Here is a 72,089-nt window from a genome sequence, read left to right as displayed (position 1 = left end):
TATCCCCCGATAAAAGAGTGACACTGTATCTAAGGAGTGGGCAGCCAGACACCAAAGCCAGATTTCCCAGCCACCCTCTAATTTATAGGCCATAAATGATGGGGCCTGTGATCTATTGCCCCTGAGTTGGAGATTTATTCCAACCAAGAGCACACACAGGGCCCACTGATATAACGAACGGCCCTGGGTGGGGAAAGGTCGGGCTTTCACTGAGCACTAAGTAAGGATGTTTGGAACAGGCAGTCATGCTCAGGGGCAATTCCAAACATCATAGAAGCCAGCACATGATCCACAACTCCACCAAGGACGGCTGAGGGGAGGAGATGCTGGGATGCTGGAACCAAGAGAGACAACCTCCATCTCTCCAAACTTGCCACTTTACAGTTCTGTATCCACTTCCCATTCTGCTTTTACCTCATCCAAACGTGCTTTCCAATGGAAGGCACATCCATCCCTTCCCAAGATGCTGCCAGATGACAGTGGCACAAGGATTATCTATCCTAAGATCACTGTGAATAGAGGCTGCACAAATCTATGTTCAGTGAATGGAAAGGAATAGTCTGTGCTTATGAATTCATTCGTCTATGCATCCTAACAATGGCTTTTGAAGGGAACTTGTCATAGAGGGAACATATCTTGTACCCAGTGGCTGGCAAGCAGAGAATTTAATGGTGTTTTATTTCACTGTATATGTATTTTGTTGTCACCTGTATGTGATAAATAATACTGACTTTTCTATCAGGGTCAGAGAAATTTTTACTTTTGTTTAAACTTCCACAAAAAAACTAAGAAGTCAGATTGAATAAAATAGTAATTAGAGCACAGGTGCTGTTATTATAATTACAATTGCAGTTAGTTACACTAATTAGTAGGTTCAGTGTGCCCTTTCCATACAGACCATAGGTCTTAGAAGAATGTGACAAAAAATATTTGTTTGGGGATGGAGATAACTTGCTGCTTTTCCAGAGGACCAGTCATCCATGTGGATGGCAGCATCTGTGACTCCAGGGGATCTAATGCCCTCTGATGGCCTCCACAGTTCTTGGGCATGCAGGTAGTCCACAGACATCCATGTAGGCAAAACACCCATAGGCATAAAAATCTCTAAATTTTTAATTATTTAATATTTAAGCTGTCTTGGAAATAATTAATCCTTGAAAATCATCACATTACACAAAGGCTTATTGATTGGCAATAACTCTAACGTGTATAAGGTTCAAGGCAAAGGCTTGCACAAGTTATATTTTTCCAAAAGTCCAAAAGAATTCTTTCTCTTCTTCTCTTCATTTTTATTGGTCGTTGATACAATCTAATGGTTTTTTTAATTTTTTAATTAGACTTGATTGTGGATTAAGTGTGTCTATCCTGCTCGCCCATGCCCAACCTTAACAGTTCATAACTGGAACCCTAATCCCTGTTACTTTAGAAGTATGACTATAGTAGAAGATAAATAAAACCTTTAAAATGGTAAGTAAACAAAAATGAAGCCAGAAGGTAGCCTCTAATCCCATAGAATTGGTGCCTTCCTAGGAAGAAATCTACTGGGCATGGTCCAGCATTCAGAGACAGAGGTAAGAGAATCAAGAGTTCAAAGCCAAGATAGGCTACATAGAAAGACCCTATCTCAGAAAGAAAAGAAAGGGCTGGCAAGATGGCCCAATGAGTAAAGAGGTTTGCCTCCAAGCCTGAAAACTTGTAACTCATCTTAGAGGTGAGGACCAGTTACTACAAGTTCTCTGACCTCCAAATGAGCATGTGGCATGTGCACCCCATCCCAAATACATTATTCATGAAATAGGTGTGAAAAAGAAAAATGAAATTTGGATACACAAAGACAACAGAGCTGAGCACACACTGAGGAGAGACTACAAGGTCACAGAGAGGACTGAGGGAGAAGGTGACATCTGTCAATGCCTTATCTCCAACTTTGGGCTCTTGCCACAGCAGCCCTGACAGGCTGACACCATCACTATACTGGAGCATGTGCCCATGTTTCACTTGAAGACTGGCTAGTACTTGAAACAGGAGACATGTGATAAGCATGTGAACAAGACATGCTTAACTTTAATTAGCTAACCTTGCCTGGGACTCCCTGGCCTAAAAACCAGTTCTTTTGACACATTTATAGCCAATGGTATTTTCATATAGTCATTTTTTTAATTTTATAATCAATATAGACACCTGACTATATCTGCTTCAATAAATTCTGTGAGTGGAACCTTAAAACTTCTCCCCCAAAAATGACTTAAAATTCAAGCACTCTTGTACTATTTCAACTACACACACACTGTCTGAGCATTCATGTTTGGCAATCATTTATTCTTCACCCTCTGCTTAGAAAATAAATTTATCACAGCATGTCAAGGTTTTTACTAACTTGTATTTTAAATAATTGCATAGTTTTCACAAGGAATTAATGCCAGTTTCACAAAGTAGGTTGAGTCTTGCAGAAATGATAAACAGGCTGAGAAAGAAATCAGAGAAACATCACCTTTTACAATAGCCACAAATAATATAAAATACCTTGGGGTAACTCTAACTAAGCAAGTGAAAGACCTGTATGATTAAAACTTTAAGTCTCTGAAGAAAGAAATCAAAGAAGATATCAGAAGATAGAAAGATCTCCCATACTCATGGATAGATAGGATTAACATAGTAAAAATTATAATATTACCAAAAGCAATCTATAGATTCAATGCAATCCTCATCAAAATCCCAACACAATTCTTCACAGACCTGAGAAGAACAATACTCAACTTCATTTGGAAAAACAGAAAACCCAGGATAGCTAAAAGAATGCTGTACAACAAAGCCACCTCTGGAGGTATCACCATCTCTGATATCAAGCTATATTATAGAGCTATAGTAATAAAAAAAAAACAGCTTGGTATTGGCATAAAAGTCGAAATGTGGACCAATGGAATCAAACTGAAGACCCTGATATTAACCCACACACCTATGAACACTGATTTTTGACAAAGAAACTGTACAATGGAAAAAAAGAGTCTTCAACAAATGGTGCTGGCATAACTGGGTATCAACATGTAGAAGATTGCAAATAGATCCATATCTATCACCATGCACAAAACTCAAGTCCAAGTGGATCAAAGACCTCAATATAAAACCAGTTACAATGAACCTGACAGAAGAGAAAGAAGGAAATACTCTTGAATACATTGGCACAGGAGACCACTTCCTTAATATAACACCAGTAGCACAAACACTGAGAACAACAATTAATAAATGGGACCTCTTGAAACTGAGAAGCTTCTATAAGGCAAATGACACAGAAAATAAGACAAAACGACAGCCTACAGACTGGAAAAAGATTTTCACCAACCCCACATCTGACAGAGGGCTAATCTCCAAAATATATAAAGAACTAGACATCAAAATAATGAACAATCCAATTAAAAAATGGGCTTTAGAGCTAAACAGATAATTCTCAAAGGAAGAATTCCAAATGATGAAAAGACATTTAAGTAATTGCTCAGCATCCTTAGTCATCAGGGACATGCAAATCAAAATGACTCTGAAATACCATCTTACACTTGTCAGAATGGCTAAGATCAAAACCACTGCAGACAGCTTATGTTGGAGAGGATATGGAGCAAGGTGAACACTCCTCCACTGTTGGTGGGAGTGCAAACTAGTACAGCCATTTTGGAAATCAGTATGGCAGTTTCTCAGAAAATTGGGAATCAATCTACCTTGAGACCCAGCTATACCACTCTTGGTCATATACCCAAGGAATGCTCAATCATACCACAAGGACACATGCTCAACTATGTTCATAGCAGTATTATTCATAATAGCCAGAACCTGGAAACAACCTAGATGCCCCTCAACTGAAGAATGGATTGAGAAAATGTGATACATATACACAATGGAGTATGACTCAGCACAGAAAAACAATGACATCATGAAATTTGCAGGCAAATGGATAGAACTAGAAAATATCATTCTGAGTGAGGTAATCCAGACTCAGAAAAACAAACATGGTATGTACCCACTCATAAGTGGATACTAGATATAAAGCAAAGGGTAAGCAGGCAACAACCCACAACTCCAGAGAAGCTAACTAACAAAGAAGATCCAAAGAGGGACACATGGATGGCCCTGGAAAGAGGAAATAGATGAGATCTCCATGAGTAAACTGGGGATGAGAATATAAGGGAATGGGATGGTCAAGCTGGAACAGGGATGGAGGGAGAAAGCAATGAAAGAGATACCATGATTGAGGGAAATATCATGGGGATAAAAAGAAACCCAGTGCTAGAGAAGTTGCCAGGAATCTCCAAGGATGACCACAGCTTGGACTACTTACCAGCAATAGTGGACAGGGTGCCTGACCTGAACTGGCATGCCCCAGTGGAGTGATCAGACCGGTGAATACCCTAACTGTCATCACATAGATTTTCTCTAATGGCTGATGGAAGCAGATGCAAAGATCCACAGCCAAACACCAGGTAGAGTTCCAGGAGTCCATTCAGAGAGAGAGAAGAGGCATTCTATGAGCAAGTGCATCAGGTTCATGATGGGGAAACCTGCAGACACAACCAAACCAAACTAGTGGGAACTCATGAAAGTTGAATAAATGGCTATGGAGCCTGCATGAGACTGGACTAGGCCCTCTGCATGGCAAGACAGTTGTGCAGCTTTATCTGCTTGGGGGGCCCCCTGGCAGTAGGATCAGAATTCATCTCTGGTGCATGAAAGGGCTTTTTGGAGCCCACTACCTATGATGGGACACCCTGTGCAGCCTTGAGGCAGGGGGAAGGGATTGGACTTGCCTCTACTGGATGTGCTTCCCTATGGGAGGCCCTGACTTCTTGTGGGGGGAAGTAAGGGGGGGTTGGGAGGGGGCTGGGGGGATGGGAGGAGGGAAGAGGGGAATCTTTAGTAGGTAAAATGAATGAAAAATTTTTCTTAATAAAAAAAATTTTTAAAGAAATTGATTCATTCCTATGAGGTGGTTGTTATAGAAAAGCAAATATATATTATACATATATGTGTATATATGTATTTGTATGTGTACATGTATATATACATATATATCCAAAAATATAGCAGTGCATTGACTGGCAGTCTCCCAGTGTTTACATTAATCATAGTACAGAGAGGGTGAAGTCATCTGGATTGTAGGATGGGGTCCATGTTTTATCTGAACTGGTAAAATATTAGCTCCAAATAGAATTTAAACATCAGTTATATATATTTTAAAACCTGGTTGGAAACACTAAAAAAATACAAAGAGTAATAGCCAATTATATATATATATATACATATACATATACATCATATACATATATTTGTCTTCTCACATGTAAAGTAACAGAATTAATTTGTTTAATTCCATTAAACTTAATCTGAGATTCTAGGAAAACCACAGTCATTTTAGTTTGAAGGAAAAACCTACCAGAAAGGAGAAAATTAAAAATAGGGAATCTATTTTTAAAGGTTTTCAAAAGCTCTTCCTCAATCATACAACTCATTAGCAGTTTCTAAGGAATCTACCCAAAGTTCAGGCAGGAGCAGCTACAAAAAAAAAAAAGTTTATAGACGAGATGGGTCAGGTGGTGGTAGCACACGTCTTTAATCCCAGCACTCGGGAGGCAGAGCCTGGTGGATCTCTATGAGTTCAAGGTCAGCCTGGGCTGCCAAGTGAGTTCCAGGAAAGGCACAAAGCTACACAGAGAAACCCTGTCTTGGAAAAAAAAGAAAAAGAAAAAGAAGAAGAGATGACTCAATCTTCACTCAGGGTTGGATTTTCTAGACTATTAGCAGAGGATCTACAGGGTCTTTCTGGACCCCAGTCATTCGAACAGTGAGTCATGAACTGAACACTGTTACAGCCCATCCTAACAAGTATCAAAGGCAACACTCAAAGAACCTGCTTCCAAGAAACTGCACTCAGCCCAAAGCTCCAGATGGAACTCAGATCATCAGGCATGGTGGCAATTTCCCTTACCAACTGGGTCACCTTGCTAGCCTCGAGATGCTTAAATGTGATAAGCTTTTTTTAGCCCAGGTACAAAAACCCCAAGTTTTTGTGCTAAGTGTAAATACCAACAGAAAATTACCAGCCAAAGAGTCTACAACCAGCTAAAATTTTCAAAATAAAGACTTTACAAACACATAAGAGCTAAATAAATCCATCATGAACAGAACCATACCATAAAATGTTTAAATTTGACCAAGAAGAAAGACAGAAATAGCATTCTGTAGATTTTATATAGTTACATAAAATTACTGAGTTTTGTATAAAATGACAGTAGAAGTAAACAAAGGTGAGTAAAGGGAGGCAGATGGGGTGAAAAGGAGGAGGTATGAGGCATAGGAGGTGAGATACACCCAAAGTACATTGTATACTTATGTAAAAATTTTCTTCATGAAATTAAGTACCATGTGTGATATACCCCAATGGGGAAATATCATTAATAATTTTAAAATTAATCCCAAAAGAAGTCAAGGAAAGTGGAATAAACAATATAATGTGGCAATTAAAAAGCAATCAGCAAGATGACAGACTTAAGTATACCCTTCCATCACCCCCATTAAATATAAATGGTCTAAACCTCCCAATTAAAAGGCAGAGGTTTTCAGAATGTAGAAAAGAACAAGATCTAATTGTATGCTGCCCAGGGGAGATGCATTTTAGACACAGAGACAAATACAAAGTTAAGATAAAATATGTGTAAAGCTGCAGCATGTTAGTGCTACTCCTCCAATAACTGGAGTAGATTACTAAATCCAAACAAAATACCCTTCAGAACAAAGACTATAAAGGTCATTTCATAGAAATGCTTCAGAATGAAGCAATCCCAAATGTTCACATAACAAATAATGTATAGAGTCTTAAAATATGTGAAGCAAAGGTTAATTTAAACTGGGAGAAAGATTTAAAAATCAGTAGTTATAGCTTGCAATTTCAATAACCATGACTCAATAATTGATTGAACAATTTGACAGAAAAAACAGGATGGCTGTAGGAGACTTGAAGAATACTATCAATCAAGTTGACCTAATTGACTCTTTCCAAGAAGACATAGACACCATGTTCTGAGCTGTAATATAATGTAATATACTTTAAAGGATTCAAGTCATATTTTTAAAGATTATAGTAAGTGGATGAGAGTCAGAACAGAAACTCAAGGGTGCCCAATACCAAAACTCTGGCCTCTTGTGATACTCAAACCACCTATTTCACAAGGCTGTGATGAGAACAAAGTCACTTGTAAGTAATAGTCATGATTACCAACACCCAAGACTGTAAGAAGTATTTACAGTGTTCTGATACTAGTACATATCACCTAAATTTCATTTATTATTCTATATTCTTATTTAGATTATATCTCGAATGCTATTACCTTATTTCCTAACAACTAAATATAAGCATCATCCCTGTAAATATATCATGTATAAATGTATTTGTAAGAATAATTATGCACACAATGTGAAAGCTGTTTTATATACCCATGTGTGCCTTTATTGTCTATAATGCACATATTCACAAATACTATATGCACATGCAAAACATCACCTTAAGCACACATGATCAATAACAGACTTAGGACAGTAATGTCAGTTTATACCCATGTTGATGTATACCTTTCAAAGCAATTGCATACATATCTGCTCAGTTTCCCCATCTGGAGGCAAGCTAGTGAATGTATAGTGGGAACCATGTGTCTTCTACAGTCAGGAAGATTTTATTTCAAATCCTAGCCCAGTCCATTGTAAAAGCTGAGTCATAGACATAAAGAAAACAGAATCAAGGAAGCCCAGTAGGGACTGACATAGAGCCCCAGATTCCAGGGGCTCAGGACCACACATTTACACATACATACTAAAGTAGCATTATAGGAAACCTCTTCCATTAATTTCATTACTTCCTCTAGAATCCCAAAGTTGGGTCCATTCAGTCAGCCTGGGCACCAGTTTTCTTACCCACACATTATGTTCTCCCTTAGTGATGTCATTCACTCCACTGTGATTTTTTCTTTTATTCTTTTCTTCTTCTCTCATATATTACATCCTGATCACAGTTTCCCCTACCTCCACTGCTGTGGATATCACTCTATATAAAGAAAACACTGATGGCCAATGACCAGGTAGGAAGTATAGGCAGGACAAAGAGAAAGGAGAATTGGGGAAACAGGAAGAAGGAGAGAGAGACACTGCAGCCACCGCGAGGATAAGCAGCATGTAAAGACGCCGGTAAGCCACCAGCCACGTGGCAAGGTATAGATTTATAGAAATGGGTTAATTTAAGATATAAGAACAGTTAGCAAGAAGCCTGCCATGGCCATACAGTTTATAAGTAATATGAGTGTCTGAGTGATTATTTTATATGTGGATTGTGGGACTGCGGGGTTTGGTGGAACCTGGAGAGTAGCCCTCCAGCAACACTCCACTCTTCCCTGTCCTTCCCCTCCTCACTCAGTGCCTCACTTCCCATCTTCCCCTGATCTACTCCTCCACCAGTTACCTTCAAAAAAAAAAAAAAAAAAAAAAAAAAAAAAAAAAGAGCAGGCTTCCCAGGGATATCAACTGAACATGGCATAACAAGTTACAATAAGACTAGACACAAACCTCTCATATCACGGATGAGGCAACCCAGTAGGAGAGAAAGGGTACCAAGAGTAGGCAAAAGAGTCCTAGACACTCCCCACTCCCACTGTTAGGAGTCCCACAAGAATATCCAATTATACAACTATAATGTATATTCAGAAGATGTAGCTCAGACCCATATAGTGTCTGTGATTGTCTCTTCAGTCTCTGTGATTCCCTGAGTCCTGCTTAGTTGATTCTATGAGCCATGTTCTCAACCCCTCTGGCTCCTGTAATCCTCTCCCCTCCACGTTCTGCAGGGTTCTCCTAGCTCTGTTGACTCCACTATGTTTTAATTATTACTTTAATTATTACTTTAAAATGGCAGTTCTCCTGTATGTTTCAATCCCAAATCTCCAAGCACAGGTTGGATGCCAGTACTGACAATCAACATCTCTACAACCACATTCTTTTTCTCCCTGTGGCCTTATTCCACACCTTTTCCTTGACTTCATTGCTTCTCATCCTCATATTCATTTAGCCCATGGTGGCAAATACTGCTGCTCTGTCCCAGATGTCTTCACCCACCACATTCTGTTGTAGTTCTAATCAAGACGATGCTAATTTCAATTACTTCTCCATTCTATGTTAAAGCCATTCTACTGCTCACTTGTATTAAATATCTCACTGTATTAACCAGGGCACATCTTGGTGAAAAGACCAAAATTCTGATTCAAATTATCTTAAATTGAGAAGATTAATTACCTGAAATAGGTTTTAGGTAAGATTAGATTCAAGGTTTTCATCATTACCAAATAATTCCCTGAGTTGACCTTATTCTCAATCATGATTTCTTTGTGCAATGGCCAATACAATTTGGGGGGTTATATTTTAACAATTGGCAACATCAGTGATAAAAAAAGGTGCCTTATCTGTGGTTCCATGATTCCAGTAAACATTCCATGAATGACGACCATGGTTTCAGAACATTGTATAATATGTTTTCCTATTAGCCACATCTAGTTCATTGATCCTACCCTTGTTTGGGATAAGATGAGCCACCATCCAAATCACAATGGCTAAAAGTGAAGTGTTGCCATCCCAAGCTGAGAAGAATACCTGGACAAAAAAGAAACAAATAAAACTGTGTATCTGGAGACGGGCCCAGCAACAGCCCGCTGAGGTAGACGTGCCCAGCGGTGGCAGCCGACAGGGATATTCAGACCCGGCGGCAGCCGGCAGAGACATTCAGGCCCAGCGGCGGTCCACAGAGGTAGACAGGCCCGGCGGCAGAGACAAGCAGACGCAGGTAGGCCTGTGGCGGCGGCCTGTGGAGGTAGACGGACCCAGCGGCAGCCCGCTGAGGTAGACGTGCCCGGCGGCAGCGGCCGACAGAGACATTCAGGCCCGGTGGCGGCCCCCAGAGGCAGACAGAACCAGCGGCAGCTGACAGGGACCACAGGCCCGGCAGAGGACTGCAGAGGTAAACAGGCCCAGGGACGGAGACAAGCAGACGCAGCTTGGAACAGGGACGCCCCTAACCCCAACAACTGGGGAAGAAGCTATCTCCGTGGGTCAGAACCAGAACGAATCTGAACACTCCATCTGAGGACAACCCAGGGCCCAGCTGCTGATCCTGTGAAACCCAACAACTTGGAGGTGTTGGTGAGACTACCCTGCTCAGCTGAAACCCATCTGGGAGAGGATTCAGATGCCTACAGTTTAAAGTCTAAAGAAACAAGATCAGCTGAGGAGTTGACAAATGAACAAAAAGTGACCTGAGAACACAGAAGAAGGCGCTACCCAGACACCAAACCAGATCACCAGAATCATAAGTATATAATTCACCGATCGAAATCAGCTGCCCCTGAAGAAATAGCCCAATAGCACCAATTTAACCAAGAACCACTACTAAACCAAGACTAAAAATTAGAACAAGAGAGGCACTCTCAGACACAGACACCACCTGCACCTCACAGAGGAAGAGATGAGTAGACGCCAGTGCAAAAATACAGGCAACAACATAAAGACCTATATGGCAACATCAGAACCTAGTGATTCTACACCTGCAAGACCTAAACATACCATGACAGAAGAAGCAGAAGAAATCAACCCTAAAAATGACATTAAGAAGATGATAGAGGCCCTTAAAGAAGAAATAAAACATTCCCTCAATGAGGAAATAAAAACTTTCCTTAAAGAGGAATTGAAAAACTACCTTAAAGAGGAAATAAAAACTTTCCTTAAAGAGGAAATAAAAAACTCCCTTAAAGAGGAAATAAAAACTTCCCTTAAAGAGGAAATGAAAAACTCCATTAAAGAGGAAATAAAAAACTCCCTTAAAGAAATGGAAGAAAAAACGAACAAAAAATGGGAAGAAATCAAAGAAAGCCAAGAAAAAGCAATTAAACAGATGAAAGAAACATTCCAAGATCTGAAAAATGAATTTGAGACAATAAAGAAAACACATGCTGAGGGAATGCTGGAAATAGAAATCCTGACAAAACGAACAGGAACTACAGAAACAAGCATAACCAACCGATTGCAAGAGATGGAACAGAGAATCTCTGACACTGAAGACACGATAGAGAAAATAGATTCGTCAGTCAAAGAAAACAATAAAGACAAAAAAGTCCTAACACAAAACGTCCAGGAAATTTGGGACACCATGAAAAGACCAAACCTAAGAATAATAGGGATAGAAGAAGGAGAAGAATACCAACTCAAAGGCACAGAAAATATATTCAACAAAATCATAGAAGAAAACTTTCCTAACCTAAAGAAAGAAATACCTATGAAGATACAAGAAGCTTACAGAACACCGAATAGGCTGGATCCAAAAAAAAAGTCCCCTCGCCACATAATAATCAAAACACTAAACACACAGAATAAAGAAAAAATATTAAGAGCTGCAAAGGAAAAGGACCAAGTAACATATAAAGGCAAACCCATCAGAATAACACCAGACTACTCAATAGAGACTATGAAAGATAGAAGATCATGGACAAACCTCATGCAGACACTAAGAGACCACGGATGCCAACCCAGACTATTATACCCAGCAAAACTCTTAATCACCATAGGCGGAGTAAACAAAATATTCCAGGATAAAACCAGATTTAATCAATACCTGTCCACAAACCCAGCCCTACAGAAAGCACTAGAAGGGAAAATTCAACCCAAAGAAGCTAAACACATCCATGAAAAATCAAGCAATAGATAATCCTACACCAACATACACCACAGAAGGACAACACAACACAACCAAAAAAATAACAGGAATTAACAATCACTGGTCATTAATATCCATCAATATCAATGGTCTCAACTCACCTATAAAAAGACACAGGCTAACAGAATGGATTAGAAAACAGGACCCATCCATATGCTGCATACAAGAAACACACCTTAACTCCAAAGACAGACACTACCTCCGAGTAAAGGGCTGGGAAAAGGTTTTCCAAGCAAATGGACCTAAGAAACAAGCTGGTGTAGCTATCCTAATATCTAATAAAATAGACTTCAAACTAAAATCAATCAAAAGAGACCAGGATGGACATTACATATTCATCACAGGAAAAATCCACCAAGATGAAGTATCGATTCTAAACATTTATGCTCCAAATACAAAAGCACCCACATTCATAAAAGAAACACTACTAAAGTTTAAAACGCACATCAAACCCCACACATTAGTAGTGGGAGACTTTAACACACCACTCTCACCAAAAGATAGATCTACCAGACTAAAACTTAACAAAGAAATAAAGGACCTAACAGATGTTATGACTCAAATGGACCTAACAGATATCTACAGAATATTCCATCCTAACACAAAAGAATATACCTTCTTCTCAGCACCCCATGGAACCTTCTCAAAAATTGACCACATGCTTGGACACAAAACAAATCTCAACAGATACAAAAAAATTGGAATAACCTCCTGTATCTTATCAGACCACCATGCCTTAAAGTTAGAACTCAATAACAACAAAAATTATAGAAAACTCACAAACTCATGGAAACTGAATAATACCCACCTGAAACATCAATGGGTCAAGGAAGAAATAAAGACAGAAATTAAAGAGTTCCTAGAATTCAATGAAAATGAAAGTACAACATACCCAAACTTATGGGACACTATGAAAGCAGTGCTAAGAGGAAAATTCATAGCTCTAAATGCATACATAAAGAAGATGGAGCAATCCCATACCAATGAATTAACAGCACAACTGAAAGCTCTAGAACAAAAAGAAACAAACTCACCCAGGAGAAATAGACGCCAGGAAATAATCAAATTGAGGGCTGAAATCAACGAAATAGAAAACAAGAGAACAATACAAAAAATCAATGAAACAAAGAGTTGGTTCTTTGAAAAAATCAACAAGATAGACAAACCACTAGCCAAATTAATCAAAAAGCAAAGAGAGAACACCCAAATTCACAAAATCAGAAATGAAAAGGGAGACATAACAACAGACAATGAGGAAATCCAGAGAATCATCAGATCATACTTCAAAAACCTGTACTCCACAAAAATGGAAAACCAGGAAGAAATGGACAATTTTCTGGATAAATACCAAATACCAAAATTAAATCAAGACCAGATAAACCATTTAAATAGACCAATAACCCCTAAAGAAATAGAAACAGTCATCAAAAGTCTCCCAACTAAAAAAAGCCCAGGACCAGATGGTTTTAGTGCAGAATTCTATCAGACTTTCAAAGAAGAACTAATACCAATCCTCTTCAAAGTGTTCCACACAATAGAAACAGAAGGAACACTACCAAACTCTTTTTATGAGGCTACAATTACCCTGATACCCAAACCACACAAAGATGCAACAAAGAAAGAGAACTACAGACCAATCTCCCTCATGAACATTGATGCAAAAATACTCAACAAAATATTGGCAAACCGAATCCAAGAATACATCAAAACAATCATCCATCATGACCAAGTAGGATTCATCCCAGGGATGCAAGGATGGTTCAACATACGGAAATCAGTCAATGTAATACACCATATAAACAAACTGAAAGAAAAAAACCACATGATCATCTCCCTAGATGCTGAAAAAGCCTTTGACAAAATCCAACACCCCTTCATGATAAAGGTCTTAGAAAGAATAGGAATACAAGGAACATTTCTAAACATAATAAAAGCAATTTATAGCAAGCCAACAGCAAACATCAAATTAAATGGAGAGAAATTCAAAGCGATACCACTAAATTCAGGAACAAGACAAGGCTGTCCACTCTCCCCATATTTATTCAATATAGTACTAGAAGTTCTAGCTAGAGCAATAAGACAACAAAAGGAGATCAAAGGGATACAAATTGGCAAGGAAGAAGTCAAACTTTCACTATTTGCAGATGATATGATAGTATACATAAGTGACCCCAAAAACTCTACCAGGGAACTTCTACAGCTGATAAACTCCTTCAGTAAAGTGGCAGGATACAAGATCAACTCAAAAAAATCAGTAGCCCTCCTATACACAAATGATAAAAGGGCTGAGAAAGAAGTCAGAGAAACATCACCCTTTACAATAGCCACAAATAATATAAAATACCTTGGGATAACACTAACTAAACAAGTGAAAGACCTTTTTGATAAGAACTTTAAATCTCTAAAGAAAGAAATTGAAGAAGATATCAGAAAATGGAAGGATCTCCCATGCTCATGGATAGGCAGGATTAACATAGTAAAAATGGCAATCTTACGAAAAGCAATCTACAGATTCAATGCAATCCCCATCAAAATCCCAACACAATTCTTCACAGACTTGGAAAGAAAAATACTCAACTTTATATGGAAAAACAAAAGACCCAGGATAGCTAAAAGAATCCTATACGATAAAGCAACCCTTGGAGGCATCACCATCCCGGACCTCAAACTCTACTATAGAGCTATAGTAATAAAAACAGCTTGGTACTGGTATAAAAACCGACATACGGACCAATGGAATCGAATTGAAGACCCTGACATTAATCCATGCACATATGAACACCTGGTTTTTGACAAAGGAGCCAAAACTATACAATGGAACAAAGAAAGTATCTTCAACAAATGGTGCTGGCATAACTGGATGTCAATATGTAAAAGATTACAAATAGATCCATATCTGTCACCATGCACAAAACTCAAGTCCAAGTGGATCAAAGACCTAAACATAAATCCAGTTACACTAAACTTAATAGAAAAGAAGATAGGAAGCACTCTTGAACGCATTGGCACTGGAGACCATTTCCTAAATAAAACACCGACAGCACAAACCCTGAGCACAACCATTAATAAATGGGACCTCTCAAAACTGAGAAGCTTTTGCAGGGCAAAAGACACAGTCAATAAGCCAAAAAGACACCCAACAGATTGGGAAAAGATCTTCACCAACCCCACATCTGACAGAGGATTGATCTCCACAATATATAAAGAACTCAAGAAACTAGACATCAAAGCACTGAACAGTCCAATTAAAAAATGGGCTAAAGAGCTAAACAGAGAATTCACAAAACAAGAACTACAAATGGCTGAAAGACATTTAAAGAAATGCTCAACATCCTTAATCATCAGAGAAATGCAAATCAAAACGACTCTGAGATACCACCTTACACCTGTTAGAATGGCTAAGATCAAAAACACCAATGACAACCAATGTTGGAGAGGATGTGGAGCAAAGGGAACACTCCTCCACTGTTGGTGGGAATGTAAACTTGTACAACCACTGTGGAAATCAGTATGGCGGTTTCTCAGAAAATTAGGAATCAAACTACCTCAAGACCCAGCCATCCCACTCTTGGGCATATACCCAAAGAATGCTGATACATACCATAAAGATACATGCTCAGCTATGTTCATAGCAGCACTATTTGTAATAGCCAGAACCTGGAAACAACCTAGATGCCCATCAACGGAAGAATGGATGAAAAAAATGTGGTACATATACACAATGGAGTACTACTCAGCAGAGAAAAACAATGAAAGCATGAAATTTGCAGGCAAATGGATGGAACTAGAAAAAATCATCCTGAGTGAGGTAACCCAAACCCAGAAAGACAGTTATGGTATGTACTCACTCATTGGTGGATTCTAGATATAAAATGAACAATCAGACCACAACCCATAGAACCATAGAGGCTATATATATAGCATGGAGGTCCCTAGGATGACTGTGGCATATAATCAATTATTGAAAAAAAATAGCCAAATGAATGGAAACACATGAACTATGAACCAAAGGCTGAGGGGCTCCCAGCTGGATCAGGCCCTCTGAATAGGTGAGACAGTTGATTGGCTTGATCAGTTTGGGAGGCATCTAGGCAGTGGGACCAAGTCCTGTGCTCATTCCATGAGTTGGCTGTTTGAAACCAGGAACTTATGCAGGGACACTTGGCTTAGTCTGGGAGGAAGGGACTGGACCTCCCTGGACTGAGTCTACCAAGTTGATCACAGTCCTCGGGGGAGGACTTGTCCTGGAGGAGGTGGGAATGGAGGGTGGGCTGGGGGTAAGGGGAGGGCGTGGGAGGGGGGAGAATAGGGGAACCCATGGCTGATATGTAGAACTGAATGGTATTGTAAAATAAAAAATATATATCACAAAAAAAAATAAAATAAAATAAATACATCTAAGGAAAAAAAAAAACTGTGTATCTGTCCTGCATACTTCTGTCATAGCTATTGACTCTGATTTCACTCCACTGTATATCCTGTATATACACTGTATATCCTGTATGTACACTGTATATCCTGTATGTACACTGTATATCCTGTATGTACACTGAATATCCTTTATATATACTGTATATCCTGTATGTACACTGTATATCCTGTATATACACTGTATATCCTGTATGTACACTGTATATCCTGTATGTACACTGTATATCCTGTATATACACTGTATATCCTGTATGTACACTGAATATCCTTTATATACACTGTATATCCTGTATGTACACTGCATATACTGTATATACACTGTAGATCCTGTATATACACTGTATATCAGCCATTTTACTCCCTTCTGTTAGAGCTCAGGTGAATACAGTGTTCCCTGCCACAAGAGCTAGAAGGATGCAGAAAGAAACTGAGCTTTCATAAAATAATTAGTGTGGGTAAAGAAAGAGTTATTTTATTTTCTCTCTAGTAGTCATTGGATGTCCTGGGCTGGTATGACGTAAGCAAGTCTGTTATATACACGAACGACCCAGTATGGAGAGATCCAACTAAGTTTCCAGAAAAATGTCTTTAGAGAATTCTGAGGTTCCCAGGTAGCTGTCAAGACCATCATTTCACCTATCAGAGTCTGTCCCCTAATTCCTCAGGACATCTACATGAATTTGTCCCCCTTCTTGACAGCAGCTTTCCCAGGCTGTTATAGTGGACACCTGAATGCCATCTATTTTCTTTATGTCTGTGTTCCTGGTACCTAGCCTGACAAATTGTTCTTTTCATGTTTGTATTTATTGACTGTATTAGTGACTGGGCAAGTGGCAGGTGTCAAACATTTTTCAACTCAATAGGGTTTAGTCCAGAGCCTTGCATACTGCACATGCTTGAGACTTTCATCAGATATCATTTATCTGAAAAATAAATTTTAAAAAGGATCTTAATCATATTTTATTTTTCTGAGTCCATGGATGTTTTAGAGATCACTGTGAACAGAGGACTGTCTGTGTCCATGTCCTAAAGTGCATAGCTTCTAATCTGAACCTGTGGCGTGTTCTCAAACATTATCTTTCTGTTCTACTCTCATTTCAGCACAAGGCTTGCTGAAGCCAGCACCAACGACATTTTAAATAGCTTCTCTCCTTTCTCGGATGTGGAGCATGTCATTCTTTGCTCTCGAGGGGAGAAATGCTTGCTTGTGTGCACATCCGTTCCCACAGTCTAAGCGGATTGGGTTTCTCCTACAGCCTTTCCCACCTTGATATCCACCCTCAGCACTACTAGGTGGGCTCAGCACCCAGCAGTTTGTCTGCTGCTCGGGAAACCCCAGGAATGTTAATGCTATTGAGCTACTCTGCTCCAACTCTCCCAGTGTGAAGGGAGCACAGCTCTGGTAGCTAGGCAACCATTACCACCACAGAAGGATCTCCAAAATAAAGAGAGACTCAAAACACACTTGAAACAAGTACAATTGCACTGTTAATTTGCAACTGGTTGGATTGCAGCCTTACCTTGGTTGGATGGTCTGTTTCTCACTTGAGAAAACATCACTACCCAGGGCCGATGATTTCTACATAAACTTCAAGTCCCTATTATTTGTGATTCCTAGAGTCCCAGTTAAAAAAAAAGAAACAGACATTTTTTTCCCAATGTTGGGCCTCTTAGCAAATATTAGATGCTCAGTAAATATTTATTGAATGAATGAATGAGTATGTGGGCACACAGTTTCTGTAGATGCATGAAAACATGGGCATAGATCTAGGTGGCAATTTTGAAGTAAGTTCACAAATCCTTTGGTACTTCCATCTCTTTAAGAGATGAAGCTTTTGTGAGAGCTGGTTCCATGACCTGCTCCTCACTCATCAGCAGTGTGGCTGAATCATAAAAGATCAATATCCCCCACCCTGAGAAATCATCTGTAGAACAGACTCTCTGCCTCGATGAAGCCTTCAGTTGACCTTAGACTTTGTCAGCATCTGTCTACACCTCCGTGGAAAATCCCAAGCCAGAACCACCCAGCAGCACCACTCCCAAATTCCTGATCCACAGAAAAAAAGGAAATATAAGACAAATCAAATGCTTGTAATCTTAAGCCACTGCGTTTGGGGTGCCTCATCACACAGCAATTAAGACAGAAAAGGTGTCCATCTTCCTTCTGTAGACAAGTTAGTTCACATGCTAACCCCCTGAGGACAAAGGCTCTGTCTTGTTTGCCTGCCCTGGTGGGTTTATCTCCATCACCTGGAATCCTATGTCAATTCACACTGGGAACAACTCGCTTAATGTCAGGCTTGCTCCTATCGGTGTGGACACCTATACAGACTTATTTCTCACACAAAGAAAGCACATCTCATAAGACAGCACAGCCATCATAAACAGAACTATTAGACATGAGGTGGAATTCCTATAGGAACACCCACAACCATCCCCCTTACTGAAGTAGCTAGGAATTAGACAGCTTCCCTGGTAAGCAGACAGACAGGGAGGGAGTAAAGAAGAAGGTGGCCATCTTAGAAGTCTGCCACCTTTGTTACCTAGCCACGCCACCTCTCCCTATCTGCTTGCCTACCAGGCAACCTGCCTAACTCCTGGTCTCTCTGGGCTACAGCTAAAGGACCTCAAGACCTTGACTTATGCAAGGTCAGGACAAGGGCACAGCTAGAGCAGAGCCTGCATCTCAGAGGACTAGGAATGACGGAGCAGCACAGAATGCAAATCCTACTGGGGTCCCTTGGAAGTTGTCCCTGTGGCAGGGACATCCACCCAACTCAGTTTCACATCTGAAACCTAAAGACTTCCATCCTGTCTCATGTCTTTGCATCTGAGAGATGAGCACCATGCCCGGCATTTTCCACACTCAACATCCACACAGCCTCTCTCCACGCTTTATCTGACCAGATTACTTGCTTCAGGACAGGTTGCATAGACATCCCCAGGTAAGAGACAGTGAAGTGGGCAGCCAGCCACTGTGGCCGCCTTTCTCAGTGACTAGCTCACAAGACACATTTATTTGCTTTAGGTGCAGGGGGGTGAGAGAAGGCTGCAACACCCACACACCTTCCACACAGTGGGTGTTTGTGCTGCATGCTGTGAGGCTTGCAGGGAAAGAGAGATCTAGCTGGGAAGGTCAGTCAGTCACTTATCACACCTTCTGAGAGAAGGAACTTGTTAAATTGTGTTCAATTGCCCAAGGATACCTAAAAATTAACTTAAAAAGCAAAAAGTCTAATGTGCCAAAATCAAGCAACTTCTATCCATGGCTTCGTCTCCCTGCTAACCCTCATGTCAGATTCACAACAAGCCTCTGGTTCATACACACTTAATGAGCCTCAGCAGCACTGGGTGCTGTGCTGGGTTCTCTCCGCTTTTTATTTATGTTATTTAATTTAACCCAATAGAAAGATGGGCTAGGATGTAGTTCTGTGGGAGAACATAGGCCTAGCATGTACAGACCCTGAGTTCAGAGAGAGAGGGAGTGAGGGAGAGAGAGACAGACAGACAGGCAGACAGGCAGGAAGAGAGAGAGAGAGAGAGAGAGAGAGAGAGAGAGAGAGAGAGAGAGAGAGAGAGAGAGAGAGAGAGAGACTATGAAACTCAGAGAATTTGACTTAAAACCTTCTCAAAGCTAGCTATTATCCATCCCCAAAGCCAGGTCCTTCCAGCTTCCTCGTGAGGGGCAGCTTTTCAATATCTAAATGGTCATTGTGTTCCCATCAAGATACTGAATCCTGGTGTTTTTACCGCCCTTGCTTGCTTGCATATCAACCAAGGTTCTAAGATTTGGGATGGGTCTTTATAAAGGCTGGCTGAACCCACTGAAAAATATTTCCCAACTTACTGCAAGGCAGTTAAAACTTCTAACTGAAGTCTTTGCTCAGCGGTGAGGCAGTCTTATTTATCACATAACCCATGACAGTTCCAGCATGAGCAGCTGACATCTTACCAAGTCATATTTTCTAAAATATTGAAAATAGTTCCAGGTTCCCCATAACTCAGGTTTTCCCTTCAGGGATGTTGGAAGGCACTATCAGACACAAGCAATGCAGTGTTCAAGAGGGAGAGCCTGCTTCAGGGTGGAAAAAGAGACCAGTGTTAACCCCTCTGTCTTGCCCGGTTTCTCCTTCACCCAACCTGGAGGGAAATGAAAGGGATGTGAAGGGAGATTGGAGGTGGGGAGGATGCCAACCAGCTGCCTGCTGCTGTACAATGCTGCCATCTGCTGGCAGAAACTGGAATGTCACTACACAATCGTGCTAGTCTTTCCGTTGATCAACCACAATGATAAAATCTTAAATACCCATAAAGTTTCTTTAAATTGCCTCCAAGATAGTCCTAGTGTCTTCAGACGTGAGGGTTACAACCTTTACCCCATGTCAGGTCTGGGAACCCTCTTCAATAAGCCAATTAAAAGAGCTATCAGCAGAAATCAGAGAAAGGAGATGACTCAATATGACTACATTGGGAAGAAGGAAAGAGAGATCCAGCAGAGGCCCTAAGATTGTCTTTGGGGTCCAGAAGTGAGAGTTTATTTGGCTTACATGTCACCGTCCATCATCAGAAAAGGCAAGGCAAGAGCCTGAAGGAATAAACTGAAGCAGAGACCATGGAGGAGCGCAGCTTACTGTCTCACGAACCCTGGCTTGCTCGTTTTTTTCTTTTCCTTCTTTTTTTTTTCCTTTTTGGTCTTCCGAGACAGTTTTTTCTGTGTATTTTTGCACCTTTCCTGGAACTCATTCTGTAGCCCAGGCTAGCCTCGAACTCTCAGAGATCTGCTGCTGCTCTGCCTTCTGAGTGCTGAGGTTCATTTAGCTTTCTTACACAACACAGGACCACCTGCTCAGAAGTGACCCTGTCCACAGTGGGCTAGTGTAGTTTTAATGTTAAATGTTCTTTTAATCAATTAAAAAAAAAACCCTGAGCCAGATGTCAGGGTGAAAGCTGAAAGATCAGAGAAGCAGAACAGCCAGCCACTAGTTCTTACCTCTACAAAATCCTCAGTCTAAAGAGAGTGAGTTCCTAATTCCTCATGACTTATATACCTCTCTCTGCTCTGCCATCACTTCCTAGGATTAAAGGTGTGTGTGCTTCCCGGTACTGGGATTAAAGGTGTGTGCCACTACTGCCTGGCTCTGTTTCCAGTGTGGCCTTGAACTCACAGAAAACCAGACAGATTTCTGTCTCCCAAGTGATAGAATTAAGGTTCTGTACCACCACTGTCTGGCCTCTGTCTAATCTAGCGGCTGGCTCTGTCTTCTGATCTTTACGCAAGCTTTATTGGAGTGCACAATATATCACCTCAATTAGCAATCAAGAAAATGTTCCACGTACATGCCTACAGGCCAATCTGATGGAGGCAGCTGTCAGCTGAGATTTCCTCTTCCCAGGTGTGTCAAATTGGACAGCATGATTGGCCAGCACATTGCTTTCCAGTGCTTACTTTTTGAATACACTCTTTAGGGCATGGACCATGAGAGTAGCCCCAGTGACTTACTGTCTGCTCCCTTCCAATCCATTTGTACCCAGCAGCCATCTCCCACGGTTTCTAATGTTCCCTGGATGAAATATGAACAGGTTTCTCTGGGCCATAAGGACTCCAAAACTGGCCAACCAATTTTCATCAGCTCTAACCTTACCTACATGTGTCCAGAGCTGCTTTCTAACTGGCTGTAGGAGAAATACTCCCCATGTACTGTCTGCTGGGGAGCCTGTGGTAGTTTGAATTAGGAATAGCCCCCATAAGCTCATATATTTGAATGTGTGATCATTAGGAAGTGCCACTACTTGAAAGGGATTAGAAGGTGTGGCCTTGTAGTAACTGGAGCTTGTTGGAGAAAGTGTGTCACTAGGGGTGGGCTTTAAGGTTTCAAAAGCTCAAGCCAGGCCCAGTATTTCTCTCTTCCTGCTGCCTCCAGATGTGAGTGTAGAACTCTCAAGCTATCATGTCTGCCTGCACACTGCCATGCTCCCTACCTTGGGGATAAAAGACTAAGCCTCTGAAACTATAAACAATCCCCAATTAAATGCCTTATAAGAGTTGCCATGGCCTCTTCACAGCGATAGAACAGTGACTGAGTCAGAGACCCCACCCACACCATGTGCAGATACTGGTTTCCTTCAGATGCTGGTTTCCTCCCATGGCCCTTAAAGTCAGCGAGAAGCTCATGTGGTAAGCCACATCATCTGGAGCCTCAGAACTCATTTGGAAATGCAATTTCTGTAGACCTATTTCAATAGATGGTCATCCTGGATTGGAGAGAGACCTAAATTCCCAAGACCAGTGTTCTTAGGGAAGAGAGGACAGACACAGAAATAAAGACACTCAAGGAAGAAGGACACGTAAAGATAGAGGCAAGCATTAGAATGATGCTGTCACAAGCCAAGGAGTGTCCAGGACAGCCAGAAGTCTCCAGAAGTTAGAAAGAGGCAGCAGCCATTCTCAACAGCAACCCTGAGATGCATAGGGTGATGCCTTGACTTCCGCTGTCCAGAGCTACAAAGAAATATTTTTTTCTTTGAAGCCACTTCATTTGCAGGAATTTGGTAGGACAGCAGAGTGTTGTCACCAGCCTGGAAGTGGGTGTGGAGTGCTATCATCCAGTCAGCATCAAATTCATGAGCGAGCATCCATGGAGCAGGATGTGGAGTCCTTGGCTCAGCCATGTTCATTGCTGCTCTATTCATAATAAGAAAAAGAAAGGATCTAAATGTCCTTCAGGAGAGGAATGGATCATGAGAATGTGGTATGTGCACACTGTGGAATGCTGTTTGACTGTAAAGAAAAATGAACTCATGAAATTTGAAGGTAAATGAGTGGAACTAGAAAAAAAATCATACTGAGTGAGATAACCTGGACCCAGAAAGACAAATGAATGTTCTCTCTCATTTGAGCCTCCTAGCTCCACATGGTCAGATGGGAATATATATCTTGGAGCAAATGCAGAATCAGGAAAGTAAGGGGGGACATTGTAGGGGTAGGGCAGTAGGAGGCCATAGAGAGGGGAATTTCGGGGTAAAGTGATCTGATAAAGAAAATGAGAAAATGGTGGGATCTAATTAGAAAGGAGATGGGAAAATAAATACAGAAAGAGGGAGGAGAATAAAATGAGTAAGGATGCCTGGAAAAAATAATAAGTAATCATACTACTAACTCTCTATCTAAAAATAACCCCAATTTATTTCTGACCTATTTCAAAGTTACTAACACCGGCAACTTTTACACAAATCAATTGAAAATGCACAAAATTAAGTCAAACTAACATTTATTTCATTTTATATATAGAAAAATGTTTAAATGTTCAGCCTACTATTTGAGGAGTTTTTTTGTTTTTTGTTTTTGTTTGTTTTTTTTTCAGAGCTGAGGACAGAACCCAGAGCCTTGCACTTGCTAGGCAAGTGCTCTACCACTGAGCTAAATCCCCAACCCCTATTTGAGGAGTTTTGACAGATGCCAGTATTCTTATTCATGGACATGACAAGGATTTGCCATGGCTATTATACCCATAAACTCATAGTAGCAATGGCTACCTGCACAAGACCAAGAGAAGCCAGGCCCACCAACATTCCACCATGGATAGAGGAGGGTCTTATAAAGCCCTACCTCTTCCTAAGACAAACATGCCTTAAGAAAATAATCAAAAAAAAACAAATATTTAGGTACAGATACTCATTAGGACATCATACATAATACTGAAGAACTTGCTGGGTATTGTGGCACTTACCTTTAATCCCATCAATTGGAGGCAAAGGTAGAGGCATGAAGAATTCTGTGAGTTTAAGGCCAATGTGGTCTACAGGGTGAATTCCAGACCAGCCAGGGTTACATAGTGACAGCCTGTCTCAAATACACACACACCCTCAAATAAACCCACACACATTAAAGAACTGGGACCTGAACTGTGAACTCTATGAAGTTGTTTGCATAAATACAATATGCGTATAATTCACTTTCTAAAACAACCTAAATCAAAAAAAGAAAACAGACATCCAGTAGTAGATGCAATATTGTGGGATTAACAGGACTCAGTGAAATTCACACCTGCTTCTGTTTAAATGTTTCTGAAATCCACCTCACTCTCAGAAGAAGGGAGAGGGCTTTACTTCACACTTTCATAGAACTCACTGTCGTGTTGATGAATCCAGTACAAATAGGTAAAGACCAAAGGAAAGGGAAACAGAACAGAAGACAACATTCCAAATATGGAGGGTGAATAAATGGCATAGATGAAGGACCACTGGAGGGTCAGGGACTGGGGTAGGGCTGGGCTGCTTCCTCACCATGGAGTAGCAAGACCAGAAGTAACAGTAGTGGTTGGAAATGTGTGAACAGATCTCTCAGTTATCAGAACCCTCTCCAACTCTGTCACCAAGCAGCTATCCTTGCCCAACTGGGAAAAGGGTTCCCTGTAAATTTAGTGAGAATTGTTACAATCCAGATAGGTGGAGATGGAGACTCAGTTGTTTTATTCACAACTGTTTTTTTGATGGGTTAGAGAAGCATCCTAATCATGAGATCTTAGAACAGCTTCTGATATCAGAAATTTTGGAAAAGAAAACTGACAGCATGTCCTTTGGGTGATGTCCTCATTTAAAGAATTTAGTATCTGGGATAGACGACAGGTTAGACAGTGTAAAAGGGTGGAGAGTCATGCCTTTGAAGTTACTGCCTAAGAAAGCAAGTATATTCATTAATAGAAGCAAGCAAGCAACCATTTGGCAGAAGGAAAATGTGTAAGAAATCCCACAGTGTCAGAGAAAGTAAGCAAAATCCACGAGGAAGGGGTCCTTCCTCAATGGCCTCCAAGCCTGCTAATAATATCTAGTTACCTAACATTTTCATCTCAAAAACTGAGACTCTAAAACCACCTGGAAGGTGGACATCCAGGCAATCTGGCTGCTTCCAACTGAAATTGGGGCTTAGTTTCTCCCTTGCTTGCCCTTTCAGAATTTGAAAATAAGATGCTGCTGACCTGGAAGCTATATCCTTGAGGACTTTCTCTCATGGTATGTGAAGGTGTTACACAAGCCACCAAAGCAGGAAACACCATTATTCCTGCCCTGCTGAAAAGCCTACAAACTCCAACTATGACCATCATGGCAAGATATGCCCAAGGGTACAGTAGTGACATTTCTATCTTCAGGACAACTAACAACCTTCCACTGGACTTAAGGCCTGCTCAGTTGTAGAGAATTCAGGCCTGGCACTATAAATCTAGATAACTACCCATGGCTCATGAGATTATGGACCCAAAAGAAAACCTACTGCTGCCACTTTCCTAAACCAGTTTGATTTGTAACAACATTCTACATACGTATCCTTTCCCTCACAATTGACTGTAGCTCTCGTTCCTCCTCAAAGAAGCTTTTTCCTTCAGCACAGACTGTGGTGTTTTGAATGAGCACATCCCCCATGGGCTCACAGATTCACAATCTCAGTCCCCAGCAGATTAACTGGGAAAGATTAAGAATGTGGCCATGTTGAATAGGTGTATCATTTTGGAAGAAGTGTGTAGCTGGGGGTGGGCTTTGAAGTTTCAAAAGCCTACACCAAGCACAGTGTCTGGTTCTTTCTTTGCCTGCTGCCCCTGGATTCTGATGTAAAACTCTCTCAGCTATTTCTCTAGCACCATGCCTGCTGCATGCCACTATGCTTCCTGGCATGATGATAATGGACTAACCATCTGAAACTGTAAGCAAGCCCCAATTAAATGCTCTCTTTTATACGAATTCCCTTGATCACGTTGTCTCTTCACAGAAATAGAATAGTGACTAAGACAGAGACAATTACAGAAATCTGCAACTGGTCAAAATGCAGAGAATAATTGACCATGGGATACCCACCCACAGTTGATGCATCTTTAAAATTATCCCCAAACCAAAGTCTCAGGGACCATTGTAGAAGATGGAATGGAAAGACTGTAAAAGCCAGAGGATCAGGAAGTCTGCTGCGAGGTTCTGCCTTCAAGATATGAGAAGGAAACTGTACTCATGAAATCTCAAAATTAGAGTCACCTAAACAAGACCTGCATACTGACAACATAAGTTGGCATTGCAATGTGGATGGGAAAAGTCTCAAAAGGCCCTAACCCTACATGGAAAACTATAGGCAATTAATGACTGCTGAGAGGACAATCATTCTTCTATAGAGACAAACCCCTGATAGGTCATCCAATCCCAAGTGGTCATCCCTAAGCATATGCACACACAAGTAACACAAAACGGACTAGGCAGGCTGTATTCATGTATAAATATGTGTGCATGTGTGCAACAATAATTTTTAAGAGTTCATGAATTTTACAGAGCGTGCTGAACATGGAGCAAAGCAGGGAGAGAGGTGAAAATGATGCAAATAAATTACTCTTACATGAAATTATCAAAAAAATTAAATGTAAGTTTAAAAAAGAAGAGTTAAGGGTCTCTACTGTTGCTGACTTTCAGGTACTAGAGGTAATCAAAGTGTGCTAGTTTGCTTTCTCTTACTGTAATAAACACCATAACCAAAAGCAATCTAGAGAGGAAGCTAGACACTCCAAGGTCACAGCATATTTTGAGGGAAGTCAGGAAGGCATTCAAGGCAAGAACTTGGATGCAAAAACAATAGAGAAATGCTGCTTACTGGCTTGCTCACTCCCCCATGCTCAACTACATTTCCTGTGCAGTCCAAGTCCATCTGCTTAAGGATGGTGCCTCTCACAAGGGCTTGGGTCCTTCCATATCCATCCTCAGACAAGAGAATTTCTCACTGAAATGGTCACAGGCCAATCTGATCTGGCAATGCTCATTGAGATGGCCTCAGATAACTCCAGACTCTAGGGTAGTAGAAGGCAATAGAGAAGGAAACAGCAGGATACAAGAAATCCCATAGAGGAAATGGAGAAAATGGAGAGGAGACAAATTAGAAAAGGGATGAGAGAAAAATACAGAAGCTGGGAAGAATATAAAATGAGTAAGGATGCTTGCAAAAAATAAAATAAGTAATCACACTATTAAATACCTATCTAAAAATACCCCCAATTTATTTCTGACTCATTCCAAAATGACTGGCACCAGCACCTTTTACCCAAAACAATTGAAAAAGCACACAATTAAGTAAAAGTAACATTTATTTTGTTTTATATAGAGAAAAATGTTTAAATCTTTAGCCAACTGTTTGAGGAGTTTTGACAGATATCAGCATCCTTATTTGTGGACATGGCTATTACACCCCTAAACTCACAACAGCAATGGCTACCTAAACAAGACCAAGAGAACACAGGCTCACCAACATTCCATCACAGATAGAGGAGCATCCTATAAGGTAACCCCTCCCTAAGACACTATTGGCAGTTAATACTGCTGAGGGGAGAGGAGTTACATTCCTCAGCAGTGTAGCCTCTGGAAAGTCACCTTTACTCAAGTTAATAATCCCACACTCATGCAAACAATCTTAATTCAATGCAACAGAGCATCAAAAAAAAGTTGAATGAGAAGTTGTGGAGAAGCAGCATGGTGACATGGATTAGAAAAAAAGGGAAATGGGGGGAGGTGAATATGATCAAGACATATTATTTATAAAATTGTGAATGAATAGTAAAATCAAAAGAAAAACCCTCAGCATCCTTATTCCCACCACCCTAGAACATGCACAGAAAACACCACTCTTGTGTGTGCCATGGTTCACATCTCTAATGTCTCCAGGACTCAGCATGGACTGAGCTGGGGCCAGGCCTTGAGGAAGATTTAGGCGTCTACAAGTTGCTGCAATAATGACAGGCTCCCATAAAGGGCAGACAGAGGCATCTTGGCCTCCAGATCCCAAGTTGACCTGGGATTATTTAGCTCCATCTTCAGACCACACTCCTTCAGCAATTCATAAGTAATGACCAAGCCCTCACCCTGGAGTTGGGCAAGAAGTTGAGGCTGGAGAGTGAAGGGGATGTTCCAGGGATACTTGAAGTTCGGCTGCAGGATGCTCTTTACCTAAAAGAAAAACTCTCAGATTGGGCAAACAAGGCTCTGACACCAGGGTGAAAAACTTTCTGTCCTGAGAGCAATGAATCACTCAAGATAATGAACTAAGCAAGACCTGAATCACTGTGCATTGGTTCCTCAGCTACAACATGGTAATTATAAGGCCTGTGCTACACAAGAATGCCATCTGCGTGTGCGTGCGTGTGCGTGTGTGTGTGTGTGTGTGTGTGTGTGTGCGCGCGCGCGCGCGCGCGCACGCACGCACGCGCGCGCACGCACGCGCGCGCACGCGCGCGCGCGCACGCGGCGTGCACGTGTGCACAAGGATGCATATGGCTGGACACACTTTTGTATTTACAGATAAATATAAGGGGAAAGAAAAGGCAATTTGAAAATGATAACTGTAAACAAAAAAGGGTGTAACTGACATTCACCCCCTTAGTTTCTACAGAGGTGACTAATTTAGACCTAGTAGGCCTGGCCTCTGGGGCTGCCATAAATACAGAGACTCTCTTGACAGGATCAAACCCAACCTGCCTGATCCCCAGAGGGAGAAGGAAACCAAGGGGATTCCCAACTCCTCTCCTTCTGGAAACTATATTTCCTTCTAGAATGTTCTTCCTCTTCCTGCTTTCCTCTCTCCCCCAACCCTGCATTGCTAGGTTTTGGGGTTTCTTACCAGCTCTTGTTGCTGGAGGAGGAGCCTCTTCTCCATAGACTGGGCCAGCAGACTGAGTTGGTTATCACTCAGCACTGAAGGAAAGGACGTGTGAGGAAACAGAAAGACAGCCTCAATATTTTCCTCTCAATATGAACTAGGACACCCAATGAGAGGGAAACTCTGGGACAGAGGAATATGTCCCATTGGATTTAAAGGTCAAGCTCACAACCCTAGAAAGCTCTTCTGCCCTTCGGGCAGCTCCAGAATCATAAGGGACATGATCCAGAGCCTGATATCTAAGGGCTGAGACAGGAATCATCTTCTACAAAGGATGTGTGAAGAGAATGGTGACTGCTCACTTTCTACACCTCAGACTCCATCCGCAGTGCATGGTTTATTATCATTCTGAACCTTCCTGATGTCATAGAGAAGGGTGACATGAGAATGATCATGATAATTCAAGAGCCTTGGGGAGATAGATCTAAAAGAACCCTCTGAGAACCAACACCAGGACTCTCCCACACGTCCCTCAAATCATTCTTACCCATTAGGGCTTGAAGTAGATAAAGAATGAGTTTCTTTAGGTCAATCCATGGGTTCTGTTGCAGCACATCTAGGATCATACCACCTGGGCCATCCATATGCCCCAACTGATCCAATTCCAGCTAGAGGAGACAGATGTTCTCTTAACAACAGCATTCCCAGTGCTGTCAATGAATGACTTTATACATGCTGAACGAATCCTCTACCATGAAGCTGAAGCCTGGCTTCCTATTCCTTTCATTTTTCTCTTCTGTGTGACAGGGTCTCAGGTTGTTGCCCATGCTAGCTTTGAACTCACTATGTAGCCCAGAAAGGCCTTGAACTTGCAACGCTCTTGCAAGTAGCTTCAGCTTCCCATATCTGGCTCAAAACCATTGTTGTGTGATGTGCCTATGTCCAGAGAAGTTGAGCAAGGTGTGGGCTATAGGTTCTGCCTCCCCCAGTGGCATCCTGAGCAGATTGCAGGGGCCACACTCTCTAGCTCTCTTCATTGTGCCTGGAGCCAGATTCCCCAATCTTTGACATCTTTCTCAGTCTCCTGGGCATCATGTGCATTCCTCCTCCCTCATGTATCTTGGCACCCCCATCACCCAAACTGACCCTTAGGCTTGATCATCTCTAGGCAGCTATGGAATTCTCACCATGTTAATCAGGTCATACAGAATCTTCCTGTCACTGAGCATGGGTAGGAGGCTAGAGAACAAAACATTTTGATCATCCTCTGGAAGCATGGACAGTTCCCATGTTTTCCTGGAAACCTCATCTTGTAGGCGCTTGAAATCTGCTCGTAGACAGAGAGTGAGAGAAATTCTTCATTAATATCCCTGGGATGCAAAACCCTTCTCCTTCAGCACCATTTCCAGTGATTAAAAGTTCTCCATTGATACCTGATTGAGCCCCAGTGAGGCAACTATCATGAAGCTGTAAAGAACTACAGAGCAACCAGTGTCAGCACTCTGGAAGGAAAGGACACAGTACTGGGAGTAGAGATGAAAATTAGTGTCACAAGTGGGAGAGAAATGACCACGTGTTCATGTCTGGGATAGGTCAAGAAGGAAATATAGTGTTAAACTTCAGAGATGACAGTCCTCCATGTTTCAGGATCAGTTTCCATGTGTGACAATTGCAGACATGGTGAGGAGTCAATGAGTCTGTCTTTGTCAGGCACCTGGCACGTAAGAGCCACACTTAGTAATAACTATCTCTACCCTCTATGAAGAACTAGCCCAGCATGCATTGGAGGATATTCTGGTTCTGCCAAGTGTCCTACAGGTGATCCACGAGTGTGAGAGGATGCCATAGGGGAAGCTTCAAAGACATGGGCATTTTCATCCAATCATCTCACATTGTCCATGCTGGAGTAATGCCTGCTTCCTAGGAAGTCCTCAGTGAACATCGGTACATGCAGTTGCCCATATGAGTTGAACTAACTAAAAATGTAAAAGTAGACCTCAGTTTTCTGAGTTCCAAAGAAAGTTCTTATTTGAGTTCCAAGCCTGTGGTTTCCTGAGAGAAGCCTAGGTTTTCTAAAGAAAAACAAAAAACAAAAACTCACCTAGATGGAAGGGTTCCTCTATCCTTCCTAGAAAGAGAAGCACAAGCTTTCTTCATGCTCACTTTGCTCAGGACACACACACTGTGTCTCCCCTGCCATCTCCTCCTGCCCCATTCCCAGTCTATGCTTTCTCCACACCAGCCTTCCATGATCTTTCCCATCCCACAGGAACCAGAGCCAGGGCTAGGGCTGAGCACAGGAGGATCACCCGGATCTCCACAACAACCCCACCAGACACATACTCACCAATTGGAGAGATGTAATTTATCTTCCTGACTAGAAAGAGAAAATACATTACCCCACCCAAGAATTAGCATTTGACCTTATTTCCCCTGTTTCCCTGACATTTTTTTTTATCCTCTATCCCCACACCTTATTTTGAAGACCATATCTCAAGTCCTCAGGCAAAGACAATCCGGCGGGTTTATTATTATTATTATTATTATTATTATTATTATTATTATTATTTAGTTTTCAGCATGAGGGAGCAGGTCCAACTCTCATAGTCCCAGAACCCTCACTTACCTTGCCTTCTTGTTGAATGTGGCCGTGGAAAGGGAAAGTAAAGGGCTCACTCACCAAGACTCACTCTCTCCACTCCTTCCCTTACCTCAGACCTTCCCAACTCTTCCATCCACCCTTGCTTTTCACCTTGCAATTCTACTTTCACAGGAAATTTCTTATGATAAATCCATCCCCAGGTAGATCCTGTACAATAAAGACATACCTGTCTCAATGACTCCAGAACATATTCCAACCCTCTCCTCTGAGGCAGCGAAACCTCTTAGCAGCCTAGGTACCATACCTAGAAAGGTTTTCTTCTTAGCTTTAGCAGAAAGGAGAATGACTGAATGGAAAAGAAACTCAATTAGGAGAGATGCAGTTACACCTGCTAGAGTAGTTTCCACACACCATTTAGAGATTCTCAGGCCAAACCCCAGGGATGATGTCAACCTAAACACTAGCCTCTGGGACCTGTAAATCACATCATTTGACAGTTGCCCTCAAACTTGCATTTATTTTATTGAATTGTTTTCATTTATTTGCTTATTTATTGTGTGTGTGCATGCCACAGGGTACATACAGTGGTCAGAGGAAAACTCTGGAAGTCAGTTATCTCCTTCCAATATGTAGGACCTTGTCGGAGTCTCTCTCTGACCTGTTGAAGGGTTCTTGTGGGGACGAGAGAGGAATGAGGAAGTATTAGATAGAAATATAGATGAAGAAGACAAGAAAGACAGAGACACAGGATAGCTTTGGGAGAACCCTGGGTCAATACCCAGCCACCTCGAGATTTACTCTAATGGGCATTTTATACACTACAAAGAGGAGAAGCAAAAGACCTCCCCCTTTCAAGATAAAAGCACAATATACAGCCAAGTGTAGGCTCTTCAAAATATCTGGTACACACATCCCTGGCCAAATCAATCCACTATGCAGCCCCGCTGGCTAAAGCAAGGTCAGATTGTCTGGCCTTGAGTAAGGCCTTACTAGGGAGCTCTGTGGGCCCCTACATTGTCCCCCTTATTTGTGGAGCATACATGGGCTGCAAAGAGGGTGCCAAGGGGAAGTTAGACAAATAGAGCTTAAGCTGTTTAGGCAAAGTAGATACAAATGGTGCCAGAGGAAGTTAGTTTAAGCTGTTTACCAAAGAGTAGATACAAAGGATGGTGTGGAGAGGAAGTTAGCTTAAGTTGTTTACACTTAGAGTAGATACAAGGATGGTGCTGAGAGGAAGTTAGCTCAAGTTGTTTATGCTGAGATAAGACACTAAGAACAGGAGATGATGTCAGTGCATAAACAACTGGTAACAAGAAAATGAATATAGGGTGACCTTTAAAATGATTGGTTGGTTCCTTCACCCCTCCTAGGGTTCTGAGGTTTCTGCTATAAAAGAGGCTTACTGCCTAACAATAAATGAGTTCTTGCTTGACTTGACTCCCCACTGTCTCTGATTGTCTCCTGGTAAGAGGAAGGCTGGGAAATGGGTGAGCAGTGCACTTACTTTTCCTGAGTTCCAGGCCACCTCTTCACAGGTGACCTAAGTTCCCAGTGGGGCAGGACCTCACACTTCTTTAAAATATAAAGGGTCCCTCAGATCCCTCAGATGGACTGTGCCTGTATTAGGTCTCCTTTTTCAACCATACAGTTTTACCCATCCTTGAAACACACTTTCCAACAAGTATGCTCTGTCTTAGGTTGATAGCTCACAAGAAGGCCTTACCCATCTCTGACTACCAGTCTCTGGAAGGGGAAGGTACAGAGCCTAACTTCATGAAACTCTGAAGCAGCTTTCCACCAAGGGCTTGCAAATAGCTGGAATAATTATAGCACTACTCCTGCTTCTTTGACTGCTATACCTCTTAGTAAATGAGTAGAGGATGATCAAGATGGAATGGCCTTTTTAAACGGGTCCCAGATGACTACAGCCTTTTTAGGTGCATCAAGCCATTTTTTAAATCAATAAACTCCTGATACAACTGCACCAAATAAATCAGTAAACTCCTGATGCAACTGCATCAAATCTAAGGACTCCTTAGTATCACCATACCATGGTTCACTAACATTAACAGGTTAACATCATAATTCTAGCATGAATATTGTATATAGAATTACAATTCTCACAAACTTACATCCAAAAGCAAACTCTTAATAGAACTATTTATACTTCATAGACACAAAATAGTTCCACAAACAGTTCCATTCCTACACAAGACAGTTCGTGAGTCACCACAGTTAATAGAGTATATAAGTGTAGGTGAAATCAAAACTGTCTCATTTCTGAAGTCTGAAAAATTCAAAAACTCAGGTCTAATACCAGTCTTCACATTCCACTGAAAGCTCAAGATCAGGGCCTGACTTGCCAGCTGCCCCAAAGTCTTTGTATAGCTGTTCAAATCATTATGAATCTGAAGCAAAAAAGCTCCAAATACAAAGAAACCCATGACCAAAAATTTGTTGCAGTTCCCTTGAATGCAACAACCCAGTTCAAACAAGAGTCTCTGAAATTTGCTCTCAGCTACAGCAACACTTTCTGGCCAGAAGACTTCCCCTGAGAAATCTACCCTAGAGCAAAGTTGGCACCAATATCACTGTAGCTGAGTGACTGCAGACCTCTTCAAAATAGCTCTCCTTACAACCAGAATGAACCAGGATGCCATCTCTTAAAGTAGCCATGCATTTGTTCACCACCAGCAAATAGAAACTGTGCAGCTTTAGCGGCTAGCTCTGTCTCATTTTGGCTTTTTTATAGTCCCAGTCCTTCTGTACCCCCTATCTCTGGGCCTGCCAGTCTAGAGACCCTGGTATCCTGAGAATTGAAGGTTCTCAACTGCCTCACACTGCATGGGCTCAAGTTGCCTCCCTGCCAGTACAATCTGAGGCTACCCTTCAGCACCCTGGCCCCATTACCTGCTCTACTGATTGCTTACACAGTCAAATGCCACTCCCAGGGTGGCTCTATGGTTCCAGCTGCACCCTGCCACTGGGAGCTCAGGCTGGTCTGGGTTTCAGCCCATCTTTTCTCCATTCATCCTGGAGCACAGCTCTGCCTCAACTCAGCAGTTCTCATGCTGCCTAGTGGACTCAGACCCTGCTTATTCCATTACAAGGAGGATTTAAAAACCTCTGCTGCACTCTCCATGCAGTAGCCATTGTTCACCTCTTCCACACTGTCTCTGCTCAGCTTCTCAGCGTTGAGGAGCATAGCCCCCAGCTATGTCAGTTTGGCTTTCACAAACATCCCAGCCAACTGTGTTCTCCTCACCACAGTTCCTTCATGGCAGGACCCTCTCTACTCAAGATGGCTCTCTTGGCATCTGCTGCTTGTGACTCCATGATGCCCCATGGTGCTGATGCTGGACCCAGGCAGCCACTGCTCTCCCTGTTGGTTTCTAAATCTGGAAGTCTCTAAAGTGGCTTCTCATTCTTGGACTGCTGGGTTCACAGTGTGTGCTCAGTCCTGGATGGTGCTTTCTGTGTCCTTGGTCCCATGGTCAGAAAAATCTATTCTACCCTAAGTTACCTTCTATTCTACCTAAGCCTTCACAATATCCCTATACCTAAAGGATATATTTCTCAAACCAAACTTTACAAAAACTTTTATGACTTACTTATATTACAACTTTTAAACCTAGCTTAGGAGAGAGAGAGAGAGAGAGAGAGAGAGAGAGAGAGAGAGAGAGAGAGGGAGAATTGCTGCAGCCTAACTTTTACTCTTTTTTGTTACAATATTACCCCCAAAAAGAAAATCACTGCACCCAAATTAATTATCCGACAATGCCCACTTAACCTGCAGTGTTCCTTTTCTTTATCCTCTGTACTCAAACCCCATATTGGGTGCCAGGACCTGGAGGTGGACCTCAAGGCATCAGGCCTGGCACAGGCACCTTTACCAAACCATCCATCTCACCAGCCTCTAACCTACATTTTAAAAGAGCACTTTAGATAACCATCACCCCCTCTGAAATTAAAGAATTATGCCACGAGGGCTGGAGAGTAAGATCAACAGTTCAGAGCCAGTGCTTCTCTTGCAAAGGATTACACCCACATGGCAGTGCCCTCTTCTGGTTTCCTGGGGCATTGCATTTACATTGTACACTTACATGACAGCAAAACACAACTACTCATAAAATAGTTATAAACAAATAAATCCTCCATGAAGTAAAGCAGTCTGGCTTCCTCCTGCCTTGTCATAGAGGTTTCTTGTTTGCCCTCAGTTACTACCTGGCCCTTCCTTATCCACACTCCATCTGGAAATCTTGCATTGTTTTGCATTATATCCATAGAGATATGCTAAGGTCTGAGAATTGCCTTACAACAAAGTTCAATCATTTGACACATGAAAGGAGTCAAGAGAGAAAAATGACAGCATTTAATGTGTGAATTAAACAAAGTTAAACAAAAAGCCAACTTCAGAGAGTGTCTGCAAGTCACATTCTGGGCACTAGGGGGTGAGCAGGGCATCTTGTTTACACAATCAGGCACAGCAGGAAAGGGACCAACCACGACCATGAGCTGATTGACAAGTACAAATTTAGTCCTCATAACAGACCAAAAAGGACTTCATAATTGCCACATCACCAGTCAATCTCTTCAGAGAAAACTGTCCTTCTCCTGTGTCAGGGGAAAATGAGACTTTCTCCCCAAGCTGACATGAAGGCAGGAGGTAAGTGACCAGCAAAGCATCTGCCCCAACCTCTCTTCACTCCTTAGGTTCACCAAGCTCTTTGCCTGATCTGACATCATTCTCTGCACCTTCAGAAACCATCACCCCAGAGTCCCCTCCCATGATCACCTCTTCTCATGCACATCCCCCCTCTAGTCAGCTCTCCTAAGTGCCCTCTACATGGGACATCACTTCTCTCCTTCTATGTACACCTCAGTCTTTACAGTTTATCAGCTGGGAAACTCTCCTGCATAAGGCCTCCACAAACATGGCCTTGGTTCTCTGGCTACAGCTTCTGATCTAATCAGATCCGAGGTTTTGTTTGTTTGTTTGTTTCCTGCCTCTTAATGTTTTTATTATTTTATTTTATTATATCTTTCCCTCTGAAAATGAAAGCTCTTTTCATTTACTATGATCTGTAATAGTAACAACATCTCCCCCGGACATTTCAAAGGCATCTCCAACCTGTACTCACTCCCCACCCTACGACTCACTCAAGGGTACCTGTAGAGTGTGGATAATCTTTCTCCATAAGCCACGGTCCACTAACTGTACTTTAGATGTAACCAACCATCTTATTAAAATAAAAAACACAGAACCAATGTAAAAAAGAAAGCCGAGAGGTCAGAGCTCAGAGCTAAAATCTTACCTCCTGCAGTGCTCCTAGCTTCCCGAAAAGAGAGCTACTTCCTGTGTGTCTGTCTTTAAATAGTCTTTCTGTTCTGCCTTCTCATTGGTTGTAACCCAAACACATGACTGCCTCATCACTGCCTGTAAGTACCGCCCTCCAGGTCTTAAAGGCGTATGTCTCCAATGCTGGCTGTATCCCTGAACATACAGAGATCTACCTAGCTCTTCTACCAAGTGCTGGGATTAAAGACGTGCGCCGCCGCCGCCGCCGCCGCCGCCACCACCACCACCACCACCACCACCATGCTCTTGCTATGGCTCTAATAGCTCTGACCCCTGGGCAACTTTATTTATTAACATACAATGAAAATCACATTTCAGTCAAATAAAATACCACCATACTGTACTATACTAGAAAGTTTATTGCTGGCAACTAGAGGATTGACTCCAAGACTTTCCCTTGGCCAGAATTTACAAGATACATGTTTTGGGGGTGGGGGAGATTGTACATATGTGTGCATGCCTGTACATGAAAGGCATTCCCCCTTTTCTGAGGAGCTGCCCTCCACATTGAGGAGGACCTTGGAGCTCTGAAACCTACTTATGTTCTGGCACTCACATAACACATATATCCATTCCTAATTCAGACATCTCTGCCCCAGGGCAGAGTCTGAACCCATGAGGGAAGGGTATGATTGCATGGATGCATACATGTATTGTGGTGTGTGTGTGTTTGTTTGTGTGTGTGTGTGTGTGTCTGTGTCTGTGTCTGTGTGTGTGTACATATGTCTGTGTCTGTATGTGTATGTTTCAAGGTGAGAGCCATGGAAAAACTCCTATGCTATGTTGTTTAAGCCTTTTCTATGTACATTTTCATTTGTGTCGTGCTCCTATTATTTTATGCAAAGTTAATATGGGTTTAAAGATCATGTGTTGGGTCTGTGGATTCCCTGCTGAGCTTCTCAGAGTTGCAGAACCTTCACTGGCTAGAAATGAATAACTATAGATGACTGGGATTGGTCTTGGACTTTATCCAGCTCAAGATATCTCCATTTAAGTACCCCAAGATGGATCTCTTCCTACAGCTACTGGTATTTGAGCTTGGCCATTTTAGGGGTGGTTAAGGATGGTGGCACATGTGACTTGGACAGTAAAAAGTATTCTTCCTGGTCTACAATCAGGAGAGAAGAGGAGGTTCAGGTCTCTAGACATCCCACACCCACCTTACTCCCAAGTCTGCTCACCACATGTATTATTCTCAATGACCAGTTGCTTCTTCTTGTAGGCCACCACTGCACCCTTCAGGATAGGCACTGAATCCATTCTCTCCTTTTGCCACTGTCCCTGGGCTTGACCCTGAGGAGGCAAAACATTCCTAGGAGTTTATAGCTCTTTGTCTCTTAAAAATCATCCATCTTGCCCCGGACTTCCCTTCTGGACCAGAGGTGAGTGTCCTGGCTCAGCCCGGACCCCATCCCTGGGCACCAGCCACTCCAGGGAATACCTCCCCAACTTGGCCCCAGGTTCTGGCCACCAGGCAGGTTCCCTTCTAGCCCCACCAGGAAGGATCCCCTTCTCCAAGACCCCCGGCAGACCCTGCAAGCTCCACGCCCTGCCCCCACACCCATCTGCCCAAGACCCCAGCCACTTCTTGAGACTTAGAACCCGGCCCCCAGCTCCCATCCTGCCCCAGTCTTCCCTTCTGGACCAGAGAGGGCTCCCATCCTGCCCCAGACTTCCCTTCTGGACAAGAGCTCCCATCCTGCCCCTGACTTCTCTTCTGGACAAGAGCGCCCACACTACCCGGGACTTCCCTTCTGGACAAGAGCGCCCATCCTGCCCTGGACTTCCTGTCTGAACAAGAGCTCCAATCCTGCCCTGGAGTTCCCATTTGGACAAGAGAGCTCCCATATGGACAAGAGAGAGAGACTTCCTGAATCTGTCAGCTCTGTCTGAATCAAGTGCGCTGATAAGACCAAGAACGAACCACAAGAAGATGGGCAGACGTCAAGGCAGAAGTACATACAACAAAATGAAGAGCAACACAGCGTCACCAGAACCTAGCCTGCCTCCAACATATAGACCTGAACATCAAAAATTGGAAGAAGCAGAAGAAAACAGCCTTATGAATAACATCATGAAGAAGGTAGAGGCTTGTGTAGAGGAAAAGACAAAAAATGGGAAGAACGCTATAAACAACTAGAGGAAAGAGCAAGCAAATTAGAAGAAAACAATAAAGTCCTGGAAGAAAACAATAAAGTCCTAGAAGGAAACAATAAAGTATGAAAGAAAACAATAAAGTACTAAAAGAAAATCATGAAAAAGCAATGAAACAAATAAAGGAAACAGTCCAAGACCTGAAAAGGGAAATAGAAAAAATGAAGAAGACACAAACAGAGGGAATGCTGGAAATAGAAAATCTGAGTAAACAATCAGAAACTTCAGATGCAAGTATAACCAACAGAATGCAAGCGATGGAAGAGAAGATCTCTGGAGTTGAAGATACAGTAGAAGAAATAGATTCATCAGTCAAAGAAAACACTAAAGCCAACAAAATCATGAACCAAAATGTCCAAGAAATTTGGGACACCATGAAAAGACCAAACCTATGAATAATAGGAATAAAAGAAGGAGAAGAATACCAACTCAAAGGCACAGAAAATATATTCAACAAAATCATAGAAGAAAACTTTCCCAACTTAAAGAAGGAAATGCCTATGAAGATACAAGAAGCCTATAGAACACCAAACAGACTATACCCCCAAAAAAGTCTCCTCGCCACATAATAATTAACCAACTAAATGTACAGAATAAAGAAAGAATATTAAGAGCAGCAAAGGAAAAAGGCCAAGTGACTTATAAAGGTGAACCCATCAGAATAACACCCAATTTCTCAATGGAAATTTTGAAAGCCAGAAGGACCTGGACAGATGTAATGCAGACACTAAGAGACTATGGATGTCAGCCCAGACTAATATACCCAGGAAAACTTTCAATCATCATAGACGGAATGAACAAGACATTCCAAGACAAAGCCAGATTAAACAATACTTATCCAAAAACCCAGCCCTACAGAAAGCACTAGAAGGAAAATTCCAACCGAAGGAAGTCTGATACACACTCGAAAACACAGGCAATAGATAAAACCACAGCAGTAAACCCGAAAGAAGAGAAGTACACACACACTACCAAAAAATAACAGGGATGAACAATCACTGGTCATTAATATCCCTTAATATCAATGGAATTAATTCACCTATAAAAAGACATAGGCTTACAGAATAGATACAAAAGCAGGACCCATCTTTCTGCTGCATACAAGAAACACATCTCAATTTAAAAAACAGACACTACCTAAGAATAAAAGGCTGGGAAAAGACTTTCTAATCAAACGATCTTAAGAAACAAGCGGGTGTAGCCATCCTGATATCCAGCAAAATAGACTTCAAACTAAAATCAATCAAAAGAGATCAAGAAGGGCATTACATACTCATCACAGGAAAGATCCACCAAAATGAAGTTTCAATTCTGAACATTTATGCCCCAAACACAAGGGCACCCACATATGTAAAAGAAACATTACTAAAGCTTAAACCACATATAAAACCCCACACATTAATAGTGGGAGATCTCAACACCCCACTTTCACCACTGGACAGATCTCCCAAATTGAAACTTAACAGAGAAATAAAGGACTTAGCTGATGTCATGACCCAAATGGACCTAATAGATATCTACAGAACATTCCATCCTAACAAAAAAGAATATACCTTCTTCTCAGCACCCATGGAACTTTCTTGAAAATTGACCACATAGTTGGCCACAAAACAGATACAAAACAATTGGAATAACCTCCTGTGTTCTACCAGACCACCATGATTTAAAGTTAGATTTCAACAACAAAAACTATAGAAAACCTACAATCTCATGGAAACTGAATAATGCTCAACTGAATCACCAATGGGTTAAGGAAGAAATAAAGAAAGAAATTAAAGACTTCCTAGAGATCAATGAAAATGATGACACCACATACCCAAACTTATGGGATACTATGAAGGCAGTGCTAAAAGGGAAATTCATAGCACTAAATGCCCACATAAAGAAGTTGGAGAAATCTCACACTAGTGACTTAACAGCACACCTGAAAGCTCTAGAACAAGAAAAAGCAAAGTCTCCCAGGAAGAATAGACGCCAGGAAATTATCAAAGTGCGAGGTGAAATCAATAAAATAGAAACTAAGAGAACAATACAAAAATTAATGAAACAAAGAGTTGGTTCTTTGAGAAAATCAACAAGATAAACAAGCCCTTATCCAAACTAACCAAAGACAGAGAGAGAGAATCCAAATCAACAAAATCAGAAATTAAAAGGGAGACATAACAACAGACATTGAGGAAATTCAGAGAATTATCAGGTCATATTTCAAAAACCACTACTCCACAAAACTGGAAAACATAAAAGAAATGGACAATTTTCTGGATAAGTACCACATACCTAAGTTAAATCAAGACAGGATAAACTATTTAAATAGTCCAATAACCCCTAAAGAAATAGAAACAGTCATTAAAAGTCTCCCAACCAAAAAAAGCCCAGGATCAGATGGTTTCAGCACAGAATTCTACCAGATCTTCAAAGAAGAGTTAATACCAATACTCTCTAAAATGTTCCACACAGTAGAAACAGAAGGAACGTTACCAAACTCCTTCAATGAGGCTACAATTACCCTGATTCATAAACCAAATAAGGATATAACAAAGAAAGAGAACTACAAACCGATCTCCCTCATGAACATTGATGCAAAAATACTCAATAAAATACTGGCAAACAGACTCCAAGAACACATCAAAACAATTATCCACCATGATCAAGTAGGCTTCATCCCAGGGATGCAAGGGTGGTTCAACATACGAAAGTCAGTCAATGTAATACACCATATAAACAAACTCAAAGAAAAAAAACACATGATCATCTCACTAGATGCAGAAAAAGCATTTGACAAAATCCAACACCCCTTCATGATAAAAGTCTTGGGATACAGGGAACATACCTAAACATAATAAAGGCAATTTACAGTAAGCCAACAGACAACATCAAATTAAATGGAGAGAAACTCAAAACAATTCCACTGAAATCAGGAACGAGGCAAGGCTGTTCGCTCTCCTCATACTTATTCAATATAGTACTTGAAGTTGTAGCCAGAGCAATAAAACAACATAAGGAGATTAAGGGGATACAAATTGGAAAGGAAGAAGTCAAGCTTTCCCTATTTGCAGATGACATGATAGTATACTTGAGTGACCCCAAAGATTCCACCAAGGAACTGAAAAAGCTTATAAACACATTCAGCAACATAGCAGGATACAAGATCAACTCAAAAAAATCAGTAGCCCTCCTATATACAATGGACAAAGAAGCTGAGAAGGAAATCAGAGATACATCACTCTTTACAATAGCCACAAATAACATAAAATACCTTGGGGTAACACTAACCAAGCAAGTGAAGGACCTATATGACAAGAACTTTAAGTCCCTGAAAAAAAGAAAGTGAAGAAGATGTCAGAAAATGGAAAGATCTCCCATGCTCATTGATAGGCAGGACCAACATAGTAAAAATGGCAATTTTATCAAAAGTAATCTACAGATTCAATGCAATCCCCCATCAAAATACCAACACAATTCTTCACAGACCTGGAAAGAATAATACTCAGCTTCATATGGAAAAACAAAAAACCCAGGATAGCCAAAAGAATCCTGTACAATAAAACAACCTCTGGAGGCATCACGATACCTGACTTCAAGCTCTACTATAGAGCTACAGTAATAAAAACAGCTTGATATTGTTTTTACCAAGCATAAAACTGACATGTGGACCAATGGAATCGAATTGAAGACCCTGATATTAACCCGCACACCTATGAACATATAATGTTCGACAAAGAAGCCAAAAGTACAATGGAAAAAAGAAAGCATCTTCAACAAATGGTGCTGCCATAACTGAATATCAGCATGTAGAAGGCTGCAAATAGATCCATATCTGTCACCGTGCACAAAACTTAAGTCCAAGTGGATCAAGGACCTCAACATAAATCCAGTTACTCTGAACCTGCTAGAAGAGAAAGTAGGAAGTAGTCTTGAACGCATTGGCATAGGAGATCACTTCCTAAATATAACACCAGTAGCACAGACACTGAGAGAAACAATCAATCAATGGGACCTCTTGAAAGTGAGAAGCTTTTGTAGAGCAAAGGATATGGTCAACAAGGCCAAGCGACAGTCTACAGAATAGGAAAAGGTCTTCACCAACCCCACATCTGACAGAGGACTGATATCCAGAATATATAAGGAACTCAAGAAATTAGACATCAAAATGACCAACAGTCCAATTAAGAAATGGGCTATAGAACTAAACAGAGAATTCTCAACAGAGGAAACTCAAATGGCTGAAAGACATTTAAGGAATTACTCAACATCCCTAATCATCAGGGAAATGCAAATGAAAACAACTCTGAGATACCACCTTACACCTGTCAGAATGGCTAAGATCAAAAACACTGAAGACACTTTATGCTGGAGAGGATGTGGAACTCGGGGAACTCTCCTCCACTGCTGGTGGGAATGCAAGCTTGTACAACCACTTTGGAAATCAATATGGCGGTTTCTTAGAAAATTGGGAATCAATCTCCCCCAAGATCCAACTATACCACTCTTGGGCATATACCCAAGAAATGCTCAATCATACCACAAGAGCACTTGCTCAGCTATGTTCATATCAGCATTGTTTGTAATAGCCAAAAACTGGAAACAACCTAGATACCCTTTAACTGAAGAATGGATAAATAAATTGTGGCACATATACACAATGGAATACTACTCAGCAGAGAAAAACAATGACATCATGAGGTTTGCAGGCAAATAGATGGATCTAGAAAAAATCATCCTGAGTGAGGTAACCCAGAATCAGAAAGACAAATATGGTATGTACTCACTCATAGGAGGATACTAGAGGTTAAACAAGGATGACTGGACTGCTACTCACATCACCAGGGTCCTGGAAATCAGGACCCCAAGAAAGACACGAGGATCACCCAATGACGGAGAAATGGTTGAGATCTACATGAACAACCTGGACATGAATGGGATTAATGAAGGGTGAGGGTCGAGGGAAAGAGAGCCTGTGGGAGCGGGAGATCCCAGCTGGATCAAGAACAGAGAGGGAGAACAAGGAATAGGAGACCATGGTAAATGAAGACCACGTGAGAATAGGAAGAAACAAAGTGCTAGAGAGCCCCACAGAAATCCACAAAGATACCCCCACAATAGACTGCTAAAAATGGTCAAGAGACAGCTGGAATTGACCTACTCTGGTGATGGGATGGCGAAACACCCTAATAGTCTCGCCAGAAACCCCATCCAAGGACTGGGGAATCTGGATGCAGAGATCCACGGCTAGGCCCCGGGTGGAGCTCCAGGAGTCTAATTAGTGAGAAAGAGGAGGGTTTATATGAGCGAGAATTGTTGAAACCAAGGTTGAATAAAGCACAGGGACAAATAGCCAAACGAATGGAAACACATGAACTATGAACCAAAGGCTGAGGGGCCCCCAACTGGATCAGGCCCTCTGAATAGGTGAGACAGTTGATTGGCTTGATCTGTTTGGGATACATCTAGGGAATGGTACCAGGTCCTGTGCCCATTGCATGAGTTGGCTGTTTGAAACCTGGGGCTGATGCAGGGATGCTTGGCTCAGTCTGGAAGGAGGGGACTGGACCTGCCTGGACTGAGTCTACCAGGTCAATCTCAGTCCTCAGGGAAGGCTTTGCCCTGGAGGAGGTGGGAATGGGGGGGCACGCTGGGGAGAAGAGGAGGGGGGCAGGAGGGGGGAGAATAAGGGAATCTGTGGCTGATATGTAGAACTGAATGGTATTGTAAAATAAAATAAAAGGAAAAAATCATGTTTCTTTCAATCAAGGCAACATATACCTGTAATTTAAAAGTCAAATAAATCTAGAAAGCTCATGAGAAAACACTAGCAGTCTCTCACTTCCCCTTCCTCCTGGTCTCCATGTTCAGTTACTGCCTCTCCCACTTCTATAACAATAGTACCTGCATTGAAATTTGGGAGGTGTTCCCAGAGAAACCTGATGATTGAACCCAGAGCAACCATGAATGCCAGGCTAGTAGTTACCACTGAGCCATACAACGAGCCCTATTACTATGTCTTAATTTTCGAAAACTAGGTGTATGGTTTGCTGTCTCCATCTGAGTTAAGAGTCTCATTCTCCTACTCAGCCCTCAATGCTTGCTGTTCCACCCATATTCACATCAGGGTTTTGTGTAGGTGTGTACTCTCTGTCAGTTGTTGAGCAAGACTGCTTCTCCTCATTCCAGATCTTGTCTCTATCAGTCAGTGTGATGTCTTCTGTCTTTTCTGTTCTGTTACTGATTACCTTCTGGGGAGCTGAGAGTTACATGCTTGAAAACCTTGATACCCAAAGTCATCCTTAATTGCACTTAGTCTACATTTTGAAGGAGATAGAGTGCTAGGCTCGAAGCTGGGAAGTGTTGATGCACACCTTTAATCCTAGCACTTGTACAGCAGAGGCAGATGGATTTCTGTGAATTAAAGGCCAACCTGGTCTACAGAGTGAGTTCCATAACAGCCAGGACTGTTTCACAGAAAAACTCTGTCTTGAAAAAAGAGAAAAGAAAAGCCATAGGATATACAGTTTTTAATTAATATTAAGCCTCTGAGTGATGATTTTCTAACTGGCTGGGAGAGCTCAGATGGAAGAGATTCATCCAGACCTGGAGGCTTGGCAGGACTGGAGAAACTTCTGGCTACAGTCACCTACCATTAAGGTTAATCTGTTGCTTTACATATAGAAGTATTTGCATTATGAAGCTGTGTGGACCCATGTTTGGTACAAATGTGTTTAATATTATAATGTCATCTTGATAGATTGATGTCTTAGTCAGTATGGAATGACATTATTTCTTCTAATTTTTTTTTATTGAATTCTATTTGTTTGGATTTACTATAACATTTCCTGTTAGTCTACTTCCCTTTGCTCTGAATACCTTTGTCCAACCTTCACTCTAATGTAGTTTCCACCTCTGTGGTTGAGTTTGTTCCTTGGAGACAGCAAAATAGATCCTGTTTCTTAGTCCAGTCTGCTAGTCTGTGTCTTTTATTAGGGAGTTGAAATCACTAATGTTCAAAGTTTATTGATTCTGTCATTTTGTTTATTTTTATGGTGTTTGCTGTCTTTTGTTTAATCACTGACACTTTAATTAGCACTGTTAATTTTTGCTGTCACTGCCTGGATATTCTTATCCCTTTTTTGGAGCAGAAATATTCTTTTTAGTTTCCTCTGTAGGGCTGGCCTGATGGTCATAAATTCCTTTCACATGCTTTATTGTGAAATTGCATTTCTCCTTTGACTATAGTTGACAGTTTTGCTGGGTATAGTTGTCCAGACTGTCTGTATTCTTTTAGGACTTGCAGAATATTAATCTGAACTCTTCTTGATTTTAAAGTCAACATTGAGAAATCTGGTGTTATTTTGATGAGCCTGCCTTTATATGTGACTTGGTCTTCCTCTCTTGTGGTTTTCAATATCCTTTCTTTGTTCTGTACATTTAGTGTTTCTACTTTTACATGATACAGGGAGTCCCTTTTCTGATTCTATCTAGTTAGTGTTCTATGTGCCTCTTGCATCTCAATAGGCATCTCTTTCCCTAGATTTGGAACATCTTCTTCCATGATTTTGATGAAAATATCTCCTGTGCCTTTGTTCTGGGTCTCTTCTCCTTCTTCTATACATATTTTATAGATTTGGTCTTTTTATAGTGTCCAAGAATTCCTGCATGTTATGCTACTGGGTGGTATTGTGTGTCAACTTGACGCAAGTTAGAATCATCAGAGAGGAAGGAGCCTCAGCTGAGGAAATGGCTCCTTGAGATCCAGTTGTAAGGCATTTTATTATTTCATAATCAATGAGGGAGGGCTCAGACGATGGTAGGTGGTGCCATCCCTGGGCTGTTGGTCCTGGATTCTATTAGAAGGTGGGCTTAGCAAGTTGTGGGAGCAAGTCAGTAATCAGTTCCCCTTCATGGCTTCTGTATCAGTTCCTACTTGAGTTCCTGTCCCGTCTTCCTTCAGTGATGAACAGCAATGTTGAAGTGTAAGCCCAATAAAACCTTCATCCTCAACTTGCATTTGGTCATGGTGTTTTGTAGAATTAACAGAAGCCCTAACTAAGACATTATGTTTATGGGGTCTGTCATCAGCTGTAATTGATCAAATTCCTGTTTCTTGACTTCAAGCTCTTTCACTTGATCCATTCTCTTGCTGAGACTTTCCACTAAGCTTCTTAACTTTTGGAATTTTTTCATTTCAAGTTTATTTCAATTTGGGTTTTCTTTAAAAATGCTCTTTATCAAATTCCTTATTTCATTCAACTGTTTTTTTCAGTCTTCATCCTAGCATTTATTCATATCTTTTTGAGGATCTTGAAACTATTCATAACTGATGTTTGAAATCATTGTCTTATGTGTCATCTAAAGTTGCTTTTCTCCTAGGGACATTACTGCAGGAGTACTAGTTTTTTCAAGGAGACTTTTTATTTGCATTTGGGGGGATTGGTGAGTTTTTTTGGAGGGGGGTGTTTTGTTTGTTTTTGTTATGCACGCACTCACGTGTGTGTGTGCACGTGCGTGCGTGTGTGTGTGTGTGTGTGTGTGTGTGTGTGTGTGTGTGTGTGTGTGTTATGTTTTTGAAATTAGTCTGAGGCAACTGGAGTTAGGTTTAGGTTACTGGTAGTGTTTTTAGTATGGCTATCTGTTAATATCCATATTTGTTTGTTGTATTGGCATTTTTGCCTATTTGCTATTAACCCAATTGTCAGTTTTTGGACCACCTGAATGATGCTTAAGATTCGGTCTTGGGACCACTCGGTGTTGATGTGAAAATGAGGTGTCAGAAGAGATCCTAGCTCAGTTAGAGCTGGGTGCAGCTTCTGAACACAGGAACAAACCATCCATGGAGTTAGCAAGGACTCACTGCAGACATTCAAAAGTCTGTGGAAGTCTTCCATGGTTCTGCTGTGGTCCTTAGGCACCAGGAGCTGAAGTCAATGGAGTTCTCATGCTCCAGTGGACAGTTGTGCAACCATGCTCACACAGAGTTCTCAAACTCAGTGGGTTGTAGAACAAAACAGAAAGACTTGATTGGGGAAAAGAGACTTGGAAGTAGGAGGGTGGGTTGCTGAGTGTGGAAGGAAGGTAAAAGAGACCAGGGTAAGAGTAATCAGAATGCATGATATATATCAAATTATCAAAAAATAAATTTAATTAAACTATTAAGGAATACAGAAGGGAGGAGATAGGTAATATTCCCAATTTAATCTAATAAATTAATTTTATGCTAATTTTTAAATATGCTTGTTTGCGGTGAGTAGATTTTGTAAATTGCATGTGCTTAAAGGTATTTAAATCTTGCCCCTTCAAACACTTCTTTTCAATGTCAGGCATAGTGGATGTACCTGTAATCTCACATTATTTGGCAAGGGGAAACAGCCAGGTGGTGGTATTTAATCCCAGCACACCTTTAATCCCAGCACTCAAGAGGCAGAGCCAGGTGGATCTCTGTGAGTTCAAGGCAAGCCTGGTCTACAGAGTGAGTTCTAGAACAGTCAGGACTATTCCACAGAGAAATTCTAACTCAGAAAGAAGAAGAAGAAGAAGAAGAAGAAGAAGAAGAAGAAGAAGAAGAAGAAGAAGAAGAAGAAGAAGAAGAAGAAGAAGAAGAAAAGAAAAAAATAGATACAGGAAGACCAGGAGTTCAGGGTCAGCCTCAGCTCCATAGCCAGTTTGAAGACAGTCTAGACTATATTAAGACCTTATCTCAAAAAATATTTGTTATCAAATGATCATAGAATAGATTAACAGCAGCAGTTTAATTGAGGTATTCCTATGTTTTTCGAGCCATGAAACTTGGTGTGCAAATAATACAGAATCCTCACATTTCTATTTCTGCAGCAAACTATCATTTACTCAAAACAAAACATAGTACCAAGCAATTATGTCTATTTTTTATTTATCAATATTTGCTAATCCTATGTATTAAAGCATTATAAATGAGGACATAAGCAACTGAGCTCAATGACTAACTCTGCCCCTCACTGGTCCAAGAAGAGCCAGCTCCCCCTCACCAGAGAGCTGACCCTGCCCCCCACTGACCTGGTCCATCATGGGAGTGCTGCTCCCTCTACCAAAATTTGGTAAAGCTGGTTTCACCCCTCACCATGGGTGTGGGAGAACTGGCTTCACACATTACCTGAAGAGTGTGGTCCCAATAGTCTATATTGACCAACTCAGCTACCACCCATGCCCACATCCAGAGCTGAATTGGCACTCCTCAACATCACTTCATCTATGACCTACTGGAACTCATGAAGGAACTGGTCCTTTGGAACTATAGCCACAGGAGCTCCATGACTCCTGACTCCGGGCAATTGCAGGATTCTGACAGGAATTTCAGTGAGGGGCCAGTATTGATGCTGTACCAGAAGCCAGAGGCTTTGAACCTGACCAGCAATACACTACACAATGAACATTTGCAAGTAAAGCTGTTTGAAGAAAAGAGTGTACTGCATGACACACCATGGCTCCCAATGCCACCAAGATGAATGAAGAGGTGATTTAGAGGTAGAAAAGACAGAAGAGCAAAGTGGTTTTTTGTTGTTGTTTTGTTTGACTGGTTTGCATTTTTGTTTGTGGTTTTTGTTTGTTTAATTAATATTCTTATTTGTGTTTTTTATTTTTTATTTTTATAATTTAGTTTGGGGGTTTTGTTTGTTTAATTAATATTCGTATTTGTGTTTTTCATTTTTTATTTTTTATCTTTATTATTTCTTTTTAAGTTTCCTTTTTGGGGATGCTACAAAGATGAAGGGTAGATTTGGAAGGACAGGGAAATGAGTGAGATTTGGGTACATGATGTGAAATTCTCAAAGAATCAATTAAAAAAATCATGTTAAAAAAAGAATGCAATCTAAGATTAGGAGTTAGCACACATTATATACGAGCAGGGAAGAATAAGGACCTCACCCTCTGACCCCTAGAAACTGGTCCCCAGAGACCTTTTACATGCAAGGGTGAACTGGATGCACTCGATGTTTTCTTCACATCCCTGTCCCATACCTTGACAACCTGGGGGATGCCCACTTTTCCTGAAAGGTCTACACTGCTACTGTCTTCCAGCACAGCATCCTTGGTCACTTCAAAGGCCTCTGTCACCACATACAGTTCCTTCCTTCCCATCCGGCAATTCTTCACAAATGATGGCTCCCGGTCCAGCAGTTTCCTGAAGGTGTAACATAAGAATGAAAAGATCCAAATGGCTAATATCATAGAGACAAAGACCAAATCATGAGAGAGAGAAAAATCCCAAACAGAAAGCATGAGTCAGCCTTTAAGAGCTAAAGAGACTGAGTCAACTTCAGGCTGGGATGTGGCTCAGTCTATAAAGTGCTGGCCAAAAAGCATGAGGACATGAATCAGATCCCACGAGCCACATTACAGCCCAATTTAGTTATAGTTGACTACATGTTACATGTGCTTGACCTCTGCTAAGACAGTAGATAGTAAATGTTCTTGTCATAACAATAACAGGTCCTGAGCTGGCAGAACAGCTCAGCACATAGAGGTGGGTGCTAACCTGAGTTTGATTCTCAGACACACAGCAAAGGAAGAGATCTGACACCTGCAAGTTGTCTTCTGACTTCCACATTTAAACCATGGCAAGAGAGTGCACACACATGCACACACATGCAGAGAGAGAGAGAGAGAGAGAGAGAGAGAGAGAGAGAGAGAGAATATAAATAATTATAATAAAGAAATATTTGAAATAATGGTTACCAGATGGAGTGATACTCTATTACTGACTTATATTTATATACATATATGACATGAAAATGCTGCACATAAAACATGCATTTCTATTTCTAAATTATACCTCAAAAGAGATGTGGTAGAAAATCATTGTAATGGCTTGTCTGAACTTGAGTTCCCTCCTGTTTCCAAAAGTTACCTCTCTTTTGAAAGTCTCTGTAAATAACTGGCCAATCTATATTTGTGATATAAATCCTCAACAGTGTTACCTTAGCCCTTTGAAAACAATTACATATGAAGTATGGAATTTCAGGAAATTTCTAGAGAAAAGAACTTAGCAATATTAGAGTATCAATTATGGTATGTGGCATCTTTTGACACTGTTTGCATCACAGACTATACAGAATGCTTGGTTTACAATGTCATTTGACACCGCCTTACTCTTTACAGTTGGAAAGTCTGACATTTTGGTGAACTGGAAACTTTCTCTGACAGCATCAGCTGTCTCACTGTAGTGGTTAAATACAAACACCTGAATTCGTAACTACATTTCTATGACACAAGCAGACAGCTTAGTGGCTAGCAGTGTTTGCCTTTGCATGATACTCAGATGAGTTTAAATAGTGGTTCTATTCCTCCTTGGCTGTGTGATGGATGAATTACTTCATTTCCCTCAATCACTATTTCTCCACCTGTATTTTGGACATGATAATGTTATACTGGCTCATTGCAAAAATTAAATAAAAATATAAAGTTAAAAAAGAGATGTGTTAGAAGTCAACTAAGTCCCAAAGTGCTGGGGTATTAAAGTGACTGTTACAGTTTTCATCAAATTTTAATCAATATTCTTCCAATTTACTTCTATGATCCTTTCCTCACTACATGCCCATCCTCTATACAATGAACAGAAACTTCTGCCACATCAGAACCTTTGTCTGTATATCTTGTTTTTCTGTCTCCATCACATTAATAGAACAGTAAAGGTAATACTGTATTAATGAGTATTATTAGGGAACGCTAAGCCATTACTTCAGTGACTTATAAAAAAAAGTAGAATAATGTGAGTTGTCATCAAACCTGCTTGATGCCCCTTTGCCTATAGCAACACATCCTGAAACATTGCTGACCTATTCTTTCACCTGTTTTGGAGACTTTCCAGTTTTGAATCTGGGATGCTAGTACACCGAACCTCGATGTCGTATCCACAGGACTGACCAAACTCTGCTGACACACTTCCTTCTGCAATGGCGGCGTTGACACCCGTGTTTGCCTTTAGTTTCCAGGATAGAGTGTGTTTCAGGGGGATGGGAGCTGACACTTCAGGCTCTGAAGAGAAAAGGGAACTGAAGTTTAGCCAAGAATTCACTGTGGAACAGCTGCTCTGGAGAATGGGAAATACAAGGTCAGTTCCCCTCCTCAATTAAACCTTAGTCAAGAAGCTACCTAATAATTATATGTATAGTATATAATAATAATTAATATCTGAAATATAAATTACTACAGAGGGCAAATTCCGGAACCAATGCAAACATGGTCTTAATCCTAAAAAAGAATAGTATCATATGTGCAGTGTCTAGGCGTACCCTGAGATCATCTTTCCAAGAACAGTTTTCAGCCATGGAGAAGTTGGCTGAAAAAGAATACCTAGGACCAGAAGACAGACTGACCTCAGTCTGGATACTAGTTCTACCAGTTCGAACTGTGTGACTTTGAACAAGTTGTTTTAGGAACCTCAATTACTTTTTGGAACATGGGTATCATATCTCCATATAAAGAGGCTCTTGGAAGCATTATATGACCAAATGCCAGGAAAGGCCCAGAAAATGAGTGGATTCCTAAAGGACGTTCCTTGTCCTTTGCCTTTAAACAGGATGGCTCATTAGCTACCTTGTCTGCAGGCCTCATAGGTTCTGGAAAGCTGCACCACTGAAAATACTGAGTTTTATACTTCTCTGCCCCTTGGCTGACCATACCTGGGACTGGACAATTTGGCTCTAAGATCTGCAGGAGGGAATATCCAACTGGAGTATCTTCAGATTTCCAAAACAGTGACTGAGGATCTGTCTGCAGTATCTCAAACTGGCGGAACTTCATTGCATCTGACAGACATTTGACAGGATTCAAATCTTTTCCTTGAAGTTTCTTGACCACATCCTTGCAAACCCAGTCAAATGAGTGGGGCATGTTGCTAGTATCAGACAGAAGGAAATGCAAAGTTTAGTTGAGAAGAGAAAGAGTGTAGTTGACTCGCAGTGATTCCTGGTATTTTTCATAAACCACCCAAGTGTGAGAGAGCCCCCAAGTCAGCACACAGCAGAGATATACACATCCAAGTTATCCTTGAACTATTCCAGATAGTCAAAATATAGACTCAGCCTAGATGCCCATCAAAAGATAAATGAAGGCAGAAGTTGGAGGGATGGCTTATATGTTTACAGCACTGTCTGTTCTTGGGGAGGGCCCAGGTTCAATTCCCAGCATTTATATAGCAGCTCACAATCAACTGTAATCTCAGTTTCAGGGGATCCTATGCCTTCCTTTGACCTCCTCAGGCACCAGGCATATATGTAGTGTAAATCTATGCATACAAAACATCCATATACATAAAAATAATTAATAATTAATTTTTAAAAAGATGAATAGAGAAAGAAAATGTGGTATACATGCATGGTTAAGTTTTATTCAGCCATAAACTGTAAAATTACACCATGTACTGAATGGAATTCAGGAACATCATCCCAAATGAAATAGATTAAGCACAGAGATACAGATATTGTATGCCTCTCTCGTACACACATACTACATTTTATGCATATAAGTATACACAAATATATACAAGGATATGTACATATATTTATGTATATATATACATAAATATGTACATATATACACATAAAATATGTATGTATAAAGTATGAGATCAAAAAGGGAAATTTTTCAGTGAGATAGGGGCTGTGGAGATAAGCCAGGAGAACTAGAAAACTTAATGGGGTAAACATAAACAAAGCATATACTGTGCGAGGCTACTACAATGGAACCATTATTTCATGCTAATTTAAAATAACAATAAATACCAAAAGAAATAAATGTGCCAATTACTTGGATAATACCATCAGTTCCTTGCCTAGTAGATTAGAATCCTTCCCTGGCATGAATAAGGACCTGGGTTCAAGACCCAGTACTATCAAAAAGAAATATAAACAACCAAATAGACAATGAAAACACAATGTCACCACTTACCATAAAAATGTTAACCAAAATCACAATGAGATATTATATCTGTCAGGATGCTATTACCAAAAAGTATAAAGACAATAACTGTTAGTATTAAGGTTTAAAAAAATGGAACCCTGTACACAGTGGGAATGTAAAATATTATCTTCTTTGTCAAAATATGCCAACAAGTTGACTGGATATATCGGTGGAGGAGTGTGGATTGTAGAGACCATGAAGAAGGCAGAACAGAGTCAAGAGGACTGCCAGTCAATGCTGTAAAGTGCCTGAGTTTATTTCACAGCCAGCTTATATATAATCTTTAAGGACAGAAGTAGAACAATGCACAGCACAGACATTCACCCACTATCTATCTTGTCCTTGAGTCAAGGAGCAGGCAGTTTCATTTTCTATCATGATGTACCTCTTATGTGCATCAGCAGCCTGCATATAGCTAGATAGTATGTCCTTCCCATGTGCTAATCAGGACTTTCTTACAACCCTGGTGCAAGCAAGTCTGAACTCTGTTGACTCAGAATAGACTTCACATTCAAACCGGGAAACTGAGTCACTTGTGGGCTCCCACACTTCTCTAAAGAAATAAACAAGATTTCCCAAAAATTTAATAGAATTGAAAACCAGGTGTAATCCCAGCATTCAAGGAGCAAGACAGGTGAATCTCTGTGAGTTTGGGGCCAGCCTGGTCTATAGAGCAAGTTCCAGGACAGCCAGGACTATACAGAGAAACCTTCTCTTGAAAAGCCAAAATAATAATAATAATAAAGATTAGAAACAACACAATAACACACTCATGTTCATTGCAGCACTAGTCACAAAGACCAAAATGTAGAAACACTCTAAATGTTCATCAACAGGATAAGGAAAATATGACATCTTACTGTAAACTATTTTCAGTCTTAAAGGAAAGGAAAGTTCACAAAATCAATAATTTGATAAATCTTAAGGATGTTGAAGTATATGTCATTCAAGGGTAAACAACCATGGATCTATTTATATGAATTATCTCAAATTCTCTAAGACTCAGCGAGTGCAAGAATGCTATCTACCAGAGGACAGAGAAAGGAAATATTGTTAGTCAATCAGCTTAATGCTTCATTTGTACAAGATGAAGAAACTGCAGGTCTACTAGTGAGGTTTGGATCAGTACATTTTTCTATGTTTTCTAACCGGTTGAAGGCAGAGTTTATGTTATATATTTTACCACAATATATTAATTATTATAGAATATATTGTCAATGCATACAATAATAACTCCTGTGGAGGCCCACAAAAGTTTTCTAGTGAGATCTGAGCTTGCTTTACCCAGCAGGGCTGCAATAGAGGATTGCTTGACCATGTGCATGGTTACTAGGTGATTGGAAAGGTCTACACTTGGCTGAGCTAGGGGGAGATCTTTTGCACCACCCCTTGGCATTCCTATAAATAGCCCTTTAGAAGAGACAAAAGGAGCTGGTGGATATTGATCCAGGCCCTACTGAGGCTATCCTGTGTTTCTGTTTCTCTCCCCTCTATTCTTCTATCTAATATCTCTTACTCCTCTCTCCTCAAGAGTACCCTGTTGTAAATGTGGGAGCTGGTCTCCCACAAGTGGTGCCCAAACAGAGACCAGGGACTTGGCAAAAGGAGAGGGGGGCATCATGAGTGTAAGGGGACATGCCTGATAATGAATTAAACATAAAGGCAATGGTATTTTATTCTCAAGAGTGAAAGTAAGGCAGCTGAATACCAAAGTTGAAAAGTGGAGCTGCAGCGAATCTCTCTCTCTCTCTATCTAAGCTTTCTTTCTTTTTTCTCTCTCTCTAATTTCTATCTATAAAAATTAAGAAAAAATATAAGGTAAAATGTAGAAATACAGTGTAGAAAAACTGAGCATAAGAAGGAAAAAAAGTATAAGGTAGAATATAGGAATATAGTACAAGAAAAATTTAGGATAAGATAAGCAACAAGACAGAGAACTATGTCCTTGATTTTCCACCTATGGGACTATGAACACAAACTCCTGAGAGGAATTGGAGTAATGAAAAAGTACTATAAGGAAAATGGGTAGAAAAAGATTCCTGTGGAAGCTTTTGGCCTGTGGACAACTTAGATCTGAGTCTTGAGTGGCAGGGAAAGAAGTTTCCCTGAAGTGGATATGTGTGAAATAAAACTCTTTACTCCTCTGACATTGTTACTGTATGAACACATTTTACCATTAGAATTAGTTTCCTCTTGGCCATGAAGCCAAAGTTTAGGGAACAGAAGTCTTGGGAAAAACTTAGTAATCTTTCTCTCAAAAACTGAAAGCTTTCTTGGGAAAAACTTAGTAATCTCTCTCTAAAATACTGGAAGCTCTTCAGGTCTTTCTTTCTCAGATTTTTTTCTTCCTGTAAGAGCAAAAATGCATTCTTCTGGAAAGAACATCTATCAGAATGGGAGAATCACTTGTAATTGCTCTAGAAAAAACAAGAAACCTCTTGGAATAGGGCAAATCCTCTCTGCTAGTCCTATCTCCCCTTCAAGCCAGCAGATACTTTGGACCCTAGCCAAAATCTCCTGTGGCTAGACCCTAGGAAGGGCACCCAGGAAAGTGCAGTCAAAGGGCTGAGCAGGGACAGCACACACACACACACACACACACACACACACACACACACACACACACGTGGAATGACAGCTGAGGAAAAGCTGCTGGCATGAAGGTAGCAGTGCAGGTTTTGAAACCCTCCCTGCAATGAGGGAGGCAAGGTCTAAGCTCCTAGCAGTAATGACAGCATAAGAAAAGCTGAGGGGCCAGGCGGTGGTGGCTCACGCCTTTAATCCCAGCACTTGGGAGGCAGAGGCAGGCGGATCTGTGAGTTTGATGCCAGCCTGGTCTACAGAGCAAGATCCAGGAAAGGCACAAAGCTACACAGAGAAACCCTGTCTTGAAAAACCAAAAAAAAAAAAAAAGAAAAGAAAAGAAAAAAAGCTGAGGAAAAAATTGACTGTATAGAAACAGGGACACATGTCCCTACTCACAGAGCAGAGAGCCGTTAGCAGACTACTGAGCTGTGGCTGAGATACCAGGGACTCTGCATCTTGAGAAAAGGGACAAGTAAAAACAAGCAGGAGATCTATTGGGGGTGGGGGGATCTTTCTAACAAAGCTCTTTTTTCAAGTACTCTCTTTACTTTAGGCCTCACACAGAGGAGTAAGCCTTCCACAATCAAGTTAGTTTATACAGAAATTCTACTGCTATATGAGCTATTTAAACAGCTAAAAGTGTCTTTATAATTAGCATGAGTTTTTGTTTACTTGAATGGATACTTTGAAGTGATTTGAAATGGCTTCTTTCTCCCGGGAATCAAAATAGTCTCTTGAAAATTTTATAGAACATCTGTTAGGATAGAGTTTTGATTTAGAATATGGGTTGGTGCAGCTAAGACAGCTGTAATCACCGTAGATCCATTCTAATCAGGATATTCCATCTTTATTACCCTCTACTCCTTTACTGGGAGGTGTGGCAGCTACAAAGATTGCTGTCGATGTTTACAAGCTCTTCATAAGGACCTAGGTCAGAGTTGAGTTAAGCTCTGTACCTCCTCCTGCAAGAGGCTTGTAGCCAAAGATGAACAACTTTCTTCTTGATAGCTATGAGTATGCTTCATGCAAAGTATGTCTCCATGATGGGTAAGAAAGATCAATTAAGAAGGACAACCTAAGACAGGCACAGTCTATCTGAAGGGAGGTGGAGGGGCTTTATTATACCTAGAAGGGGGCACTGTGGAGGACCACAAAGGTTTCCTAGTAATGTCTGAGCTTGCTTTATCCTGCATTAGAGGATTGCTTGACCATGTGCATGGTCACTAGGTGATTGAAATGGTCTGCCCTTGATTGAGCTAGGGGGAGGTCTTTTGCTTCACCCCTTGACATTCCTACAAATATCCCTTTAAAAGAGACAGAAGGAGCCAGTGGATATTGATCCAGGCCCTCCCAAGATTATCCTGTGTTTCTATCTGTTTCTCTCCAATCTATCCTTCTATCTAATATCTCATCCCTCTCTCCTTAAGAATACCCTGTCATGCCGGGCGGTGGTGGCACACGCCTTTAATCTCAGCACTCGGGAGGCAGAGCCAGGCGGATCTCTGTGAGTTTGAGGCTAACCTGGGCTACCAAGTGAGCTCCAGGAAAGGCGCAAAGCTACACAGAGAAACCCTGTATTGAAAAAAAAAAAAGAGTACCCTGTCATGAATGTAGGAGCTGATCTCCCACAACTCTAGATAGTTGGAGATTTCTAGGCTGATAATCATAATCTGCAGATGTTCAAGTGTCTTTCCATATGACAACACACTCCTCCCATATCATTTAAATGGTTTCTAGAGCACATAAAATGATATTTATTAGTACCATTTTTAAGTTGCTGTGAAAGAAATATCTGATGAAACAACCTAATGGAGGAGAGGTTTATTTTGACACAGGGTTCCAGAAGGCTCAGTCCACAATCACTTTAGCCCTGTGCATTTTGACTAAACATTATGGTGGCAGGAGAACATAGAGGAGATAATAGTTAATTTCTTGGCAGGCAAGAAGCAGAGAGTCATACAAGAAAGGGAAATATAGTCCCAAGTTCATGTTCCCAGTGTTATATTTCCTCTAGCTAAACCCTCTTTATAAAATTTTCACAGGACTCCCAAAATAGTGACAGTAGCAGGAGCCCACACATTCAACATAACCTGGGGGCAGGGGACATTTCACATTCAAAACATGGCAATAGACAAACCACATACACAGTTGTTGCAGAATACCTGCACATGCAAAACAGAGTCTGAACATGTTCTATTCAGATGCAAGGCCTCTGAATATTTTCTTTTTAAAATATTTCATTTTTATTTAATGTATGTCTGTGTATGTGCCACATATGGGTGCCCATAGAGGCCAGAGAAGGGCACGAGATCTTCTAGAATTTGAGTTACAGATGATTGTGATCCATCCATTGTGGGTGCTGGGAAATGAACTGGGGTCATTTGGAAAAGCATCAAATGCTTTTAACTGCTGAACTGATTCTCCAGCCCCTAAATGTTTTCCTTTTTGACATATGTATGTGTGTCTATGTGGTACATGTACCTATAAGTATGAATGCATGCTTAGATGCATAGAGGTTCATATTTGCGTCAAAGTATGTACACATGTGTGCATATGAAAATCAGTGGTTGTTATTGAGTGGCTCTGTCAATCATGCTCCATCTTCCCTAGTGAGGCATAGTCGTTTGCTGACCCAGGAGCTACCCATTTCAGCTATTCTGACCAGCGAGCTTGGCCCAGAGATCTCCTATCTATACCTTCTGGATGCTGAAGTTGCAGGGGGCACCTTGCCCACTGGGCTTTATTTGGGTTCTGGGGATTAGAAGTCTTACTCTCACACTTACTGGCAAGTGCTGTACCTGATAAACCATCTCCCTAAGTCGTTTTCTGAATATGATCAGTCAATAGTCAGTTAAATCTACAGCTGCAGGATCCATGAATTCATAAGGCCAACTGTACTACTAATGAGCAAAAGAGAACATAATTAAGGCAAAGAATGACCTAAGTAGATTTGTGACATGGAAAAATTCCTAAGCATAAAAATTCCAACAGCAAAGACTGTGACTTACATCTGAAGGTGTTCATAGCAAAATTCAAATAAGAAATATTTGAAGCTTGCAATTGGATGATGACTCAAGATTGCTACAGAATCAAATAATAACAATAAAAGTTTCTATGTGGGTCATCAGAAAGACAGAGGAGTGGAGAGGTTTCTACATTGGGCAACATGATGGAGGTGGTGCTGTTTCCCTGAGAGCCATCACAAAGTAGAGAAAGAAAATAAATTCGTACCTGTGGGAGACCTGCTCCCACTTTTTCCCCAGGGCACTCTTAAGTAGAGAGAAATGAAAAATATTTAGATAGAAATACAGAGGGGAGAGAGATAGGTAGAAACATAGGATATCCTCAGGAGAGCCTGGGTCAAAACCCACCAGCCTCTTCTGTCTGCTAAAGGGATTTTAAAGGAATGTCAAAGGGTGGAGCAAAAGACCTCCCCCTTGCTAGATCAAAGCATACCACATGGTGCAGCCAAGTGCAGACCCTTCCAAACATCTGGTAACCACACATGTGGTCAATGCATTCCCTTATGCAGCCCTGCCATGTAAGCAAGCTCAGATCTCACTAGGAAACCTCTGTGGACCACAACACTTACCTCAGCACCTTAATAATAAGACAAGAATTGTCCCTGATCATGCACAAGTACACGTGACCATTTTCAAATATGTCTCCAACACGAAACCTAAACAAAGATGTATTAGAGACCCTGCCTTTATCCTACACACTCTTGTAAGCACCCCACTAACACTCTTAGGGAGAACTTAGGGAAGGAATGCTTCCTTCCCCACAGGTCACATTACATAGTAACCACCCATCAACTCAATTCACAACCAGCCTGAATGACTGTCTCTGACCATACAGCCTTCTCTCCTTACTCACTCCTTCATCCCCATCAACACTTACCAGGTTGAAACAGGTTTTCCTCCTCTAGAGAAAGTGCAATTGAATGTGGCTTCTCTCAACCCTTGGACCTTCTGATTCAAGTACAGTTTGTACAAACGACAGGACCAAACCAATGTGATTCTCTTCACTGTGTTCCTTTCATTTTAACAGGTCTCAATCAGTTTTCAATGCAATACTCTGAACATGTAAGCACAGGCATAAACTCTTCTCTCTAGGAACTAAGCTCTGAGCACAGACTAGTGTTTAAATCCACCATCCAAACACCTATGGATCAGCACCAGAGAGCATCTGAAGGTGTACCTGGAAGGCTCTCCTGGATCAGAGAAACAGAAAACAGGAAACAGAAAACCAGCTGAACAAGTCTGGTTAAAGATTGTTAGGAAATGAGGTTGGAACTATTCACTCACCTTCTGGTAAATGTGCTGGATGTAACACATGGCTGTAGATCTGCAAGACAGAAGAGTCCAGATGCACAGGCACTGTGATAGTAACTTCACACAGGAAGAGTCCGGGCGCACGGGTACTGTTAGTTACTTCACATGGGAAATGTCCTGATGTACAGGCACAGTGTTAGTTACTTCCCACAAGAAGAGTCCATTGCACAGGCACTGTTAGTTACTTCAATCATTGCTATGACCAAATGCCTGACACAAAGTCATTCCATGGAGGAAAGGGTTATTTTCCTAAGATCAAGTCCATATCTTAACATCACAAACAAGTTAAGGCCAAAATATTAATTCCCTAGAGAAAAACAAAATCAAGTTTACATTTTAACATCTTGAAGCTCACTAGAAATCATAGAACATAATTTTGAGATTCTGGTTTCACTTTGATATAGGAAAGGTTTTTAATATAAATACTTTTTAATACCACCAGTGATGAAATGGTAATGACTCTCATACAGATATCAATAGAAACATAAACCACCACAATACTTCTAAATTAATGGTAGTATGTACCAAAATCACAAAAGCATTGACATTCTTGAACTTTTAATTCCTCATAGAAAAACATGCCTTAAGAAAATAATTCAAAAGTTAACGAATACTTGGGAATAGATATTCACTAAGACATCATTCAAATACTGAAGATATTGCTAGGTATAGTGGCACACACCTTTAGTCCCAGCACTTAGAGGCAAAGGTAGAAGCAGAAAGAAGTTTGTGAGTTTAAAGCCAATGTGACCAGCCAGTGTTACATAGTGACACCCTTTCTCAAAGACACATACAACATCACATAAATCCCCACAGACTAAAAACTGTGGGGGCCTAAACTGTGAACACTATAAAGTTAAGTTTGCACAAATACTATACCCATATAATCCACTTTCTAAAATACCTAAATCTAAGAAAGAAAACAGACACCCAGTAGTAGATGCAATATTGTGGGATTAACAGGACTCAGTGAAATTCACACCTGCTTCTGTTTAATCTGCTTCTGAAATCCACCTCACTCTCATAAGAATGGAGAGGGCTTTACTTCACACTTTCATAGAACCTAGTGTTGTGTTGTTGAACCCAGTACAAATAGGTAAAGACCCAAAAGAAAAGGAAACAGAACAGAAGACAAGAGGCGTCAACATTCCAACGTTGGAGGGTACATGAATGGCATGGATGGTCAGGGACTGGGGTAGGGCTGGGCTGCAGAAGGAACAATAGTGATTGGAAATGTGTGAACAGATCCCTCAATCTCAGATAGACTCCTCTCCAATTTTATAGCCAAGCAGCTATCCTTGCCCAACTGAGAAAAAGGTTACCTGTGAACTGGGTGAGAACTGTTCAGCACTACCTGTAAAATTCATGAACTTGTCTTTAATTACTGCTGCACACATGCACACATATTTATACATGAATACAGTCTGATGAGTCCATTTTGATCTGCTTGTGTGTGCATATTGTTAGGGCTGCCTACTTAGGATTGAAAAACCTATCAGGGTTTGTCCCTAAGAAGATTTAACTTTATTGTAGTTACATTTTTCTTTAGGCCTCCAGCTCACAAATAACAACATAGAGACTTATTAATTATGAAGGCATGGTCTTAGCTTAGGCTTGTTTTTAATCAGCTCTTATGAAATAAATTAACTCATTTCTTTTAGTCTACACTCTGTCATGTACCGCCCATCCTGCTTCCTCTGTGTCTCCTCTTGTCTCTCTCAAATGACTAGATCTCTCCTCCTCCTCCTCCTCCTCCTCCTCCTCCTCCTCCTCCTCCTCCTCCTCCTCCTCCTCCTCCTCTTCCTTCTCCTCCTCCTCTCTCTGTCTGGATGCCACCTGTACCTGCTGCCTTGCTATTGGCTGTTCAACTTTTTATTACACCAATCACAACAATACACCTTCACACAGTGTACAAATATCCCACAACATTTTATATAAGATTTAGATCAACCTTAAACAAAACTCAAATAGTTTTAAAAGACTCTTGATTGAATGCACATTTTTCTTAAAGGCAATTTTTATAAACATTACCCATATCAGAACAATAAACTACAAGAGAACTATATTAATTTAAATACATATTTCTTAGAACTTAGAAATTGTAAAGCCTATAGTCATCATATACACAAGTGTCATCTTTTACATGCTTTATATAAATCACTAAGATCTTCCAGAACTTCTTAGGCTTTCTAACTTCATCTTTATCTTTTCCATTCTGGAAATAATCAACTAGATCAACTAAGAACAAAGTGTTATCATGAAGAAATCCTACTTTACTAAAAATATATTTATTCTTAAATGCTTTTAATATTTTTCTTCTTACAAGACCACTTGTACTTCTTATCAATATCATGAGACATAATAACATAAAATTATAACAGGTATTAAGCCTCAGTGAGTCAACATCTCCACCCTCTAGCCCAAGCACACTGATGCTACCTTAGCTGAATCGGCCACCTTTTTACTTTCTGTGATTTGTCCAGCACCTGGTGGGATGTATGCTTTTCAGATTGAGCCCAAACTGCTGTAACTCTGCATGAGCCTCCAGGTCTGGTCATTTCAGTGTTCAATCCTTTTGGTAGCTGGTCAGAGTTGGAGGCACATGGCTGGGAAAAACACTTTACATCCCAGTAAATACATTATATAAAATAATGTATCAATTAAAGGAATCCTCCATGGAGTTCTGGTACATAACATTTCATAATCTTTACAGTGGACCACAGGTCCTCTGACATATAAGACAATTTACATATATATTTATGAACGTTGGAAAATAATAATCTTGGTGGGGCACAAAGGAACACATGAACAAAGTGAATGTAATTACACAAAGCAGTTTCTTTTTGTAAAAGGGGTACATGCCTCAAAACTCATAGGCAGGGCTTAATTGTTATTCTAATGTAGGTAGGGACTCTATCTTTCCCCCCTTGGCTGCGGTCTGACCTCACAGTCTTTCAGAATGGTTAGTTAAAAGAATCCTAGAAAAGGGAAGGGAGAAGGAATTGGCTGCTCCAGGCCACGAAGTTCAGAGAAAGCAATGGGGCTTTTGCATAAAGTTAAGTTTCAGAAGGTGGAGACTTCAAAAATTTGGATAAAAGTTTCACAAAATAGTGTCTTAGTTTCTAATGCTATGAAGAGATACCATGACCACAGTAACTCTTTTTTTTACTTTATTTTTTATTAAGAAATTTTCTACTCACTCCTCATGCTATCCACAGACCCCCTCCTCCCTCCTCCCACACCCCCAGCCCTCTTTCCCAAGCCACCCTGCATCTCCACATCCCTCAAATCGAGTCTCCCATAAGGAGTCAGCAGATCCCAGATCACTGCGCCTAGATAGGTCCAAGCCCCTTCCCACTGCACAAAGACTGCACAAGGCATCACACCACAGGCACCAGATTCCCAGAAGCCTGCCCATGCACCAGGGACAGATCCCGATCCCCCTGCCTGGGTTCCCTCCAAACAGTTTGAGCCAAACAACTGTCTTCCGTGTCCAGAGGGCCTAGTCCAGTACCATGGGGGCTCACAGCCACCAGTCCACAGTTCATAGGCTTCCACTAGTGTGTCCGGTCATATCTGCACATCCTCCCATCATGATCTCAATGTCCCTCACCTGCAGTTATCTCTCCTCGCTCTCATCAATTAGATTCCCAGAACTAAGCCTCGTGCCTGGCCATAGATCTCTGTATCTGTCTCCATCTGCCAACATAAGTCCAGTTACACTGAACTTGATAGAAAAGAAAGTAGGAAGTAGTCTGGAACGAATTGGCAGAGGAGACCACTTCCTGAATATAACACCAGCAGCACAGACACTGAGAGCGACAACTAATAAATGGGACCTCCTGAAACTGAGAAGCTTTTGTAGAGCAAAGGACACCATCAATAAGACCAAAAGACAGCCTATAGAATGGGAAAAGATCTTCACGAACCCCACATCTGACAGAGGCCTGATCTTCAAAACAAAGAACTCAAAAAGCTAGACATCAAAATACTGGACAATCCAATTAAAAACAATGGGCTACAGAGATGAACAGAGATTTCTCAACAGAAGAATCACAGCAACTCTTATAAAGGAAAACATGTAATTATGATTAGCTTATAGTTTCAGAGGTTTAGTCATTATGGTTGGAAGCATGGCAGTGTGCAGGTAGACAAGGTGCTAGAGAAGAAGCTGAAATATTTACTTCTTGATCTGCAGACAACAGGAAATGAACTGTGACACTGGGTGAAGCTTGAGCATAGGAGGCCTCAAAGCTCACCATCCACGGTGACACACTTACTCCAACAAGTCCACACCTACTTCAATAGGGCCACACATCCTAATAGTGCCACTCCCTTTGGGGGCCATTTTCTTTCAATCCACCATCATGAGGAAAATTCAAATATTTTAATTGCTTTGTATAAGTTTTAAGAAGGTAGGGGTGGTTATGGAATATTGGGTCTTGGTGGACTAGCTACTTTTGATAGAAAAAAAAATCTCACATAGACACAAGTAACGTTTGTGAACATAGATGACAAATAGTGGCATACATATACCTAAAATGACCACACACTGAAATCACATGAGTATATTTTACCATTGAGAGAGGCAAAACAGTGACACCCAGATCCCAGTAGACAGCTTAGTCATTTGGTAAGAGATTTCCTATAAATTGAAGGTGAGGCTGGAAGACAGTTTGCTCAGTTTATGGGATTTGTTTGTTTGTTTGTTTGTTTGTTTGTCTCCCTAGGCTGAAAGCTGCTTTGCAGTTGGTGGAGGAAGCCTGCAAGGGGGCCTGGGGCAGAGGCAGTGTTATTAAGGGGAGGGGAGCTTTGAGTCTTCAGGTGTGGCTCCCAGAGTGAGAAGGGTAACTGAAAAAGGTGTGGCTGAAAGCTCTTTGGCAGAGTAGAGAAGCAGTTTGTTTTCCTATGAACACAGATTAGCTATTAAAAAAATAAAAAAGTAACTCCGGAGTGAGACAGGTGTTGAGGTGCTGTAAGAAAGGTTACAGGTCAGCAAGATCAGAAGTGGGTAGAGACAGACTTGACATGTTACAAACGCTGAGACTTCTGCACTTGCATTGATCTAGTCTGTCAAGGAGGGACTGTAGGTGGAAGCATGCTGGGGTTTTCAGATAGAAGTTGTGGCTGGTTCCTATGGCTCACAAGACTAGAGGCAGGAATGGGCTGGGTGCCCATATGGAGGGTGAGGGCTAAGCATGCAATGTTAATGTTCCCCTGCCCCCACAGTTGAATGGTGGAAGTAGGGTGATGTGGAGAGTCTTCAGCACCCATGAGTCACCATGTGTATCAGGGCAGAGGAAAAGCCATAGACTGAGATGCTGGGTGTTGCCATCCTGGAGAAGAAAGAACTGGGGGGAGGCATGTGTATGGCTAGGGAGGCAAATTGAAGCAGCATTTCCTGGTCAGGAGGAGTTGAAATCTCCAGCTAGCAGCAAAGGGCTTTTTGGATCCAGCAGAGGCAGAGCTGAAATCCCTTGCCCTGCAGTCCTAAGAAGTCCCATGAGTCCAGAACAGAGTTGCATAGGCACAGTACCCTTGGCATCCAGTAGGAAGTCAGCCCAGTGGTGCCTACCAGCTGTCCTTTCTGTCCTGAGGTGAGCAGGCTGAGGGTCTTGTCCCACTGCCTTAGGTCCCTCCCTGTCCTGCTCTCCTGGATTCTATGGGCTTGGGCTCTAGTCCAGCCTGCCTCCTCCCTCTGAACCCTGCCTTGGGCTGACCCCTAACCCTTAGGCTACCCCTCCTGTTGTCATGCAGAGTGTCACCAAGCCCTGCACCAGGGGCCCACATCCCACTCCTCCTCTCTCTTCTGGGTCCCAGGAGGGTAAAGCTGGAGGACCTAGGCACTTTTGCCTTACTGAGACCCTACTACCATAGAAATATTAAAAATAATCACTGATCAGGTTGAAGCCAGTTTTCCTCTTCTAGAAAGTGCAATTGAATGGCACTCTTCTCAGTCCTTGAACATTCTGATTCAGGTACAAACTGTAAGCAAGCCAAAATTAAAAGCTCTCTTTTATAAGAATTGCCTTGATCATGGTGTCTTTTCACAGCAATAGAATAGTGACAAAGAGAAGGACCATTACAGAATCTGCAACGGGTCAAACTGCAGAGAAAATTGACCATAGGATGATACCCACCCACAGTTGATGCTTCTCTAAAAGTAACCCCAAACCTTAGGCTCAGGGAGTATTGTCCACGAGGAAATGGAAACATAGTAAGAGCCAGAGGATCTGGAGTTCTGCTGAGAAGCCGTGTCTTCAAGATATGAGAGGGAAGCTGTACTCATGAAATCTCAAAATTAGAGACACCTAAACAAGACCTACATACTGACAACCTAAGTTGGCATTGCAATGTGGATGGGGAGAGTCTCACAAGGCCCTAACCATATATGGAAAACTATAGGCTGCTGAGAGGACAATCAGTCTACTACAGGGACAAACCCCTGATAGTCATCCAATCCCAAGTGGTCATCCCTAAGCATATGCACATGCAAGCAACACAAAATGGACTCGGCAGCCTGTATTCATTTATAAATATGTGTGCATGTGTGCAACAATAATTAAAGAAGAGTTCATGAACTTTACAGGGAATGTTGAACACGGAGGAGTTCCAGCAGGGAGAGGAGGTAAAGGCAACACAAATACAGTACTCAATATACAATTCTAAAAATATTAAATATAAGTTTTAAAAAGAAGGGTTTTGGATCTCTGCTGTCACTGGCTTTCAGGTATACTGAAGTAATGGAAGTGTCCTAGTTAGCTTTCTGTTACTGTGACAAACACCATGACCAAAAGCAACCTAAGGAGGAATCATCTTCCACCAAAGATGTGTGAGGAGACTGCTCACTTTCTACACCTCAGACTCCATCCACAGTGCATGGACTGTTACCATCCTAGCCTTGCTGATGTCACAGAGAATGATGACCTGAGAATGATCATGATAATTCAAGAGCTTTGGGGAGGTGGATCTAAAATAGCCCTCTGAGAACTAACACCAGGACTCTCCCACACTTCCCTCAAATCATTCTTACCCATTAGGGCTTGAAGGAGATAAAGAATGAGGTTCTTTAGGTCAATCCATGGGGGTCTTGAGTCCTGTCACAGCATATCTAGGATCACACCACCTGGGCTATCCATATGCCCCAACTGATCCAATTCCAGCTAGAGGAGACAGGTCTTCTCTTAATAGCAGCCCCCAGTGCTGTGGATGGATGACTTTATACATGCTGAACAAGTCCTCTACCATGAAGCTTCACCCTGGCTTCTTTTTCTCTTCATTTTTCTCTATTGTGTGACAGGGTCTCAGGCTGTTGTCCATGCCAGCTTTGAACTCACTATGTAGCCCAGAAAGGCCTTGAACTTGCAACGCTCTTGCAAGTAGCTTCAGCTTCCCATATCTGGCTCAAAACCATTGTTGTGTGATGTGCCTATGTCCAGAGAAGTTGAGCAAGGTGTGGGCTATAGGTTCTGCCTCCCCCAGGGACATCCTGAGCAGATTTCAGGGACCACATTCTCTAGCTCACATCATTGTGCATGGAGCCAGAATCCCCAATCTTTGACATCTTTTTCAGTCTCCTGGACATCATATGCATCCCTCCTCCCTCATGTGTCTTGGCACCCCCATCACTCAAACTGTCTCTTGCAGGTTTAGTCATCTCTATGCAGCTATGGAATTCTCACCAGGTTCAAAAGGTCGTATAGAATCTTCCTGACACTGAGCTTGGAAAGGAGGCTAGAGAGCACAACATCTTGGACACCCTTGGAAAGCATGGACAGTTCCCCTGTTTTCCTGGAAATCTCCTTTTGTAGATGCTTGAAATCTGATCACAGACAGAAACACCAATCAGAGAGTGAGAGAAATTCTTGAATAAAATATCCCAGAAATGGTAAGCCCTTCCCCTTCAGTACCATTTCCAGTGATTAAAAATTCTCCATTCATACCTGATCGAGCCCCAGTGAGGCAACTATCATAAAGGTAGAAAGAACTGCAGAGCAGGCAGTATCAGCACTCTGGAAGGAAAGGACACAGTACTGGGAGCAGAGTTGGAAATTCTGAAAACTGGTTATCACAAGTGGGAGAGAAATGACCACGTGTTCATGTCTGGGATATGTCAGGAAGGAAATGTACTGTTAGACTCCAGAAATGACAATCCTCTGTGTTTCAGGATCAGTTTCCATGTGTGACAAATGGGGACATGGTGAGGAGTCAATGAGTCTGTCTCTGTGACGCACCTGGCACGTAAGAGCCACACTTAGTAATAACTATCTCTACCATCTATGAAGAACTAGCCCAGCATGCATTGGAGGATATTCTGGTTCTGCCAAGTGTCCTATGGGTGATCCATGAGTGTGAGAGGATGCCATAGGGGAAGCTCCAAAGACATGGGCACTTTCATCCAATCATCTCACATTACCTATGCTGGAGTAATGCCTGCTTCCTAGGAAGTCCTCAGTGAACATTGGAGCCGGCAGTTGCTCATGTGTGAGTTGAACTAACCTAAAGTTTTCTGAGTTCCAAAGAAAGTTCTCATTTGAGTTCCAAGCCTGTGGTTTCCTGATAGAAGCCCAGGTTTCCTCTAAAAGAAAAAAAAGAAAAGAAAAGAAAAGAAAAAAAAAACCCATTCACCTAGATAGAAGGATTCCTCTATCTTTCCTAGAAAGAAAAGCACAAGCTTTCTTCATGCTCACTTTGCTCAGGACACACACACTGTGTCTCTCCTGCCATCTCCTCCTGCCCCATTCCCAGTCTATGCTTTCTCCACACCAGCCTTCCATGATCTTTCCCATCCCACAGGAACCAGAGCCAGGGCTAGGGTTGAGCACCGGAGCATCACCCAGATGTCCACAACAACCCCACCACCCACACACTCACCAACTGGAGAGATGTAATTTATCTCCCAGTCTAGAAACTGAAAGTACATTGCCCCACCCAAGAATTAGTATTTGACCTTACTTCCCCTGTGTCCCAGACATTTCTCTATCCTCTACCCTCACCCCTCATGCAGAAGACCGGGTCCCAGACTTTGGACAAAGACAATCAGGTGGGTTTTTGTTATTCTGATTTCACCATGAAGAAACAAGTGCAACATTAATAGCCCCCGGACCCTTCACTCACCTAGCTGTCTTCTTGAATGTGGCCCTGGAAAGAGAAAGTGAAGGGCTCACTCACCAAGACTCACTCTCTCCACTCCTTCCCTTACCTTGGACCTCTCCAACTTCACCATCCCTTGCTTTTCACCTTGCAATTCTACTTTCATGAACAATTTCCTATAACAAACCCATCCCCAGGTAGATCCTGTACTACAAAGGCATATCTTCCTCAAACTTTAGAGAATAAAATGTCTCCCTATAAACTAAGGCAGCAAAACCATTTAGCAAACTTACAAAGCATACCTAGAAAGGTTTTCTTCTTAGCATTAGCAGAAAAGAGAGTGGCTGAACGGGAGGGAAAAAAAAAACAGTTGCAGAGATGCAGTTACACCTGCTGCAATAGTTCCACACCCTATTTAGGGACACTCAAGTCAAACCCCAGGGATGATGTCAACCTAAGCACTAGCCTCTGAAGTGTGAATCAGATCCTTTGACAGGTGCCATATAGGGTTCTTATTACCCTTCAGTTACCAGCTGCCTCTTTTTTATCCACTTTCAATCTGGCAATCTTGCATTGTTTTGCACTATATCCATAGAGATGTGCTGAGGTCTGAAACTTGCCTAACAACAAAGTTCAAGCATTTAAAACACGAGATGAGCTTGGGGAGAAATTGACAGCATTTAACATGTGAACTAAACAAAGTTAAAAAAAAAATCAAGGAGTGTCTGCAAGTCACATTCTAAGCACTAGGGGGCGAGCAGGCCATCTTGTTTACACAATTAGGCACAGCAGGAAAGGGACCAACCAGGAAAATGTGCTCATTGGTAAGAACAAATTTAGTCCTCATAACAGACCAAAAAGACTTAATAATTGCCACATCACCAGTCAGTCTTTTCAGAGAAAACTGTCCTTCTAGTGTGTCAGGGGGAATGAGACTTTCTCCCCAAGCTGACATGAAGGCAGGAGGTAAGTGACCAGCAAAGCATCCAGCCCCAACCTGTCTTTATTCCGTGGGTTCACCAAGTTCTTTGCCAGACCTGACAACTTCTCTGCACCTTCAGGAGCCCTGACCCCAGAGTCCCCTCCCATAATCACGTCCTCTCACATACTTCCCCCTTGAGTCAGCTCCAGTGCCCCCTACATGGGACCTCATTTTTCTCCTTCCATGCACACCTCAACCTTCACAGGTTGTCATCCAGGGAACTGCCCTCAATTCAGCCTCCACCAACATGGCCTTGGTTCTCTGGGTACAACATCTGATCTAATCTGATTGGGTTTTTTGTTTGTTGATTGCTGTCAATATTTTAGTAAAGTGTTTATTTTCTTTCCCTCTGTAAATGAAGGCTCTTTTCATTCACTATGACCTCTAACAGTAAGGACATCTCCCCCGGGCATTTCAAAGGCATCTCCAACCTTGTACCCACTCCTCATGCTTTGACTCAGTCAAAAGTGCTGGTGGAGTACGAACCATCATTTTCTAGAAGCCGTCATCCACTAACTGGACTATTCCGTACACACTCCCCGCCTTATGACTCAGTCAAGGGTGCCCATAAAATGTGGACAATCATCTTTCTCTAGAAGCCATCATGCACTAACTGAACTATACTGTACACACTCCCCGCCCTATGACTCAGTCAAGGGTGCCCATAAAATGTGGACAATCATCTTTCTCTAGAAGCCATCATCCACTAACTGGACATCCCTGCCCTATGATTCAGTCAACAGTGCTGGTAGAGTATGGACAATCACCTTTGTCTAGAAGCCATTATCCACAACTGTACTGTACTCGAGAGTCCGGATTCCCTGTCTATTGTGGCTAACCAGAGGATTGACTCCAGTAGTTCCCCTTGACCAGAATTTACAAGGTAATAGATATTTCGGGGTAAGGGAATTGTGTGCATGGGTGTGCACAACAACTCCTGTGTTATGTTGTTCAGGCCTTCTGCCTACTCTTTCAATGGTGTTGTGCTTCTATTATTATATGGAGAGTTAATGAGGCTTTAAGGATCACCTGGTAGGCCTGGGGGCTCCCTCTGAGCTTCTGAGATTGGCAGGACCTTGACTGGCTAGAGATGGATGACTAGAGATGGCTGGGATAAGGCCTAGAGTTCATCCAGCTAAAGATACCTCCATTTGAGCACCCCGAATTGGATCCCTTCTTAAGCCAGAAGCTACCTCTGCACCTACAGCTAGCGGTATTTGAG

At 41.5% G+C, this 72,089-nt stretch overlaps 1 protein-coding gene across 1 annotated transcript; it reads right to left on the bottom strand.

Moving 5' to 3' along the window:
- Positions 1-27,306: 27,306 nt before the first annotated feature.
- On the bottom strand, positions 27,307-60,667 carry LOC102916344 (gasdermin-C-like). Its single transcript, XM_076555712.1, has 12 exons — positions 60,359-60,667; positions 52,594-52,808; positions 51,760-51,946; positions 49,931-50,093; positions 37,972-38,083; positions 31,658-31,777; positions 31,177-31,206; positions 30,931-30,957; positions 30,017-30,156; positions 29,377-29,497; positions 28,851-28,924; positions 27,307-28,180 (listed from the first exon to the last, which is right to left on the bottom strand). The coding sequence occupies exons 2-12, from the start codon at positions 52,802-52,804 to the stop codon at positions 27,941-27,943; spliced, it is 1,425 nt and encodes a 474-aa protein (XP_076411827.1). The 5' UTR covers positions 52,805-52,808; positions 60,359-60,667; the 3' UTR covers positions 27,307-27,940.
- Between the last annotated feature and the right edge of the window lie 11,422 nt (positions 60,668-72,089).

This window comes from Peromyscus maniculatus, chromosome 20, assembly GCF_049852395.1.
Source record: "Peromyscus maniculatus bairdii isolate BWxNUB_F1_BW_parent chromosome 20, HU_Pman_BW_mat_3.1, whole genome shotgun sequence".
NCBI lineage: Eukaryota > Metazoa > Chordata > Mammalia > Rodentia > Cricetidae > Peromyscus > Peromyscus maniculatus.
This window is presented reverse-complemented; position numbering and strand designations above follow the sequence as displayed.

Coding starts and splice junctions, on each gene's coding strand:
- LOC102916344 (XM_076555712.1), bottom strand. CDS start 52,804: ATGCCCCACTCATTTGACTGGGTTTGCAAGGATGTGGTCAAGAAACTT. Junction 51,947..52,593: donor GCCAAATTGTCCAGTCCCAG/GTATGGTCAGCC, acceptor TTTTCTCTTCAG/AGCCTGAAGTGTCAGCTCCC. Junction 30,157..30,930: donor AGAGGAACCCTTCCATCTAG/GTGAGTTTTTGT, acceptor GTCTACGAGCAG/ATTTCAAGCGCCTACAAGAT.